General features: G+C 40.8%; 4 protein-coding genes across 13 annotated transcripts; 1 reads left to right on the top strand and 3 right to left on the bottom strand.

Moving 5' to 3' along the window:
* Nucleotides 1–19,729: 19,729 nt before the first annotated feature.
* Nucleotides 19,730–22,827, bottom strand: LOC109983869 (potassium channel subfamily K member 15-like). Its single transcript, XM_029277331.2, has 2 exons — nt 22,434–22,827; nt 19,730–21,006 (listed from the first exon to the last, which is right to left on the bottom strand). The coding sequence occupies exons 1-2, from the start codon at nt 22,714–22,716 to the stop codon at nt 20,036–20,038; spliced, it is 1,254 nt and encodes a 417-aa protein (XP_029133164.2). The 5' UTR covers nt 22,717–22,827; the 3' UTR covers nt 19,730–20,035.
* A 4,563-nt stretch (nt 22,828–27,390) lies between these two features.
* On the top strand, nt 27,391–30,916 carry LOC109983891 (opioid growth factor receptor-like protein 1). The gene is made up of 8 exons (XM_020633821.3): nt 27,391–27,971; nt 28,248–28,310; nt 28,438–28,476; nt 28,607–28,661; nt 28,821–28,899; nt 28,980–29,046; nt 29,124–29,272; nt 29,368–30,916. Exons 1-8 carry the CDS (start codon nt 27,495–27,497, stop codon nt 29,696–29,698), a joined length of 1,260 nt encoding a protein of 419 aa, XP_020489477.2. The 5' UTR covers nt 27,391–27,494; the 3' UTR covers nt 29,699–30,916.
* A 472-nt stretch (nt 30,917–31,388) lies between these two features.
* On the bottom strand, nt 31,389–55,060 carry dido1 (death inducer-obliterator 1). Of its 4 annotated transcripts, none has more exons than XM_020633820.3 (17): nt 54,575–55,060; nt 52,458–52,554; nt 48,350–48,468; nt 47,011–48,076; nt 45,799–46,213; nt 45,007–45,363; nt 42,671–42,890; nt 39,370–39,928; nt 39,124–39,283; nt 38,862–38,978; nt 38,561–38,722; nt 38,130–38,277; nt 37,498–38,002; nt 37,229–37,376; nt 37,014–37,103; nt 36,712–36,907; nt 31,389–35,476 (listed from the first exon to the last, which is right to left on the bottom strand). In XM_020633820.3, exons 3-17 carry the CDS (start codon nt 48,429–48,431, stop codon nt 31,908–31,910), a joined length of 7,794 nt encoding a protein of 2,597 aa, XP_020489476.2. In that variant the 5' UTR covers nt 48,432–48,468; nt 52,458–52,554; nt 54,575–55,060; the 3' UTR covers nt 31,389–31,907. The 4 variants fall into 4 exon arrangements, with proteins under 4 accessions (XP_020489476.2, XP_065811088.1, XP_065811087.1 ...); XM_065955016.1 differs by having other exon boundaries at nt 38,609–38,722; XM_065955015.1 differs by having other exon boundaries at nt 45,007–45,351.
* A 136-nt stretch (nt 55,061–55,196) lies between these two features.
* zmynd8 (zinc finger, MYND-type containing 8) lies at nt 55,197–70,047 on the bottom strand. Of its 7 annotated transcripts, XM_020633808.3 has the most exons (22): nt 69,929–70,022; nt 69,526–69,630; nt 65,641–65,708; nt 65,255–65,400; nt 62,036–62,257; nt 61,750–61,863; nt 61,266–61,331; nt 60,971–61,063; nt 60,798–60,885; nt 60,513–60,568; nt 60,311–60,388; nt 60,111–60,226; nt 59,528–60,027; nt 59,304–59,438; nt 58,972–59,127; nt 58,259–58,786; nt 57,605–58,129; nt 57,208–57,404; nt 56,580–56,660; nt 56,393–56,471; nt 56,050–56,289; nt 55,197–55,875 (listed from the first exon to the last, which is right to left on the bottom strand). In XM_020633808.3, exons 2-22 carry the CDS (start codon nt 69,588–69,590, stop codon nt 55,700–55,702), a joined length of 3,729 nt encoding a protein of 1,242 aa, XP_020489464.2. In that variant the 5' UTR covers nt 69,591–69,630; nt 69,929–70,022; the 3' UTR covers nt 55,197–55,699. The 7 variants fall into 7 exon arrangements, with proteins under 7 accessions (XP_020489464.2, XP_020489465.2, XP_020489466.2 ...); XM_020633809.3 differs by lacking the exon at nt 69,526–69,630 and having other exon boundaries at nt 69,929–70,047; XM_020633810.3 differs by lacking the exon at nt 61,266–61,331 and having other exon boundaries at nt 69,929–70,021.
* Between the last annotated feature and the right edge of the window lie 934 nt (nt 70,048–70,981).

Genomic DNA, 70,981 nt, shown 5'->3' with positions numbered 1-70,981 from the left:
AACCTTTCCACTCGGAGCTCACCTGTTGGGAATGCAGAAACAAGAATGAGATGACGTCATGAAACGGAGGGAGGTGATGATATCAGCTAGGTCCGGACCTTGGTTATTAAATAAAATATATTTTGAACCTTCAAAAATCATTTATTTTCATGCATGCTGCACGAGCTGATGTCAGTCAGAGGCTCTCTTTTCTCCTCTTGTTCAGTGTGTAACAGGAAGGTGAGAGTGAGTAACCATGGTGACTGTCTGACAATCAATGTTGCCCCCCCCATATTATGAATAAAACTAATTTACTATGACCGTGTGTCATTGAATTAACACATTGTGGATTATGTTTGATTGTCTTTCTTTGCCATTACCATTCTCTAAACAGAACTAAAGTTAATCCAATTACGTCATAAAAAACGACTCCTCATTTGAACAAAGACTACTTGTGTGAAGCTACAGCTGTAGGATTCTTCAGGGCTAAAATAGTAGAAAAAACAAGAACTTGAAAATCCACATTTTGAAAATGTACCTGATGGGCAGAAAAACAGATTTAAAGACACAAAAGAGGACACAATACCAAATCATAATTTTTTTCTAAATGTTGCAGAAAGGGCTCAAATTGCTCACAGATGCGGGAGGGAGACGGGGAAGTGGATTTTTAATAGATTAAACCACTCGTCCCCTATGTCGAACTCACTTTAATCTCTGTGTTTCTGTAATATTGGTGTTATTCAATGTCTTTCAACAATACAACTTCCCTATCTAAACATAACTTTCTGTACCTAGCTGTCTCTCTTACTCTCAGTTCCACAGAGCGCCCCTACAGGCCTGGAGCACTTCTGTTAAAGGCTGAACTTGCAGTGTGTCTGTGATCTGTATCTGCAGTTGTTTTCTGAATATGTTTGTGTTTTGACTTGTTTCGTTTCTGTACTTGCAGCGTGTTTGATGGTTAATGCATTTGTTTGGCCTTTTTGCAGTGTGTTTCAGCCTTTGCATTTCTATTGGGAGTTTGCATTTGCTTTTGAATGTGTAGCGTTTCTGAATGTGCTGCACGTTTTTCGAAATGTTTGTCATTTCAGCAGTTGCCGAGCGTCTGACCCCTACTGGCCACCGTACTTCACACAAAAAGATATACACATTTTTGATGTTTTAATTTCATAAAAATCAAATAATCAAAGTAGAAATACATTTTTAAATTTTGCACCAACATGGCAAGCTTTAAACAATACATCTAAATTGAAGGAAGCAAATATCTGAGCTAGTATAGAAGTCAAACTGAGGTACAAACTTATCAAAGAGTTGAAATATGTTCAGAAGCCCCTGCCCAAAACTAGAAACCATTAGTGATTATTAACTTAACACATCATCTGTTTTGCTTCTCAGATAAACAACCATAATATTGCAGTAGGCTAAATGTCCATGTGTGTAAGGCCACGACATATCATATAGCTACACCTTCTCTTAAGTCTTATTCAGACTGTCATTTCAAGAAGCGATATGCATGCCCCTGTGACATCTTCAAAATGAATGTCTCAGATGAAGTGATCCCACCTCTGCATCGCTATTAGAAATAATAACAGAGATGTTAGAGGATTGAGACGGAACCGGCGAAAAACAGTGCTGTGTGTCTGAGAGTGTGTGTTTATGAAAGTCCTGCTGTTTCTCTATGTCGAGCTTGTATGACAGGTTCTAGTCTTCTGACTATTCAAAGCGCTTTCACACCACATGCCACACTGATGGTAGAGGTTTCTATGTAAAGTGTCCATCAGAAGTCACTAATCCCATTCACATACATGCTACTGACGAAGCAGCGGGAACAGTTCAGGGTTAAGTGTCTTACCCAAGGATACATCGGACATGCTTCTGAAGGAGCTGGGGCTCAAACCCCAACCTTCAGGTTAAGAGACGACCGACCCTACCAACTGAGCCACAGCTCACATGCTGCTTTCACAACACTGTTCAACATGTGGACTGACAGACACCAGTATTACCCCCTTTCAGAATTTATCTGAAAGGGGGTAGAGAGGAACAACGGAGGAGCTTCGTTACAGTACTGTGGCAGATTCACAATCTGAAAGAGGCTTTGTACTATCACACAGTATGAAAAGCAACTGTACAATTTTACTTAATGGTTACAAAATGCAACAATGTTTTAATCAGTTTTATGCAATAAGCAGTGAGTACAGTTGTTCATTTCATATGTTGTTATTTGTTCTGTAGTTTTTCATGAAAATCCTTAAAATGTTGACATCCTCACAAGCAGATTCACATTTATTTAAGTAGTCTTCTTTCATCAAGCTCAGAGCTCTTCCAGCCATGTTATTTGGCAACATTTTTTGTCCAGAATATGAGGCAGAAGAAATATTCTTCACATGGTTTACACCAATATGAGGGTGATAGAAAAGGAATTTCTCTGTTTTTACAGAGTGCCTTTTCATCCAAAACTCAATTCCTCCCTATAATGACCAAGTTTATATTATCATGACAGCAGTATCATATTCATCAAATGAGCATCACTCAACCAGTTCATCGTTGCACTGAGTTGAACAGCGGAGAGGGAGAAAAACAATAATGTTTCTGAGCTCTAAATTGTGTTTGCTGATAGCACTACTGCTTGGCTGGCTGTTGATGGATATTACTTTCCATGCCGTTCCCTAGGCCACCATGTGAAGCAGTGCCTTTTGAAATGAGCGATTGTGTGATGCTCTTCTTAAACTAGTTCAGCATGGCATCATTCATCATCTGCAGCAGTGCCAGCAGGGAGCTGCAGCGTCCCCATGTCTGCCAGTCACAATGGGGTTATACTCAGAGAATTTCTATCTGCAACCTCACAGTGCTGAGCTTTGCAATGGGCCACTGAGGTAGCACTAGCTCCAGATTTCATATACATTTTAAACAACTGAACTACAGCGGTAGCTATTTTTGAAGCTATTTTAAGTTCTGCCACCCTGCATCTCTTCTGTATTAACACCTAAGGATTTACCACAGACGCTTCTCCAGAGGGCAGAGAAGAGCTCAAAAGCAATGCATCATTTACGCAAAAAACTGGAACTAAAACATCTTTTACAACATCTTGCTGTTCCTGAATATACTTATATGAACATATTGAATGATGTCCAAGTCTTTGCAATCAAATTCCAGCTCAGCATATTGGCATGAGAAAGGTTTTTCTCTCCTAACACCTGCTGTTTACCGTTTGAGTCAGTTTGTTGTGCTCCAGTTTCAGGCTGTGATTACTTTGCAGCTCTCCTTTTCTGCAGCACCTTCAAAATCCACACCTGTCAACTGTGTGTGTGTGTGTGTGTGTGTGTGTGTGTGTGTGTGTGTGTGTGTGTGTGTGTGTGTGTGTGTGTGTGTGTGTGTGTGTGTGTGTGTGTAAAAGAGGAATTTATTTGCATAGGGAGCAACATATAGTAGTTAATTTAAGGCAGACTTGGGATCTGCTGCAATCGGACGGTGCTGTATTACCTAAAGTGTATAGGCCAGAGCTGATCTCAGCGTTTTACAGGCTTAGCAAAATTTGATTATTAAAACTTTTTTCGAGTGACTTTCCATCACACTTTTGTTTCCGACCATAATAGACTCGACTTGTGCTTCCCCTCGCGGCATTAATAAAGGATATCTTCTTCTTCTTCCTCAGTGCAGCTGCTCCACCCAGCAGTTTACTGAAGCCACAGGAACTGACAGCCATCATAATGAATGAAGGTTAGTAAGTTTAAAAAAAAAACATTTATTTTGTAGAACAGAAGATTTAAAGCAACAATATGTAACTTTTCCACCTTAAAATAGTAGTAATAATAATAATAGCACTATGTTACTTTAGCAGCAAGCCGGGGTGCATACAGCTTTACGGCACCAGCTCACACACCAACCTTCAGCTAAAAAGAAGCCAGTTAGCCAAAAAAGTTCTGTCTTGCCTTGTCGATCATCAAGTTAAGGTTTAAGGCTATAAGGCTGTGGCTCAGTTGGAAGAGCCGGTTGTCTCTCAACCTGAGAGTTCAATCCCCAGCTCCTGCAGCTACATGTCCGATGAGTTCTTGGGCAAGACAAATGCATCTGGCGGCGTATTAATGTGTATGAATGGGATAGCTAATACTGATGGCCACTTTACATAGCAACCTCTGCCATCAGTGTGTGAATGGTTGTGAATAGGTGTGTCCTGTGGGGTGAAATGATTGGATTCCTTTAAGTCGTTTTTAAACAATAAATTATGAATTTTCTCAAAGAAATAGGTTTAATTCTCTATGCATACCTCTTATCTTAGCTTAGACGTTACAAACAAACAAGAACATGGTAGGGTCCACTTTAAAAAATAACCAGGCATGGTGCCAGGATTTTTGGTGCTAAAATGGGTGTCGCCCAATATGGAGGTGCTAAGAAAACAATCGTTTGTCATGACATTAGAATGACTGTATAAGCTTCAAGGCTAAAGACATCAGCACCACCTGACAGTCTTCATTACTTTCAAAGTGACAAGTGCAATTTTCTATGCAAAACCAGACAACTGTGCATCAGTGACAAACTGTGAGGTCAGGGTAGGTTGTAACTAACAGTTTGTGATATGAAATCCACAACTAATACAATGATTCTATATGTCCCTGATGTTACTGATCATAGATTTCATTCTGGAATCTGGGTGGTACCCCTACCACTTAACCACCTGTATATCTCTGTTTAAAAGGAAAAAGTCTAACTTAAATCATGCTCACAAATATTCTAAAATTCTATATCTAACTTTTGGTCAGGGGTAATCATCAGAGTGTCATCCTCTGCTGCTTAAAATCCAATTTTGCATAATACATAGGTTTGAGGTGTCTGTAGCCATCACCATGACAATGATACAAGGAAATGGGCTGTAAGGTCCTGTGATACAGAGAGGCTAAAAGATGTTTCAACTGTTTTGTGAAGGGCTGTGCTTGAAACAACTTTTTGTTTGTTTGTTTGTTTTTGTTGTGATGCATTCAATGGCATTGTACTCTTATGACCAGTTAATAGATAAGTAGGTGGATTTTTTAAGTGAAGCTGAAATTCAGCAGCGAATGCTTTCGGTTTGTTGTAACAAAGACAAGCAGCAGGCAGAGTCTTATCCCAGCTTGATTATGAAACCTTCGGCTCAATGTCTTCAGACATTCGACACAGCGCATCATGATGCTCTAAGGTTTGTCAAATTGTAAGTTATTTCTGACTCACCCTGTTCCTTGTGTGGGATGAAACTCTATCCACTTAAGACTCAGTCACTTGCTTGTCTAAGACTATCTTTGACATGTTTTTTTTTTCTTATTTATTCATCATTTGTATATTGCAGATTGCCTTAATTCCTAAAGTATGTCAATGCTGAACCTAAGAAAAAGACTCAGAGACAGTTGTTTTCCGGTACAGGAAGACGGGCAAACAGGAAGAGGGATCCAAATAGACAGGCAAAAGGAAATGTCTGAAAACTGCTAACTGACAATACAAAGGATTACTGGAACACACGGAAACAAACACACACTACACAGAGGCTATTTACTCTAGGTGAATAGCGTTAAGTCGATGCAAGTAAAAAAACATGAGGGTAGGATATCACACAGTCCACGAAGTGAAGGATCTTATAGCAGATATAAGGTGAGTATCAAAATACAACAGGAAACATAGGACATAAAACATAGGGTAACAAAACTAAACTTAACAATCCCTGAGACGTGATAAGGCAAGCAATCTTTTCTTCAACTTATTTTCATTACTGTACAAATAGTGAACAGCAGTGCAAGTATTTAATTGTGTGTACTTTCAGCTCCAGGAGTGCATTTGTAAGATAAAAAGTCATCAGGAATTTCTCTACAGGGTTACATTGAGCACACAGCTCTGCCACTGACTCTGATATCCCTCAGCTTACACTGTAGAGCAGGAAGCATTTGATCAGTGTATAAGTGGTGTTTTGTATCTCTTCTCATTGAATCATATAAAAGAAAAATGTCAACCCTTATCAGATGTGCATTAAAAAAGAAAACGTTTTCTATCAGGTGAAAAAGAAGCCAGTAAAGAGCAAAGACATCAGAAGCAGCTATGTCCTGCAATTCTGTTTTCATTCTGTGTTTTTATTTCCCCACATCACATATAAATGTCTTTGGCATTTTCACTTTCTATATGTCTTTCAATTAAAACCTCAAGAAAAAGACTTTGATTTATCGGGCCAGATACACTGATATATATATTACAGTAAAGAATAGTATTATGTAGCTAAGGTCCACAAAGATCATTTGCAGCCACTCTTCTTTATTTATCATCTATTTTGTGCAAATGTTATAACATGAAATGTAATGTTCTTTCCTGCAGATAATAATACACACACACACACACACACACACACACACACACACACACACACACACACACACACACACACACACACACACACACACACACACACTATATTTCAAATCAAATGAAAAAACTTTTCTGGAATGTTTTCACCTTGTGTCATATTGCATTTAACACAACTTAAATTTGATTATATCCAATCTGAGTTACATAACTTATAAGAGCCACCATCTGACAGCTGTTGTGTAAAGAAGTGTAACTGTCCCTCTAAAAACACAAACGGAGAAAAGACTTGTGTAGTGATGGTCTGAGTGTATCAAAAACAGGCTGGGGACTAAAAAACCTCATTACTTCAAACGTTTTCAGAACCACTTCGCAAGATCAGACCCAAGTGTTAGCAAAGGTGATTTTCAGTTTATAGCACATGCCATAAGAAGATATCACTAAAAGTTTAACTTTCAGTGGGTAGAGCAAAATATTTTTTTTAGCTGAACAAAGCAGTCCAAACTGGAGGTTTGTGAGCTGTTTTTTAGACTCTCTTGTGTGAGTAAAGTTCCAAGTCTGGGAGTTACAACCTCAAAAGAGAGCTTGCCTTTGATCGTCTTAAAGTCTTGAGTGTGATACAAAAAAGGCAAGTCCTGTTTGATGACCTGAGTAACCATACTGGCAAGATAAAGCACTGTAGTGAGTGTAGTGAGAAAAGAGACAATGTAGGCCTAGTCCACACGTAGGAAGGTATTTTTTTTTTTAAAACTCCTCTGTTTGGAAAAGATCCCGTCCACACATGTTTAGTTCTCAGAAACATCTTTGTCCACATGAAAACACAAAACCAGGCTGTCATGAGCACGGCAAGTCAAAAACGATGTCCTTGACATGCAAAAATGTTCTCGCCATTCCTCTGCAATGACAATTTCATTTACAATTGTGTAAATTCTGGCGCCTCGGGTCATCAACATGGGAGAGCAACTGTGTATGTAATGTGTAAGCATGAAAAAAGTCAGTAACTTTAACGCCTGCACTAGTTTGGATATGTCTGTCATTGCATTGTGAACAAAAATGAAAGCATCATGCAATGCCGTCAAATGGAGGACAGCGTGACGTTACAAGCCCAAAACTCCCCGTCTTCATATTAACACCTTAAACAGAGTTTCTAAAAATCTTCACCCTGGAAGGAGTTTTACAAAAGGTGCGTTTTGAGTGACCTAAAACACAGTTTGCGTGTGAACAAAAGGCCAAAAGGCACAGAAAAAATACCCGCCTACGTGTGGACCAGGCCACAGACTCTGTATTGACAACAGGAATTCAGTATTTATTGTGTGGACAGTGAAAGTATATCAAGGTAGGATCCAAACCTTCAAAGATGCAGCCATTTGTGAAGTGTTTGCATTCTTCATGTACACACGCTTGTCTATATGTGAAACAAATCAAACTCTGGTAAATGATAATGACATGAAGTCAACAGAGCTGAAACAGTCTACGCATGATTGAATTGAATGATGAATGATCATCTGCTTCTCATTCAGAGAGATAAGTGATATTCCTCAAATGTCAAAATTGAAGTAAATCTCCTATGATTGATGCGGATGGTTAACGGGATGTTTCAGTATGGACAGTGAACACGTTTGTGGGATGTTTCGTTCATATTAAGAATAATACAGTGACATATCATCTGCTAGACAAAGACAGGAGGAGAGACCTCTCGCTCTCATCTCTGTGTTTAATCACCTCTCCAAGGGATACACAGCTCCACTGAGCCAGGTTAGCTGCAGGCATGGCATCCTCGAACACACATACACACAAATAAACACACCTACACACACACTAACACACTTCAAAATCACTTATATGGACAGTCACTGTAGTCTACAAAACATGTTAACCGGATTTTGTGGTGCATCTTTCTTAATTGTGAAATAAACCTCTTATGAAAGTGTTTTAGTGTTCCATCGCATACAGAGAACACAATAGGTCCGCTGTAATTGACTTGGTGCTATTATTCTTGTTGAAAAGAGCTTCAACAAGAAAACTCATTTTCGGGACAATGTCCTCTGAGCACCACACACACTCTGGACTCAAGCTTATAACAAAGGGGATTCATTATTTCGATAATTATACCTCAGTAAATAACTCCAATCTTCTCTTGCTATTGGCCTCTCATTTTTGTGAAAGAAAAAATAACTATCTGATTCAGGTCATTTTTGTGCCAGGCAATCTCTTGATGGTTTACTTATGTCACTGCTGGATGTTGAAGAAAGTTATTAATGAGATAGTGTTGTTGAAACGAGACACTATTTACGTCTTTGATCATATTAGCTGATCTCATCAGGTACAAAATTATGTTTCTGAAGTTATACAAGTCACAGAAGCCTAACTGGGTTTTTTTAGGGGTGGGAGGAGGGGTTGCCATTTATCAGCAGCAGAAACATCCATGCAAAACATTGACGCGTCATCACATTTAAAGTTGATATAGCAGAACAGTTGAACATCCAGTCATTTTAGAGAAATATTGACATTCATTTGGAGCTGCATTTCTTGTCGGCTTGTGAGTATGAGTTCAGTGTCCCATCTCTTTTAGTGCTCTTTATATCATCTTGATCAACTATTCAGGGTAATATCTTACTGTTTTACTGCCGAGTTAGATAGTTGCTAAATAGTTGCTTACCTATTATCCTCCTCCTTTTAAAGGTTGCCAACAATGGGCTTCAGAGTTTGGTGTCCAGAAAAAGGCTAGCTACTGCTGCTGAAATGACACTGCTGAGAGTTGTTTCCTGATACAAAAAGAACGAAATTACCATATTTTTTCCACGCTTGCTTTTACGTAAAACAGTTTGACAGTTTTTTTGTCACATCGAAAATAAACGTCTGCTCCCTTCCCGCAAGGACAAATGAGTGATTGACAGTCATTATTTTTAATTATAGTTGACGTTTTTACGGCCTCTTAACTGCGAGTTCAATAATCACTCTTCCCATTTTTAAGTCTCCATGTACTGAGGGAAATGTTCGACTGATTCACTGCCAACATTTCCACTTTCACTGTTGAGTTGCTAACTGTGTCTGACTGCTACTTTGGGAGGAGGTCGTGAAGAGTGTAGAGCGCTAAGCGTGAACCAAAATCGTAAAGTTAAGGGCCCAACAGCTTTACTGTCAGCTGAGACTCACTGTCACGCATAACTAATTAATGGGAAAATTAAGGTGAACATTTTCTGTAGGGTCACAACTATGAGCAACCCTTTTGACTATTTCAAGGTTGCAGTTTTCATGTTGTCATAAAAATATGGATTATTGCCACTTTTACACACTTTGTCGCAACACTCCTCTGATTATCTGTAAACTTGAAAACACACAGAGAAATAAAAGGCGTCCCAGCATCATTTCAATATGTGAATGTTTTCAACTCAATCTGATTCTCTGTGTGAGATCTTAACAGGTTAAAACAAAGGACTGAAATAAGATTTTAATGGTCTCAAGTTTATTCACCATGAGCTGTAAAATCCAAACACTTCCAAAATGTGTGCTTCATCTGGGGACCTTTAAACAATCATTCACTGAAACTGTGGTTTTTTTTATAACACTAAAGGTTTTATCTACATTTGAATTATTTTCATGAAGATAATCATTCATGTTTAATCATGCGCTCATATTTAATCTCAGATGTAACACAACAAACGAAGATGATGCCCTGTGCCCTTTATGTGGCACAGCTAGCTTCAATAGATAGTTTAAAATAAAAGAGCTTTAAAACTAAAGATATAAAGTTAATCCAAAGGCCTGCTTGCATTTCAATCAGGACAGACTTGAACAAGTTTGCAATTACAAGTTTAGAAAAAGATAAATATGCAATGTCTATGGCGATTAGACTCTGTCATGATAATGTCTCTGCAGGTCTGATCTCTGTTTCTCCTCTGGCAGGCTGTTACAAAGTCTGGGGGCTCTAACAGCAAATCCCCTATCCCCTTTAGTTTTCAGCCTGGACCTTGGGACGGTAGAGCTCTGCTGGAGGATCTCAGACTGGTTCATAAGGGGTTAAAATCCACGGTGTGCCTTCAAAGTAACTAAAAACTAAAAACAATTCTAAAATTAAACGGGGAGCTAGTGAAGGGATGCTAAGATTGGAGCAATATGCGCACATTAGTTTGTGTTAAAAGCTGCTGCTGCCTTTTGGATTGTTTGAAGTCGTGGGATTGATCGGTGTACAATGAATGACAGTAATCAAGGCGGGAGGAAATAAAAGCGTGGATGAGTTTCTCCTGATCTTTTTGCGACACGAGTGATTTGACCTTGACTATATTTCTGAGTCATGATGACTTCATGCACCCAGAGGGGAAGCGAGGCCAACAGCAGGATAGGATACCCCCCTTATGGAGTCTAGACACACTTGCATCTGTGGCTCAGTTGGTAGCGTCGGCTGTCTCTCGACTGGAAGGTTGGGGGTTGATCCCCAGCACCTGAAGCAGCATGTCCTATGTGTCCTTGGGCAAGACACTTAACCCTGAATTGCTTCATGGGTGATGAATGTGTATGAATGAGATTAGTTACTTCTGATGGTCACTTTAAAAAAGCGCTGTGAGTAGTCAGAAAACTAGAAAAGCGCTACAGCTCAAGTCCATTTACCATTTAGACACTGGTGGGGAAGAATGCAGGATGTGATGAGGAGTGGGTTTCTGAGGCTGACTGCAGAAGAGAGAGAGCAGATTTGAAAGTTTGACAGCAGCAGGATGATTGGTTGAGGATGATTGAGAGGTTGTGGCAGAATCTGGTTGGATTTTTACTTAAAGAGTAAAGGCCAATAATCAGCTGATCATTAGAGCATGGAGACGGAGTGGTAGAGAAGGAGTTGCTAAGTTGAATGAGGAAAATTGAATGAATGTGTGAGAGAATATAACCAGTCTTCCTGCTTGAACATATGTTGAGCTCCACTTCTTTAGTGGTAACCTTTCCATCTCTTAATGACTTACACCTGCTGAACATCTGGTACGTGTGTGTTTCTAATAGCAATTGCTGCATGTCAACAAAGCTCTTTTATAGTTAGGATTTTTCTATTATAATTCAGGTCTCCTTAATGTTATCCTCTTACATGTTCTCAGATTCACACAGATTCGGGCACTTCACCAGACATGTCTTATTATGCAAAACATTTAATAAGTCTATCACTTTGCCTCACTTTTAAAAACATAAATTCAAGAGATCTCATCGTTCTTGTGTTTACTGCATTCATCTATATTCTTGTTAGAAAGATTGAGTTTGAGGGTCTCTGCAGGTGGCGAAGCCGTTAGGGGGCTATGAGCGATGGTATGTCTAAGGCCCATCTTTAATTCAGATGTCTCACGGTTCTGTGGTGGATAGAAAACAAGAGCCTTAAGATACAAGATTGATGCTCTAGTGGGAGGCGTGCACAGCCAGTGTGAGTCACACAGCTGAGGCATCATGCAACAAAACAAGCAGTAGATTTGCAGTTCATATGTCAGGCCTTATCTATCAACTGGAACGTCTGGTTTTCTTGTTTTATTCATAAATCACATAAGATGTTGTCTTTCTCTGGGTTTTGTTGTACTGAATAATTGCTGAAAAGTCGGAAGAAAAAAAAATCCGCTGAAATTAATATTTGAGCGTTTGTAGTGTGAAGGGCAGATTTGATATAGGATAAACATGATAGGATGTATCAAATAGTGGGGCCTGGGGCAAAAATAGACTGTGGGCTCCCAGTTGACCCCCCCTTCAACTTCACATATTTTTTTTTCAAGTTTTTGTAATCTACATTATAACTCATGGCAGTTCAAGGATTGATCCAAAAGGCAACTGGTCCTGGTTGATGACCTTCAGCCAAGTTCAGTTGCCTTTTAGATCAAACTTCGAAATACCATAACCTGGATGACTGAGGACTGACACAGATCATGTCAGCTAGATCCTGAGCCCTCAGACAGTTTTCTTACTGTTAGTTTGTGGAAGCTATATTGAACACAAAATGATTAATACAGCATCCATCATGAGAAATGGAAGATAGTATTCAAGATGTCTAAAAAAAACAAAAAACACCTCTACACCAACGACTGCACCTCAGGGGACCTTCTGTGACTGTGTTTGTTTCCTGATATTGTCTTGGCTTCTTTCACTACTCGGTAGGCTGTGAAACTGAATTGCCCTTCATGGATTAATAAAGTTGTCTGAATCTGAATCGGAATAGTTTTTGTTATGTTGTGTTTTTGGTTAAGAATTTTGCAAAAGAATTTAAAACATATGAATGACATAAAGCTTCACTACTAGACACTTGAGGCTGTTTTCAAACTCAAGCCATATTCTGTTTCTCCTGTGGCTTTCATTGATTGTTTATTTTACTGTCCATGTGTTTCTTTTGTTGCATTTAGAGCAATTTACAACATATGACTACACTGTAAGCTGCACTCTTAATCAATGTTATCTTGCTTGTCATGTTGACATTATGTTTTAAGTTCTAATGCATCACTTTGTCCTTTTTACTGCTAGATTTGAAAAGCCTGTTTGGTGTCCTGAGAAATGGAAAAAGGGAAAAAGACTTACTTGAGCAAACTATTGTAATTTCTGCTCATGAGTTACTCAATTCATGCAACAAAACATAATCTTGAGCCATGTTGCCATTTAAAATTGGTTATTATAGAGCTCTCACCCAAGTTAAATGGCTTAATTAAAAGTATGTTTCCACACTCTTTATAAACAATCAAACCATAGGATCCATCTGAACTTTACAAGGCTTGATCACATGTTGTGTATTTCTTTATTCTGTTCACCTTTTATGCCAAAGGCTGCCGCTCAGGAGCCTCTAAAAATTCAGGGTCTTGCTCAAGGGCAGAATATCGACACTAACCAATCTGATATCTGGTATTCCAGTCATCTTGTTCAGATTTGGCCTCAAAGCCCCAAAAATGGGGAAGGGAAGAAGTGAAAGGACTGAATGGGTTCAGGTACAGGATTTTCTTATATCTACGGCAGTTCATCGCCCCACCACCCTTCCCCCCAACCCCAACCCACCCTGAAGACAAAGCAACTCAGAATATCAAGGGCATGGAAAGTAACAATAATTACCTGTCAATTTGCAACCAACCACTTAAAACACAGCTGAGCTTTGTAAAAGAAATTCATAGGCCAACTTAGTCCATCAGTGAGCAAGCAAATTGGCAACAGAGCTGAGGAAAAAACATACTGTTAACAGGCTGACGGGCAGAAACCTTGAGCATAATCAATAGTAATAATAATTGTAATGATAATAATAATCATTATCATTATTGTTTTTATTGTTTGTTAATTTTGAATCATGGTCAAACTTTTTTTTTTCTTAATACCAAATATAAAATTATGATTGGGTAAGTTATGCCTGTGAACAACATAGGGTACCACATAGGAGACAATTATATAGAGTAATTATATGCAGCCTGTTCCGATGTGAAGACAGCTGCAAGGAATTTAAAAAAAACCCTGCAGGTTCCATCTGTTGTTAAACTGTCAAAGTGGGATGGACGTGTGGTACAGCAAAACGTGCATTAAGTATAATGATGATAGTACCCAATGCAGTTGTGTGTGTGTGTGTGTGTGTGTGTGTGTGTGTGTGTGTGTGTGTGTGTGTGTGTGTGTGTGTGTGTGTGTGTGTGTGTGTGTGTGTGTGTGTGTGTGTGTGTGTGTGTGTGTGTTGTTCAGTATTTGGTGTAGCTGTTCAAACCTCAGTACACTCCGTTTACACTTCCATATAGGATTGGTTGTAATGGACAACCGTTGTTGCCCCATATTTGGCTCTTGACATGACAATCCAACTTCCACTGCCAAACTAATTTAGTGCTGCCGCCAGCATTCTTCATAGTTGCCTTGGAAACAAACTTGTGGTAGCTTTCCTGTTTAGTGAAAGTGAAGTAATTGATGCATTATATGCTAATCAGAAATAACTCTGTGGGTTGGATGATGTGGATGTTCACCCAGTTGGCATACCAAGCAGATGCAGATGAGTGGAAAGCTGTCTGTTTCCTGTGCAGACCTTTGATGATGAATGCCAGGCGAAGCTCTTCTGATGGATATGTCTGCTTCCTGCTCAGCAGACCAGCAAAGATGCAGTCAATGGAATATTAAAATCATTATATCTGAAAGAGAAAAAACAAAAATACAGCATTGGAGGTGTAAAATGGTGTTGCGATAAACAGCAGCGGTTGTTTGAAAGAAAACTTAGACTTAGAGTGGATTTTCACAGATAAAGCTGTGGTCATCAGTGATCGTTTTCTCCAACACACATAGACCAGTACTCCCATCGGTTGTGACTTCATATATAGTTTAAGAAATATACTGTATGCATACTGGAAAATCTGTCGCAGCAAAAAGCATCACATTTATGTCATGGATGACACCTTGAAAAACTCAAAACATGCTCCATTCCCTCATTGCTTCTCTTAACTGTTATCACTTTTCCCCAAAAGGCGGCTCCTAATGAGCATTACTCCTTTGAAACAAAAAACAGCAGTGTCTCATGATACAGTAGCAATGGTTCGGGCTCCTGACAGTTGACAGGAAGAAAAAAAATAAGAAATGGAATAAAGTGAAGTGCAGTGTTGTGAATTATTTAGTGCAGAGGCCGCAGCAAAGATCTGACTACTTGCTCATTTAGGAAGATTAACAGATGTGGCAAATCACTCTGCTGTCAATCTTTTACAGTTCCGAGCTGAAGAACCATGAATAAATTGGGTTTTATATCTCCAATGGGAGCTATTCTTTATGAGGGTCCTCTTTTCTTCTCTTCCAGTGCAGTACATCTAAAAAAAAAAAAAGGATGCATTTGTTATCCAGCCCGTTCCCAGGACCATTGTGTTGAATTTTTCTTTGTGGCCTTATCTCACTCATTCAAATTCTGCCCCGACAGCAACTTTTGAATCAGTCTTACTTACAGTAGGGAAACACATTTGTTCAGTTTCTATGTAGAGCTGCACATAATGAGGAAAATGTGGCCCTGCTGCACAGCAGATAAGAGTGACCTGCACCACACTGGTGAGCTACTCTCCACAGATTGTGGACAATAGACAAACGTCCTCCTCACACAATGATCTCAAAACTCAGCATCTATGTTGTCCTATGCTGCCGAAACTTAACTTTCATAGGAAGCTTTTTACTTGGTCCCACCTCACTTCTTACACCTTCACTCTTTATAAGCTGTCCTCAAGCAGAGCAGCACTCAGACCCAATGAAGATACTTTCACACGGACATTAATCTGCCACTGGCCACAGTCGCGATTCATGGCTGCAGATATACGCTCCAAAGGAGAATGAGGACTCTCCCTCACCACTTTCACTCCCTCTCTGTCTCTCTCTCATCTCTCGCTCCATCTCTGAGACACTGTTTGGACAGGAAGCTGTGTGCTCAGGGAGCCTGTTGTCTTGTTAAATGGTACGACTAAGGAGGAAATGGATAACAGCCAACCTTGATAATTTTACATCCTCTGCCTCAGACGGCAGATTGAATCAATGTGAATGATTTTCCTCAAAGGCTCTTCTCTTCTCCTTCTATGCTGCTTTATAAGTTAGAGCTGAATTCTTTGTTATGTAACAAACAAGGGTCTATAGCCCCCATGAGCAGCTGTAAGAATGTGTACAAGCTTTGATCTAAATGTTTTTTTCATCATAATCAAAATGTTACTGCTGTAAGGATGTTTGGTACTAAGAATACTTGCTAATTAGTACTTAACTCCAAGTCTATAGCTGAGATTGATTGATGATCTGATGATGGTGCTTTAGAGGAAGACTCTGGGGTTTAAGTAAAGTTTTTATGTTTCACCTTTAAGAAGTCTTAAATGTCGAGCTCTGGATGGCGCAACAAAGGGGTATTGGATCATAACATTAATCCTCTGGGTACTTTGAATGTCCGTACAAAATGCCATTACAATTCCATTACAATCCAAAGTTGCGCTATCCATTTAAGTATTGATTACCATGTTTGGCTCAGAACACTTTACCAACACAGCTGTGAAAACACAATAGCTTCTGATGCAGTGGGACATCAAGTCAGTGGGACATTTTGCAAAACAAAATGATACACAGGGGATAGTTTGACAGTGTCACATTTGAGCGGTAAAAGTCAGACTTCCAAATACACTCAAGGGGCTGAAGGATCAGGTCATCCTTCTCAGAGGTGACATTAGGAGCAAACACACTGATTGAAGCTGGTTCGTTTGATTGCCAGTTTTTTGATTGCTGAAATTTGTATATCATCATTGCAGTGATGTAGACCCATTCATTAAGGTGTAATTCAAACTGTCCTTTAAGACTTCATTTAAAACTGCAATTAATCAAGCAGGGTGTTCTCTTTGACACAAAATGTCAAACAGACACAGTGTGTCAAAGCGTCTGATTGGAGAAGACAACCAGGGAGTAAAAACAGACTTTTCAAACTGCTCAACATGAGCACCAGCAAATTGGCTGGAAATTAAAACTAATGAGCAATTACCCCACCAGTGAACCTCTATTAATGTCTGTTTTCTCAATGCTCTCCAACTGAATCCTAATTTCAATTTATTTAATCTCTCCGATAAACATGACACTTGTTTTTAGTTCCTTAATCTTTCATCGTGTTCACTGTGAGCCACAGAGGCTGGCTTTTGCATTCTGATGTGCATCCAAGAAAACAGCTCATAATCTCTGAGCTCCCACTGAAAGACTGTGAATACAGAGTACACAGGCAAACATATTCTCCCGTGATCAAAACATGGCAACCGCTATTGGTTCAGTTCATTTGTACAACCATAAACACCTTATTTGCATGCAGCTGCTATTATGAACCTGCTGCCCATATTTCTGCCATGTGGAAGCAGTTTATCCTTCAGAAACAGAAGAGCTGCACTCTGCGTGAACCGAGGGCTCATTTTTCTGATTAAAATCTGGTACCCCACACCAATGTAACTGCACGTATAAAAAGACCCTTCAGACGCAGGACAAGAATGAGTTAACACGGTGTGTTCCACATAGAGAAATATCCAACAATATAAAAAAAACAACTTTGGTAGAACCAAGTATTAGCATTTGTGCACTGACAATAGAATACAATCTAAAAGCAATAAACAGTGAGGTGAACTGAAGGTTGCCTTTTAGTTTTGGATCGGGCATCGTTGAGAGGGTATTGAAATTTAGAATTACAGGTTCATAGATTTACAGTGATTTTCTCTCTGACAGACTCACCGGAATGTTCAGCTAGCAGGGATTATTGAGGGACATGCAAAGATCCTCTATTGGAAAAACACATTTTACCAAAATGACCGGACATCATGTATACATGTTAACAGATGTGAATATAAGTATGCATGCTTGAGTGAATGCATGAGAACTGTACTTGCATGAAGCGCCCTGTACTCACAATATAGGTGGTCAAAATAGATCACCACCACCACCTTCAGCTAACAGCCAGTAATAACATCCATTTATTATGAACATAAAATATAGCATAACCTTTCTTATCGTCCTTACAGGACACTTCTGAATGGATTTCCACTCAATGGGCCGCACAAGGTGCTTGGAAAAGGTTCAATCTGGGTGTTGCTCTTCACCACAGTTCTGCATGAGATAACAAAATGGCAGAAAATCATCCTATTAAGCTCTTTGAGTCTGAGTGAATCTGCTCTTCATACCATCATTCCTGCCTCTCTGCTGTGGTAAAGCTCAGTCGTCTGTGTAGAAAGTTTGCGGTATTTTTAGGCCCAGAGTTTTGGAACATCCACAGGCACTGTTATGAGGGGCAGCGCAGCAAGTTAAAGTAAAGCACAGTCCACATATTTACGTGGTAATCATGTAAATTTAAGCTTTTATCACTCGCCTAAAAATGTATCTCTATGCAACAGAAGTGATACTCATTTTTCAGATATTTTTTTCTCTTGTTAATGCTGTACACTTTACACTAAGAAGCTAGTGCTCACTCATCAAGTACTCCAACACTTATTAATACAGAATTATTACAACTAATCTGTCATAGTTCATATCAACAAATAAAGTCAAATAGTTCCTGACATGTTTACTTTCCCCAAACAAATTGATGCTACAAAGGAGACGAGCTGTTAAAACTGTTAAAGTGTTGTCTACAGTGCTGTGACAGATTCAATTTATTATCTGTTTAACTTCCTTCAATTACAAGATATTAAAAAGCCCCCTATGTGGCAAGCTTTATATGTGACTGTTACATAGACCGATGCTGCCCCCTAGTGTCAGAAAGAAGAACAAGAAGTAATTAAATGCAAGTCACAGCCTGTTACCACCAGAGCTATTCATTGTAATATAATGCTAAAGTTTTTAGTGGTCCTCAAGCTGGAGGTCAAAGTACAGGTTAAACACAAACTACTGAAAAAATAAGAATTCATTTTGAATCTTTTCTGATTTAAAATCTGCCCAAGAACCACACTCCTGAAGCTTTCACTGTCTTTTCACTGAGTTTTACATCAAGGCAGATCTTTACATCATTTCATGAACGAGGCCAACTGACCCAGTAGTTGTTCGAGTTTTTCTAGTATAACATCAAAAGCAAGGTGTAAATTGTTTTTTGATCTGAACACTACAAAAATAATAAAAGGGTGATGTCATAGTGTGTCAGCCTGCTGAAAAAAGGTGGAAATGTATGGAATGTGAGGCCAAAAAAGAAGATAACCACATAGCATAAGATTTTTAAAGATCTATCAATGAAGTGTAAACAACATTCTTTTTTTTACAATTTACTTCCATGAAGCCAGGGCAATCACAATAAACAGATTAAAAGAAGAACAGGACAAACTGAAGAAACAGGTGTTAAGAATTCCTGATCCTTTTACTTTTAAAATTCCATTTTGCAGTGCAGGCTTTCTGGTTTTTCCTCTTTTCTAGATTGTTTTTTATCTCAAGCCTAAATTAAGACATCTTGATGATGTAATCTCCTGATGATGTCATCACGGTTAGATTTTTAGACTTTAGGAAGCCCATTAAAAGAAAGAGCGAACACAATAGTTTGTGAAATTGCTGACGTGGCATCAGGTTAAAGTAAATATCAACTTTCAACAAACATAAAAAGTATTTTATTAGAATAAAATGTGCCATATATAAAAGGCTTGACTCTGAGTTAATAAGAAATATTACATTTGAATTGTAGCCCGTGTGTGAATAAACCACACAACAAGAAGAGTCTTTACACATTCTCAACATTTTAAATACCTCTTTGTTGACACAACTGTTGATCACAGAGGATGTGGTCTGGGACTGGGACAAAACAGTTTTGACTCAAATTCAGACAGACTCACTGTGCTGTACATAAAGCTGCAGAATGAGGATGCAATATAGAGTAGAGAAACAACTAGAGGTGACCAGGACTGCATCCCTATTTTTAAGACAGCAATACATTCAGACTGGATGTATGAACAGAAAGGTCAAAGGTGACAATACTGCAGGAAGTCCTTCACTTTAAATATCAATGGACACCCAACAACGAGTCACTTTCTCGAGGTACCATGTTTAATGTACAGTCCAATGGAAGAGTAATGTTTGAAAAAATGATTTATATACACCACAAAGTTTATTATTTAAGCATTATACTTAATGTAGAAAAATACATAAAAAAAACTGTAAAGGATTCAAATTAGATGCTAAATGTATTTAGCATTTAATGCTACATTCATGATTATAAAAGCACAGGGCAATTTGCTCCACTAAGAAGAAAATCTGATGGTTTTATTCTTATGTAGTAGACAAAAAAATCTCAAACAAAGGCCATTTAAGCATAAGTCACATGTTCAGTGAGTTATAGTGATTTCCTCCTCTTTTGATGATTGTTGTATCCAAGACACAGAGCAGCGCTGCCAGGGGAAGCCTGTGATGACCCGGTGCAGGAGCTGCAGGATGCCTGGTCCACCCTGTAGGAGATGGAGCTGTAAAAGACAGGGTTACTGTGGCCGCCCTCCTCGTCACAGTGAGCCTGGATGGGGCTGTTGTCAATGTCAGAGTCACAGCACATGCAACAGGAGTAAAAGAATCTGAGTCTGCTGGGTTCAGAGAGCTCAGCGTGCTCAGATAAAACAAGTCTTTGCTCCTTCATAGGAGATGGAAGGAGATTCATGCAGCTGCTGCCTCCCTCCATGGGAAGACTCATGTTATTCAGGCTGCTATGTCCATCTTTGCTGCCTCTATATCCAATGTCAGCCGTTTCTGCTTCAGCCACAGCCACCTCTTTATCGACATGTGTGTCCTCAGGCTGTGTTCCCTGCACCTGCCCCGCTGCCTCAGGTTTTACATCAGGTTCTTCAGTGCTCACAGTAAGAAACCTCAGGACCACCAGGTTCAAAAACGCTCCCATGACCGTCAGTCCAACCAAAATGTACATGAAGCTAAAGGCCACATAGGGGGGTCGCTTCTGGAGAGCATCTTTCTTCTGCAAGGCAACAAAATCGCCAAAGCCAATGGTGGTGAGTGTAATGAAGCAGTAGTAGTAGGCGTTGAAGAAAGTCCAGTCCTCAAAGTGGGAAAAAGCTGCAGCTCCAATGCACAGGGTGCTCGCGCATGACAGCAGACCCACCAGGACCATGTTTCCCATCGACACCTCTGTAACCTGTAAGCCCAGGCCCTGCTTGGCTCTGCTCAGTAGGTAGCGAACGAAAGTGTTGATTCTCTCGCCCAAACTCTGGAACATGACGAGTGTCAGAGGAATGCCTAAGACAGCGTAGAACATACAGAAAGTCTTGCCGGCATCAGTGCGTGGAGCAGCGTGGCCGTAACCTACAAAGCCACAGTACATCACAAGTCACAAAATGTCAAGGACTTCTGCTTCATGTTCGTCAAGGTTACAACTGGTCTGCTCACTGCAAGTCTCAACTCTTGTTCTGAGAGGCAATATTTAGGTCTCAAACACTTCTTAGAACAAAGGAATTATGCATTTAACTGAAGTATAGTTGTTCCCATTGTTAGATTTGCACAAATTCACATTTTGATATCATTCATTAGGTTTTCATATGGCTCTGTACAATGGGAAAGTGATCACAGTGACAAAATAATGGGACTAAAAATGAAATTGTGCAGAGCTTCTCCTTTGGTCCATTGTTTTGAGATAATATTTCAAAAGACTGGGAGAAGCTACTATAACTAGTACATCGTGTATTCAGTGAATAAAGTCGAAAAGGTGGATGTTTTGCCACTTAAAGGCAAAAAGGTATTAATGCAGCTTTTTAAGACAAATGTAAAGTGAGTAGATAAGATAACATTTTAACATAGCACCCAAATAGACAGCATATTGCACAACGTAACTGTAAGACAACAGAGTAAAGTCCATCTTTTTAATGTAAAGCCCTTTCCCTTTTATTATGGCTCACGACACAAAAGCTGCTTTTACTATATGCTGCAAACGTAACCCTTAATCTGTAATGTACGTAAACTTTAAGGAGAAAGTTTTACAATCCTGCAAAATATTTCCTGCCCTCCAAAAAAAGATGATGCACTACTCTGATCTCTATCCATGCTTACTTTTTGTTCAGGTAATATTTAAGTCAAACTATTAGGCTTACATTATGCTGAATGTCTCAATCCTCCATCAAGACTCTGACACATCAACACTGGAAAGATGTTTGCAGAAACCCTGGCACAGATGCCTGCTACAATGTTTGATAGTGTGGATTCATATGAAAACAGAATTTTACATATTTTGAATTAACAGCTCGTGCGATATGCATATAAATATGGATAAAGCAGGAAAATGTATTATACTGCATGAGACGTGTTGTGAAATGTTCTAAATGTTTTTATTGTTGTCCATGTTTTCAGTGTGTTGAATGGACATGTTTGATCGTTGTCAAGCACAGTAGCAACTCTAGGATTCAAAAAGACAATTTTTAAATTTAAATCAAGACTTAAAGTTTTCTTTTACCAAATGGGAGCACGATGTTTTACTATTAATTGCCTTTTCTTTCGTTCTTTGTGGCTGTAAAATCATTTGAAGTTGCGAAATGTAAAATGTCATTGCTAAAAGTCTTAAAGTCTTAAAGTTTGGTTCGAGAATTAGGTCAATGCATATTGAACCTCCACCTGTTCCACCTACAGTGCCCCCCAATGTTTGGGCCCATGCGTCACCCACTTGGTGACGCATCAACTGTGGCGTGTCCGTGTTGTTTCAGAGCAGCAGGTGAGATGGAATAGGTCTTGTAGCTACTTGCCGATTGTGGTGATCACAGTAATGGCAAAATAGAAAGATCCGGCGAACTTCCACTGCCTCCCGGCTCGGTGCGGCTCGGAGAGAAGGACCACTCTCTCGACCTCTTTGTAATCGTCGTCCGTGAATCCGTACTTTTTCTTCAGCTCGTTGAGCTTCTGCTCCAGCGCCTTCTTCTTTGAACTCTCACTGTCCGACTCCAGAGCGTCAAAGACGGCGGCCCCAATGAGCAGGTAAAAAACCATGGAGAGGATCAAAGAGAGGGTCCTGATGTTCTGTGTCTTCATCCTCAAAGTACGGAGAGCGCACGAGGCGGAGAGATGGGTGCTGTCGGTTAGAGGGACGCACGAGGACCCCGGTGTGTGCCCATGAACTCGATTAATCTGCAGCCACCTAACGTGCTAACTGGGGCCCCTTTAGACAGCTGGAATAACGCCCATGTGAGGATTGTTGAAACTGTAGCCTGTTCTGTTAGCGCGTCATCATTTGAAAGCACAACACCTACAAGTTACCTGAGCTGCAACTGGCATTGACTTTCCACAGTTTAGTCTACTTAGGTGCGCATGTGACCTCGTTAACCTACTATGCATGTTTGAATGTGACATCTTAGTCTGTTTACAGCTTGCACTTGATTAAAAGTCCCCCCGATATTTGCTTAATTTCTCAGCCTCCAGGGCCAATGTTGACGCTCCAAAAACTGCCGTTCCTCAACTGTGCCTGGGACAAAAAACAAGGAAAGGTCTCTAAACTTATAATAGCTATACTTTCTCTGTTATGAATAATTAGATGTCTTATTATTTCCTCAACAAAGCAGAGCTTCATATGATCACATTCCACTAACAACAGGCTTCAGCATATCTTGTATATCTTGTACCTTATCCAGAAATCTTGGCATTTTCTTGGCATTGAAATTTGACCTTCATGTCAGAAAAATTGCATCAGTCCTGCTTTGTGAAACATTGCAAAAATAGCACAATTTCTTTCGGCTCCTGAATTTAATCATATCATTCATGCATCCACTCATGGGCTTGACTTTTTTTGATTCACTATTTTACCTGCCTCAGTGAGTCTGCCCTGTCACACCTTCCATTTGTACAAATCCTGCACTCAAAGCCTCCGAGACTTTTTTGCAACATCTTCAGTCTTTAAACTTTTGTGTTTTGATAGGCTACACTAATATTTTAAGAACTTTTCAAAGAGAGAGATATAATTATTAGAATTTTAAATAACTGAATATTTTTGTGGACAGTGGATATATTATTTTTCTGGATGGACTACCCTTTATAACGATTACAGTAATAGCCTATATGTTGTTAAGTTAAAAAAACATCTAATGACATCTTCTCTTGTGTATGTATGTTGTTTATGTGCATGTGTATGGATGCACAGGCATGCACATGCTGATATAAGAGGATTAATCAATCAATCTTTATTTGTATAGCGCCCATTCATAACAAATGTTATCTGTAGACGCTTTACAAAAGAGCAGATAAAAGACCTCAATCTTTGTTATGTTCAAAGAGATCTAGTCTTGATAACCTATTAAGAGCTTATTTGCAAAAGCAGATAACTCTGTTTTAAACATTTTCATAAAACTGTTTTACTTGTTTATTTCAGGTAATATCACTCAGACTAAAGCTGTGTGGCTTCTAGACCACTCTTACTGAGGGGGCCAAACGGGGGCCAGTTGTTTTGTCAGAGGAGAACATTAAACCCAGGGGAAAAATAGACAAAGATGATCGCTTTAAAAAATATACATATATATTATGCCAAATAATAGCGCACATCATTAAATACCACAAAATAAAACACCATAATATATATTTGTTTCAGTAACAGTATTTAATACTTAGATTGTGAGTCTGGTTGTTGAGTCAAATACTGTGTACTGTATGTGTTATTAGGGGGGTTCTTCCTTTTGGAGGGGTGGCCACAGGGGGGGACCAAGCTCAGTGTTACAGGGCCCCTGCCTAGAACCGCCCATGTGGCTTTGACTTAGTCTAGGCTGTATTTGGTTTTTGCACCAGAACAGATTTTGGATCAGAGGACAGCTCTATTTAAAGTGCTTAATAAAAAACTTTCAGGGCACTTTTTTCCAGAGTAGTGTTCATCTGTTTCTGCAAATGAACTCGTCATATTCTTGGCATTTTGTCTTGATACCACTAGCACAAAGCCCTTCAGTATTTCTACATTTAATGATTGGTTCAAGGCAGAAAAAATCGAAATGAGGAATTTTGAAAAGCAAAGCTGGGTATCGGAAACTGAAAAGTTTAAAAGCCTCCGACTCCAAGTGTGTGGTGTAATTTTGGAGCCTAAGGCCACTGCAAAATGAAACACATTGGTTCTTTTAAACCATCAGTTTCTGTTCCTCAACTTTTTAAACATCATGTGAAGTGTTTATGCACCCAACTTCTAGGACTGACTCTCCTGGCGGTTAATCACTCAACCATGTGTTTGGAGAGGGCTGAGATACACAAGTGTGCTTCTCTGTGTGTGTGTTGTGTCTGTGGCAGCCACAGAGAAGCGCAGCAGAAACAGCTGGCCTTTCCAGACTCTACTCTCTTGATTATTTTGCCCTGTGAAGCGTTCATGTGCGGAGTATTCACAATACGCTCAGCTAAAGTATTACTCTGAGCGATGAAGCATTAGCCGCTGGCAGTGCTGACCTTTATCAAGCGCACTTAGTCGCTGAGTGATCCAGCAGGCCTTCGTCATTAACTAAGTTCAATACGCAGAGTGAGCAGGAGAGAGAGACGGCACACATGATTGGTGTGTATCAGTGCAGCAGCTCAGAGGGCCGCTTCATGGAGCCTCTCTGTGGTTTCACTGGCATCTGCTGGGCTTTTGCTCAGTGTCATGCTAATTGGGTTCACAGCAGTGCAACCAGAAAATAAGCTGTCTGCTGCAGTTCCATGCTGCAAGTTATTTCAGTTTTATATCCTGCATGAAGTTTTCATCTATTTCAGGGATGGAGGGGGGGGGGGGGCAATTTGTGGGGCCTATTCATGCACTAAACCAGGCCATAAAGAGCCTGAGATCTGTCATTAGGGCCTCATTTATTGCCTCCCTACCATATAGGACATGTGGCCATCTCCAAGCTGTGTTTTTATCTTTCAGGAAAAGCAAAGAACCTTATCCCGCCTTAGTAAGCACATGAATCTATTGCTGAGCAGATGTTAACAGTCTTGATTCTCTCCACTGGCACTGAGAGCACTTATCTGCTTTTGAGAGGAGTCCCTGAGAGATAATTGGCTCACCAGGGTCCCCTCAATGAGAGAACACAGAGGATACGTCACTATCATTCAACATCAAAGCCTTTTGTAGATTTGCTATCATTTGTAGAGTAAAATAGCCTACAGAAGAAGAGAGTGACAAATAGCTATTGTGGAACCACTGCCAAGGACAAGTGACTTTTTAAAATGAGGATCCTTTGGTTTAACAACTCTCTAGCCATGAAATAAAGCTGCTGCATTATCCGCTTTACTCATCCCATATCTCCCTCTGCTCTACAGGTCGGCTCATGCATCCCTTTATCTTGAACAGGAAGACATTAAGAGCAGGATGTGCACCGACTGGAGTCGAGACACTCATCTGTCCAAGTGCCATCCCCAAAGAAGAGGAAATATTCTGCAAATAGGATGCTATCTTCTCTCTGATAACAGCAGGTGACAACAGAGAGGATGGCGTCATTTTGATGATCCTTTAGTGCAAATACAGTGCATTTTGTGTCAGGCCAAAGTCTTTTCGAAGCCTGTTTAATAATTAACAGTATGAATCTAGTGGAACTTAAAATGAATAGTGACAATAATGGAAAAGGCAGCTTAACTGAACGGGCCTTCGGGCGTGATAAGTCAGAGGGCAGGGAGGGGCTTCATAGTTTAAGATATCTGTGTGGAGGAAATGAAAAGAAGTTTATTTATTTATCTATTTTTTACAAAATGGAACACTTTTCTGAAACAACAGTAAAAGGCAGCTGACTGCAATTCAAGTAAGTGTGTTGCTTTCTGTTCAAGATCACAGAGTTAAAAATAAATGCTTATGCTTTGGCACCGAGGTTATTTCATGAGGCTCTGCTTGTCAACAGGCAAGACAGGCAACTGCTTGGCTCACAAACTTAAACCAAAGCAGTAAGCTCAAAATGTACATTTTTTGCAAAGACAGTAGGAAACCTCCCTTAGGGGGCACCGTCTGACGGCACTCACTCTCTTTCCCTGAAAGAGGAAGAGGAGTAAATTGACGCTCCAGATGGTGATAAACGCGGGTTGGAGGGCCCCCCCCCCCCCCCCCATTGATATTTGCCTATTGGGCTCCAAGAGAGTCTAGAATCACCACTAGGCCTCATCAGAAAAGGTATTTTTCGCCCGACATCTCTCTGCTCCTGCGAGAGGGTGCATTCACTGGCAGCTGAACCTTACGACAGTCTATGAGCTGTAGCAGGAAAGAGGTCAAGGGGAGATCCTCATGCTGTGTCATGGATCACGTAGGCCTATCTCTCGACCTGATAAACATTTAAACAAATGTATTTGGGCCAGGCTGTGAGCAAGGAGAATAGTTATTTTGAAAAGGGCACTTTCTCTGTCGAGGGCGAACAAGGTTCAGTTAGGCTATTTCTTATGTGACAACTGTGTCCAATTTGTGTGTAAAACTGTCTTTGAGTTTTTATGTATGCTGTTCTGTAGTCTGGCCTGTAAGGTGTCTTGAGGTGATAGTAAAAAATGTTTTTTGTTAGTAGGCTGTTGGATGAAATTTTGCTTTTGTAATTTTGGAACATTTACATAGCCTTGATTATATTTGCAGATATATGCCTACTGATGATTAATGTGCACTGTCCTAATTCAATAAAGAAAGAAAGAAAGGGCAGGTGCTCAAGCCCCTATTTTGCATAGTATGTGTGCTCATGCCTGAGGTTTCTTCTTTTTTTTTTTTTTTTTTAAGTTTCCATTTCCCGTCAAGTCAGCGAGGAGAAGTTTAGAAAGAGAAAGTGAAACAGACCTACTCACGAAGCCTACGACAGGCTGCGTTAAGAGCAGATCACATCGCCTCGGTCTGAGAAGTGTTTCTCAGGATGTCCCGGGTTAACTTTAGCCGCCTCTGTCGTCTTATTGCATGGTTAAAGCACAACGTGTGGCACATCGCGTGTTTCTCACTGCGCTGTCTCTTTGCAATCCATCGTGCGTTCGTCGGGTCCTCTACTGTGAATAAACGATGGTCTAAAGTCCGCGGAAGCACCAGAGACGAGCCTGGAACAAGCAAGAAACTGTCGGAGCCAGTTATAGAGGAGGGGGTCGAAGCGACATCTGACCATGAGTCTGAAAATGAAGCTGTCGCCGGGGGGGAGAGGCCCGCAGAGCCAGAGCCAGAGCCAGAGCCCAGCTCCGAGCAGCCCGAGTATAGTGGATACGATGACGATGAATTTGACAGCAAAGAGTATCGAGTTGAGACCACAGATGATTTCTACTGTGACTATGATTCATGCTGGGAGATTGAGGAGACTCAGGAGGACCCCTTTAAGAGCACCTGGCGACCACAAGCACATTCATCTGTGAGTAGGCAAACACCAAAACCTTGATGTCAGTTTGGTATCATGCTTTAAATTCAAGTAGGCCCTGGCCTTATTGAGTGTCTTATGTCCTACTATTGTAGGAATTCCTTCTCTAATGTTGGGCCGGGCCCTCATTATGATTGCAGGCGTTTTTATATGTGTCAACACTGTTCCAGCTGTGACTTGGCAACATTCCCTGTAGTTCCTGTTGAGCCTGCTAAGTACAACTTGCTTTGAGTTCAAACTAATCTTCAGTTCTTTTCTGTATCCTACCAGTCCAAGTTCAGCAGATTTCAAAGTGCTGCAAGAGACATGCAGAATTACAGACACGACTACCCTGTAAGTTACACACGACTGCATGGACACACAACCTAAACCTGCACACACTTCCTGTGTGGCCTGTCATGTGCAAGTGTAAACCCCACCCTCACACACATACACTTCGTGTTTTTATACCCCTCCTCAGAACCAGAGACACTCACACCGTTGGAACGAGCCACAATCTGTAAGTACACTTATATAACTGTAAGGCCATGTGACACATGATGTGACTTTGTTGTAACTAGGCCTATCCTAAATAAACAAAAATAGAGTATAAGAATCATGTCTAAGTGTGATTATGTTTTATTGTTTAGGATGCCAAACCTAATTTGAATTTCTACCTGGGATGCACAGCCACTCTACCTGACAGTAGGTGTACAGTTACAAACACACTTAACACACTCCACCATGTGATTTAATGTAGAAAGTACTGCAGTGTAAATGAACATCACTGCATTCAATTTAACCTGTGCAACCAACTAAAGTTTAGAAATAGATTCATTTCTGTTGATTTATGTCTGTCATCAGAGGTCTATATCAGCGATTTCCATTATGACTGGTTTGGGAGATATGAGGAACTGGAGTATGTACACACCTATATTCAATGGTAAGTTACTCTATATTAAATGTGATGTTGAATTATCTGTTTTTGTTTCTGTAACGTGTAATTGAATTTCTCTCTTTAAGGTTGTTCCCACTGCCAGAGCCAGGCATGAACTCTATGGCCAGTACACTGACAGTAGAAGAAATTCATGTAAGCAGCCAAATGCACCAACGTTATCATATCAAAGTGCTTTGTATATTCTGATGTAAATGTCTGTGTTTCTTCAGGACTTTTGCAAAAGCGACATTGCAAAGGACAATCTGTTGATGTCCTACAAGCTCATGTTGGACTTCTATGGTATTCATTTGTGTGATGAGAAAACAGGAGAAGTCGAGAGAGCGCGAAACTGGAGAGAACGATTCGTCAACCTCAACTGGTGACCTTTTAATTCATGATCAAGCAATGTGTTCATTAAAAGCATCAAAAACATCTAACTAATCTTTTTTTTTTCTTTACTGTTTTCACGGGCAGTAACACTCATAACAACTTGCGCATCACCCGCATCCTGAAGTGCCTGGGTATCCTGGGGTTCCCTCACTACCAAGCTCCCCTGGTCCACTTCTTCCTGAAGGAGACCCTCTTGAATGGAGAACTCCCACGTGTCAAGGAAAGTGTACTGAACTACTTTATGTTTTCTGTCAGGGACACGAGAGAACGCAGGAGTCTCATCAAGTTTGCCTTTGACAACTACAAGTGTAAAGATGAGTTTGTCTGGTGCCCAAAGAAAATTCAGCTGATGTGGTCAAGGCGGTCAGAGTCAGAGCTCCAAAAGGGAATGAACAGATATGAGTCTGAAGTATAAAGATGAAGACAGTATGAGGATAATATAACTGCCAAAGTAGAATGCACCAAATCCAAACCACAGACTAACTCTTCTACTTATAGATCAGGAGCAGGGAAAGAAATGACTTGTGTTTTTGTAGGTTGTCAGTAAAACCACAAACTGGAATTTCACTGCCAAATGAACACAATAGATATCAGACTGTTTCCTAAAACTCAACTTTTTTGGCTCCAAGAAATGTTTGGAGCTGCTTGGCACCAGCCCAAAGTTAAAAGCATAATGCATAACCATGTGCATCAACAATAGATTCAAAGTCAACCATTTTCAGTAAGCATCCCATCAGGTTTGAGTATTCTTTGTACTTTTCTAGTGTGAACATAATCAACTGAAACGACCTTAACACTAAAAACATGTCTGAAGCCTGGAGCAGTAGAAGGCAGAGCATAAAGCAGTCGCAACAAAAAGGCTTTCACCTGCAGTCTTTGTTGATCACAAAGCATTTACAGCAGAAGGAAAGAGCTCGTGCTGCATAAATGCAGATGAAAAAATGAACATTAAGGAAATGTTAAGAGACTTAAAGCATCAAAGACAGAAGATGGGATCAGTTATCAGAAATGATCCTTAATATTTACAGTCTGTGGAGTTATCCTGTGAAGGGGAGGCAGACACACACAAGATACACACAGATACTGCACAAGTTGTCACCTCTAAATTTCCTCAGGAGTTCATACAATGGTTCACCGTGCTTTACACACTGAATCAAGCACTGATTTATGCAAAGATTTGTATTTCTTTAAAAAAAACAGCTTGTTTTCCATTGGGGATGAAAGATGACGGTTTAGACCTGCTCTTTTTGTAAAGTGTCTTGAGGCAACATTTCTTGTGAATGTGACCAATACAAATAAAGCTTGATATTATAATTGTATTCTTTGATTTTTACAAAAACAAGTGTCCTTATGTTGGTAAATATGTTGAATAAGTGCAACTGTAAAAATCAAGGTTTATTTTGAAGATTAATAAAATAAATTGTTTGTGAACTTCTTTAGTTATGAATCCACTTTGCTTTCTTTACTAATGTAACTATTTATAGTCACCTTCTTGTCACTGCATTTAATCTCATTTTCCTACCCTCTTTCTTAACTCTTCTTAATTGTCTCGTGGCGTCACCATCCTAGAGGAACAAAATGTTATCTCAGTGTACTTATGGTTAATATGACAATAAAGAGAACTTCTTCTGTACGTCCTGTTGTTTTGCACCTGCCAGTGATGTCTCACTCTTGCATTTATTTCAGTGACAGTCATAACATTGTCTATAATCATACAATTTGTTTCTGACTGGCCAAGCCCTCGTCATCACTACAAAAGTTCAATTGAATGACCTGTTTATTCGCTACATGAAGCAATGTGACCAGATGTAAGGAAAAGTGGAATATCTGTTTATTAGTTTTGAATGATTTATTGACTCTGTTGATCAGGAATTATAAATTGTCCACATCATTAACACACATTTACAATCAAGAATAACATGTAGCTTCATCTTGGAAATGTATATTAGAACATTTTGAATTTACTGTCATTTTCTTTGCCTGTTCTTCGATCGTGCAGTGTTAGAATGAGAAAAGATTAGAAAAAGAAGTTTAAACGTGTACTGCTGCGACGGCTTCATCATGTGAATTGATTATTTGTATTTAAAGCAAAAAAAACATCAACACATCATCAAACTAGTTTAATTAGTTGAAACAAAATCAAGACATTTCATAACAACCATATATGGGGTGTATACTGTTGATAGCTGGAGCCTTCAAGTTCAAACCTGCCGAACATTTAAACAGTGTTTCTTTAACGTTCACATTATCCATGTCAGATATATGGCTTATGATTTCTCTACTTAGAAAAGTATGATTAAAAACATCAGTATTTACACAAGTACATTCATATTTACATATTCAAAAAGGTGTTAATCTGTTACATTATTGTTTTCTAAAAAAAAAAAAGAAAACTAGGCAGAAGAACGGTACATGTTAAAGGACTCAGGAGCCTCAATAAACCTCTGTCTCTGGTTTTTGTTTTCTGAATGTCATAGAAGAAACTTTAGGACAAAACAATATACATGTCAAACTTTTTTAGTAACACAACTGTAGAACTTTAAACAAAACACTGTCCATCTTAATGTACATAGAGGAGTGTACAGTGTCTCTCAAACCAGACTGGTGTGTCCACAAAACAGAGACTAGGACTTGTTCTTCTCATTTTCTGTAGCTTTAACACTCTCTTTGGATGTGTCATGTTTGCTTTCCTTTTTCTCCTCTCTCTTTTCTCGGCTTCTGCTCCTGTCGCGACGATCCCTGTCTTTGTCCTTGTCTTTGTCTTTGTCTTTGTCCTTGTCCTTGTCCTTGTCCCTTTCTCTCTCTCTCTCTCTCTCCCGGTCTCTGTCTCTACCCCGATCTTTCCCGCGGTCTCTGTCCCTGTCACGATCCCTGCTTCTGGATCTGTCCCGTCTCCTGTCTCGCTCTCTGTCACGCTCACGTTCACGTTCACGCTCTCGCTCACGCTCACGTTCACGGTTTTTTGCTCTATCACGGTCATGGTCCCTCCTGTCAGAATCCCTAGCTCTGTCTCTTTCTCTGTCTCTCTCCCGGTCTCTCCTCTTATCTGTGTCTTGATCCCTGTGTCGCTCTCCTTCTGTTTCCCTGTGTCTCTCGCCCTCCCTCCCTCTGCTGCGCTCTCTTTCTCGGCTGCGCTCCCGATCGCGCTCCCTGTCTTTGCCTCTGTCCCACTCCCTCTCTCTGCTCCACCGCTTGCTCTGGCTTCTGTCCCATGAGGGCCTGCCAGGGTGGGGGACTTCTCGCTCTCTGTCCCTCCGTCGGTCCTCTGACAGCTCCCTCGGTCTCTCCTCGGGGGGTTGTGAAGGAACAGGGGGAGGTTCTCTGTGCCCTCCTTCGAAGCGACTGAAACGATCTCCGCTGCGGGGTTCTGAGTCATCTCGGTTGGTGCTGCTCCTCCTCCTTATTTCAGGAGAGTGGCGGCGCCAGTGGTCTTCCCTGTGCAGGTCTTCCCTGTGCAGGTCTGGACTGTGGGCTCCCATTCGACTTGGAGGAGCTAAGGGAGCTTCTGGAGGAGTTGGAAGTAGTGGACCACTGTGGCGGACAGGTCTTAGCTCATCAGAGTGTCTATCAAAGCGGTAGCGCTCTGATCCACCAAAGCGTTGTGAAGGGTGGGGTCTATTCTCATGAGGGGGCGGCCCTCTTGGCTCTTCAAAAGATCCTCGATGCGGAGGGGAGTGTTGTCTCGAGCTCCCGTACTGGTTATGTGGGCTAAAGTGCTGTCCACCTATCTCACCACTAGATGGTGGGCCTCGTCTGTCCTCATACTGGTTAGGTGGAGGTCCCCGGTATGCTGGACCTGGGGGGGGACCCTGACTGTCTTTAAACATATGAAGAGGATTTGGATTCTGGTCCACATTTAGCTTGAATGAGTTAGAACTGTCTTTAGGATACTGTTCGGCAGGGCCTCGAGGTGGGTCTGCCATTGGGGGTTTAGCCCCGTGGTCACCATACTGTGTTTGTGGCGGGCCCCTTGGCCCTGGGAAGTGGGACGGAGGAGGGAGTCTGTTATCAAAGTGACCAGGAGGTGGCCTAGTGAAAGTTGGAGGAGGACCTCTGGCCTGAGGAAAATTAAATGGTGGTGGAGGACTAGTGAATCTTGGAGGAGGTAAACTGGTCTGTGCGTCATAAGCAGGGAGTTGGGGGTGGCCATGTTGGGGGCCCTGCTGTACGATATGTTGAGGGGGGATCGAGGGATCAAACATTTGAGGAGCAGGAGCTCTCTGGGCCATTGGAGGGAATGGTGGTGGTAGTCCTCTAGGTGGCATGATATTCTGGGGCACTGATCCGGGTTGGGGCTGCTGATGCTGTGGTGGTGGTGGAGGTTGTTGATTGCCTGGCCACTGGTTCTGATAGGGAGGGTATGCAGCTGGAGGGGGGCCATACTGCTGGCTGCCGCCACCTTGAATTGGTGGAGGACCATGCACATGTGGAGGAACATGGACGGGTGGAGGGGGGCCTGACATTGGAGGAATACCCTGCATTGGTGGTGGCATTGACATAGGCGGAGGCCTCAATATCAGGTTTTGTCCCTGCATCAGGTGGTGAGGGGGGTAGTTGGACGGGGGTGGGATGTCGGCTTGAGGTCTGTACTCATTGTCGAAGCCTGATGCTGAAATGTGACGTGGCATGTGATGGGACTGAGTGTCAACCATTGCTGTGCTCTGGGTGAGTACTGGGATTGTGGAGGTTACTGTGGAGGGGTGTGTGGGCTCATTATAATAACTTGATGGTGGTGTATCTTGGCTATTCTCATACTCTGAGTCCTCTCCAGCTTTTAAAATACTGGCAGCATTTGGCCAAATACTGTACATGTCTGCTTCTTTATCCATCTTCACTGGCTCAGCTTCTTCTTCACTTTTAACTTCTCTGTCATCCATGTAGTTGACCTCCATATCAGGTTCTACCTCCTCCCCTAATAAAGGAATTGACACCTCGGTCTTGTGCGACTCCATAAATGGAAGCATCTCGTTTTTCTCTTCCTCTTCAGGAGGGGCTGCTGCCTCCGGGTCTTGTGAGGAGTCTGGGAGTTCAGCTACGTTAGACAGCACAGGCTCTTGAACAGTCGCAGTTTGGATGGAAGGCGTAGAATCCACCAAAAGAGCAGACGTCTCCTCTTTCTCTTCAGATCCTTCACTCAGTGTCCTGTCGGCCACAGCATGTCGAGGATCCCTGCTCTGTCTAGGGTCTCTCTTTTGGTTGATCAAGGGAGCAACCGATGTTAACTTTACTAGCTCCTCAACCTTTTTGCCAAGCTGCAGTAGCTGAGTGTTGGCCAAAAGGGATATGGTGGGTTGAGCTAAGAGTGTGTCTGGAAGAGTCAATGAGGTATCCGGTGTCCCTGTTGAAACCGTCTGCTGTGTTCCAAGTTTCTGGAATGTCTGATCACCAATCTTTTTAAGGCTCTCCAAGATCTTTTGTGGATCAGAAATAGGTTCTGTTACAGCCTTAGCCTGACCTGGAACCACAGTTTTGACATCTTCAAATATGGAGTCATCCTCTGGGTCATATGCCACATCATCACCTGCACTCTCATCCACCTCACAATGCTTAGAGATATCAGGTTTGCTATCCACCACCACAGGCTTCTTAGGCACACTATAGCCCCTACTGGGGTTATACTCTTCTTCTGGATCATATGGTCGGTCGTCTTCGTCCTCTTCCACCTGCTCCTCTTTAGAACTCTGAGCATACTGCCGCACAATCGGGTCCAGCATTGTAGTGTGTGGGACAGAGAGTTCCCCTCCATGATCAGAGGGAGAGTTGGAAGCCGAGTCGTGCTTTTTCTTTGAAAAAAGAGTGTTTAGGATCGTCTGAAGAGGAGTGGAAGCTGTTGCAGAGGAAGAGCTGGAGGAAGATGGAGAGTCCTTGCCAGTGGTAGAGGATGTGGCTGGAGCTTTGACAGAGGACAAGATGGAAAGGACGGAGGAAGCAGTCACAGTGCTGTTCGAGATCTCAGAGGAGCTGGTTGGAGGTGACCCTGGAGGAGTTGTGCTGAAGGGGATTTCAAGGCTCTGCCGTGCGCTTCTGTCTGCTCTGATTGCAGGAGTTGACTTCAGAAGCCCAGTGTCCTCGACGTCTTTGGTTTGAGTCTTGGACCGTTTTTCCTCCGTTTCCAAAGGAGCACCAGCACGCTTTCTGTCCTTCTGGCAGATCAGCAACCCCAAGAGGAGGTTTGGACGAGCTGGTTCAAGCCCTACAAGATGGAACAAACAAGATTCTTAAGAGCATAAACTTTGAAACTGAGAGAATATTTTCAAACAAAAGAAAAACAGAAATTCATCCTATGAAACTATTATACACACACATTTTGATAGAGACTTTCTGGCCCAGGTGAAATGAGAGACTCTTAATATTTGGAACAACATAAATGTTAAGAACCAGCAGCACAAAGGTTCCCTCACTCCCTTTATCATTTTATGCAAAAGATGACAATGTTAGTAGAATTGGAACAGTTAGGCAAAAAAGCAGTGGTCATCCACATTTTTTGTGGTTGGACAAAGTCGATCAGCATGTTTTTTTTTTTTTACTTCATGAATTTGAAGATTTACTTTCAAATATTACCAAGAGGTGCTGAATCAGATCAAATCAGTCCAATCATTCACTAACATTACTAAACTGCACCAAAAGGAGAGCCTGTAGTGGATGCTTTTCTAGAATATAATTCTGGGTAATCCCAATTCTGGGTAATTTATTCCATAGAGGAAAGTTATTTGGAAAAACTACCAGCCTGGTAAATTAAACAAACATCCAAGGTGTCTGTTTTTTCTGAAAATAGTACATAATTTAAAATAAAATAAAACTCATGCCTGTTGTATGCTCCTTCTGGGGCATGACTTGCAGCAGAGCTGTTCATTGCAGCCCTCAGGGGAGCAGAGCCTTTTCTACTTACCACATCTGTACAGTCATGCTGGTAGTGTTTACAGTGTTGTGCAATCGCTGATGACCTTTCAAACAACTGATCATCAGCTGATTCTTGATTTGATATTACAGTGGTGGCACCTTGTAAGCACATGAATTGATTGTCAGGTTTCCTCGCAGAAACAAATTGATTTAACAGTTGTTAAAATGTAATAATGTACAAAGCAGTTCTTAAGAAACATCAGGCTGAGACTGGACTTAAATGGCACCAACCTGCGATGCAAACTCTCTTTATTAGAAATGTGATACAGAGCAGAGAAAACAGATGCTGTCATGTGCACAAAGGAGAATCAACAAAGAGTGAGAGTGCCCCCTGCAGTACATATAGTACAAAAACACGACAGTCTCTCATTTCAACCTGGGTCCAAATGCAAAAGGTGATGCTAAAAATATACTCACCACATAAAGGAAGACCAAAAAAATAAATAAAAAATTAAGAAATAAAATATATAAGCAAACACATGAATGTCAGCAAAAAGGTCTAAGTAGTGTATCCCTGTACATGCTTACCAGGCCCATCAAACGGTAACAGTTTGGAGGGTAATGGGTCCTTTGAGCCAAGTGGGATGAGATAGAGGTCTTTGATGCGCCGGTTGTTGTTAGCCACCACGCCAAATCGTTTCCTGCTGCTAAAGTAAGAGAAGAGAGAGACATATGCCACCTCCTCTTCCTCTGTGGCAGGGTGGAAACGGATCAGACACAGTTCCTGTAAACAAAGACAAAGAAGGGAAAAAACAAGTTTGTAAGTGATTCATGACCTTTAAATGGACGTTAAGATATTTCACACAAATCGACTTGTCTCCTTAACAAACCTTGGAAAGGGAGGTTTTCAGTTTCCCAACATAGTCCCACACTGTATTTGGAGATATGCGTCCACCAACGTGAATGGTGTCTGGCAAATCCTGCACAACATTGACAGAACTATGGGTTACTCTTTTGCTTGCGTTTATCCCCAAAACGTTTGCATTTAATGATCTTAATGTTTGAAATCTAGCACCAATTTGAACAACTAAGTAGAAGTACTTACCTCCTTTAGGTGTTCAAAGGATCCTGACACCAGATAGGCCTTGGTCACAAACTTAGCTACAGCCTGCATGTTGATAAATCCTTTCCAAATCTTCTCTTGACCATGGAGGAAGATTGCAGTCTCGCCCTCAGGAGGAGGCTCTGATGTACTGTAAAGATAAGATATTCCTTCAAGACAAAAGCAGATCTCAAATACATAATTGATGTAATTGCTTATACAACAGAATTCCACAAACAGCTAACTTAAAGAATCATGAAGAAATCAAGCACCTTGTTTTTGCAGGTTTGGGCACAGCTACTGAAGTTGGTGGAGCTGGGGGCATTGGCAGTGATACTTTGGGTCCAACCTCAACTGCAGCACTGACGGGAGCTGGGAGTGGTTCTACAGTGTTGTTAATTGGTTTTTCTACAGGAGCAGTGTAGGTCACGGTTACAGCAGAGCTGTGCCGGGCCATGCGTGGATCTCTCCGGGTGATGCTGACGGACGACACAGTTGGGGCGATGGGAGCAGGAGTCTGGACTGGGAGGTCCTCCTGATATAGTTGTGACTGGGATTCTGGGACAGATGGCTCCATGTTGGACTGGTAGGACGGAGGGATTGGGTGTTGGTAGGACAAGGGGTCTTGGTGTTGGTAAGCTGCGGGGACCTGTGATTGGCTGGCAGGAGAGACGTCTCCTGACTTGGAGGAATGCAGCTCGTGTCTAGGTGACTTAGTTTCAGGTTTCTTCATCAGTTTGGCCTTTTTAGAAGCAGGCTCATCTTCTGTCTTTTGACCTGTAGTGAAGAGCGAAACAAAAAAACCTAGTAAGTTATCTTTAACAATCCAACAATAAATTTAACCAATCATGCTTTAGCCATTGGATGAATACACCCAGACACTGCATATAAGCGTCTCAATTACCTGTACATATTTTACAGTTAAGGTCAAATAGATGAGTCCTGTGTTCAGAAGTAGTGTCTTTAAGCATGTTACTGAAAATGTCAGGCATGCTCCCCTCCACAGCAGAGGGCTGAGTCCCAGCAGGAGTGGAGCCAGACTCATCTTGGTCCTGTTGACAGAAAAAAAAAAAAGCATCATCATTAAACCGAGGTGGACTTGAAATTTTAAGAATTCACAAAAACACACTTTTTATGTACACCACTATCAATTTGTGGCAGGTATTAAGAGTAGAGGCAAAGAAGGCTATCAGGTCAGAAAGAGGAAAATCAGAACAGTTGGCAAGGTGACTAAATTGGAACGTCTTTTGATTTTTCTAACAGTTTGGTGAGGCCTACTCAAGCAAAGGTGAAAAGAAAAGTGTGAAAGTTGAAAGACAGCAAGCCACCACTTACTGCAGCAGAAGCCATGCGAGTAGATGAAGTGGCGGTAGAGATACATACATCTGCATCAGATGTTGGAGGAGCATCCTCCATGTCCATGCTATGTGAGCTCGAGTCATGCCTGTTCCCCTGTTTTAAGGGCAACGAGTGGGTCCTGGAACTGGGTGAATGGGCCTGGAGAAGACAACCACATTTGAACTTTAGCCATTTCAAGTATCTTGTAAGACAAGTTAGTTCAAATAGAAGTCAACAGGGAGCTCTTTGAGCCTGAAGCAGGCCTGTGCATAGTGAGTAGATAGAGGTGAAAATGTACCTGTGGAGCATCGGGCTTCCTCCACTCAGATATCTCTTTGGAAAGCAACTCTTCAGCACTCAGTCTCACCAGTCTGAAGGGACTAACCTCACCACCCACCACCCTGTAGAACAAGCCCTAATACAAACATAAAACAGCAGTTTAACATCTCAGCGACTAGTTAACAACAGGACACAAATGCTGTGGGGATTGCCTCTAAAAGCACAACTAAAGAGAAGATGTGAACTTGTCAACAGACCAAAGTTAACGTGTGCTGACTCACTTTGTTTTTAGGATCTTTCAGGTTGAACATCAGGGACCTGTATTTGTTCTTGTACTTGCTGTCAGTGCTAAGGCAGAGGTTGAACATTTCCTTTTCAATGGAAACTGAAAGCCTTCCCACCTCGCTTTCAGTCATCTTCAAATCGTCACTGTCGCTCACCCTGGTGGGAGGAACAAAACAAATGTTGGTGTGTGTGTTTCTTTTTCAAGTTTGTTATGTAGAAAAATGGTTGTGTGGGACTCTTACCTCTTAAAGAGGATGTCTGTCAGTGAACGTCGGATGTTTTGCCTCATCTGGTTGTTGGGGGGAGGGGGCATGGGGGACACAGGGGACGCTGAAGCAGCTGGATGTGGAGGTCTGGTAGAAGAGGAGTGATGGGAGGAACCTGAAGAAGCTGGAGAAGATGGGACTCTTGAGGATGATGAAGAGTGAGCATGTGATGGAGCCTCCTTTTGCTGTGGCTGCTTCTTAGGAATGGTGAAGTTGGACTTGGTGACTCTCAGCGCTCCAGTGACATGGATCGGACCCGGAGGAAAGGGAGAAGGGGCAGGCGACGTGCCTGGTTTCTTGGATCTCGTTGCGGTTTTACTTGGTGGCGTTACAGGTTTCTTGGATGCCTTAGAGCTGGTAGCCTGAGGGGACAGCTTTTTGCCCTTCGGTGAAACCTTGGCTGCTTTACTGGTTGGGGTCTTCTTGTTTCGTTTGACCGGCGTTCGTGTTGACTCTGGCTGAGGTTTCTCAGGAGCCGGGGTTGGTTCCTTTTCTTTCTGATCCTTCTCACTCGGCTTCTCTTCTTTTGGAGGAGCTGGAACCCAAGCACAAGATCAAATCTTTAAAAATATGCCCTCATTTACCTTCTCAGCAGATGAGGCATGCAGTGTGGCAGTGATTCTCCACCAATGCAAATCAATATATTTCATCTCTAATTCAGACTACAGTACAAAAGAAAACCATACTCTTTTAGGAAAACATTTATAAACTACACAGCTGATACAGTCAAATTTAAACAATGAAGCCCTCACTCACATTTATTTTTCACTCTCTGAAATAAACACAAGAGTGGACAACATTGCAGCACAAGGACCCCTCTTTATTTAAAGTAGTTACAATGTGCTTGTTTTGCAGGTCCATTTGGGAAATAAAAAGTGCCTCCTCCCCGGTTGTAGTGATCTGCGTGGTTATTCAGCAAGTACCTCTTAAGACAGCAACTGGTGCAAACTCTTACTGTCAACTTCATGAGCAGTTACTGAAAGAAAAGTCTACAACTGCCAAGTTCGCTCAATGAAACTCAACATTGACATCAACAACCATGAACTCAGTGGCTACAACTTTTTAGCCCACCCTTTTTACCTCTCAAAAAATCTTCAGTTCCTTTCTATGCGTGAAATGTGTGGATCAAAATACAAGCAATAGATTGTTAATGATAAAATGAACCATCTCTTCAATATCAAACAGTTAATTCAAGCATTGATTAACATCATCCGCAGCTTAAAACTCCACCCTGTGACAATAGAACCAGTTTGGTCCTAAAATAAACTAGAAGTCACGTGATTGATTAGGTGCATAAGTAATAGAAATGCTGTTACTATTTATTATTTTTACATAAAGAAAATGTTAAAACAAATGTGCACTAACTTAACACTTACACACTTGTGAACTGTCTTCTTGAAATAGGCATCAGCAGATGCCAGTGCATCAGGTCGTCATGGTTGCATGTTAAAGCTGTATAAGCATTTAGCCCACTAGGACCGACTTACACACACACACAACATAAACCAACTGAAATGTCCAAACTTCTTCTGTCTTATGGTGCAGACCGACATTATGGAGACCCAAAGCAGCAAAGTCAACACACTTCTGAATAGTCTGTCACAGCAATCAATTTATCAAACAGCAAACTAGAGGCCATGAAAGCATGAATCAATAAACCATAACTTCCTCTTTCAGTGAACAGCACAAATCTGTGGTCCTACTGACCCCCTGTCCTGAGGTAGTTCATTAACTTGAGATAATAACATGTCATCAGTAAATCTTTTTTAATTCTGATGTAGCAAAAGGTGAAAGAAAGTTAAATTTCTTCATTTCAATTCAACCAATGTTCTATAAACATCTGATCTCATTAGTTGCAAGATGTGTAAAAAAAAAACTTTTGAGCATGGTGTCCCTCTTCTGAATCTGCATGCTCAGCCCAGGTCTTCAGCTTCCATCCTCTACTTGGCTTTTCAGAACTTCACTGCAGTATCTCCAGGAGGTCTGATCTCTGCCGCAGAGCTTCTTTCTTCCTGCTTTTCACCATCTGGGAGCTGGGGGGGGGTGGTGGGGGGGTGGCCCACAGGGGTCTTGGGGAGTGTCACATCTCACGGTGTAGATGCGAGTTCAACACGCTTGTTGCCTTAACCGGTTATGAAACCGGAACTCCTACACCAAGCCAACACTGCTCACATAATCAATCAAGGCATCCTAAAATCTGTGATATCACCTTTTATTTTAAAGCCAGTTTCCCACGAGAAGAGATGCATCAAAATTCAATATGAATGAAAAAAAAACTTAGAAAAGTCAACCTGTTCTACACAAACTTGATAGCAGAAAAAAAACAACAACTCAAGGTTGTTATTAACAGCTGATATTATCTGCTCAATATGAGCTTCATCAGTCCACATAAACATGGGGTAATTCTGAGACACCTACCTGGTGAAGAAAGGGAGGAAAGAACCTTTTGGGGTCAAGCAGCTGAGAAGAGGTACCCCCCCTCACCCGCCCCAAAGTGGAGAGACTAGTGCAGGTCATTTGAGTGACATGTATACACTCTAGCACCAGCCAATTCATTACAACACATCTGAATGCTAAGGACCAAGGTCCTTCTTCTGTCTCAGCCACAATGCCTTTACAGGTTTCATCAGCCTTGAATTAAATGGAGGTACTCAAAAGGGATACTCCAGCTATTCAATACTGCACAAATGTTAAAGTATCTCAGACTTTAAACATAAATAATAAATGAAACTTAATTCAGCATTTGTTTTGCATTTTGTGCAGTTTGGGTCAAGCGCTGAAAAAGACATCAGCTGAATCCTACATTTCCCATAATGCATGGGTACCACCAGTTTTAAACTCTATAGCGCCGGGAATTCCTCTCAAATAGCTCAGGCTTTTTGTTATTAGTATAGTCTTCAAGCCTAAGCCGAGACGGCCCTGATGACGTCATTGAGTTATTCGATCCTTATGAAAAACTCTTTACATTGAGCTTATTTGTATCAGTGCAAACTGTGGAGTGCCCCTTTTAAAGATGATTGGATACTTACCTCGAGCCTTAAAGTAACACTTACCTTTCCATAGCTGCAACTATTTCACGGAGTAACAAAATCAAAAACACTGTGCAAATCATTTTAGAGTCTAGCATACAGCCAAGTTCTTCTCCAAAGCAATCATGTTCTTCCCCAAATGTGTGGATCATTTCTAAAATATGTCAGAAACATGGGAACCACATTTATAACTGAAGAACAACAATGTGGTTTCAACAACAAGCCAAGACCTTTAAAGAGATACATACACTTTTTGTTTAACACTGTTGGTGATATGGGTGTAGTCTTTTCTGGTGTTACTGCAATGTAATTATGGTCGCTGGACCAGGACGCAGTGGCCGGCGGGGGTGGTTGTTCCTCAGCATGCTCATCTTCATCGTCCTCATCTGGATCAGTGCTGTGATCTTCCTCACTGTCGGACTCCTCCTGGCTCTTCTTCTGTGTCTTCTTACCACCAGCACCGCTCTTCTGGATAGACGGGAACAAACAGCAAGTCAAGCGTTTCATTAACAGAACTCAGCAGGGATTATTTGATCCAAAAAATGGGAACTTTAAAAATAGATTCCTCAATGAAAACAGGAAAATGCCAGGACAATCTTATTTGAGAACATCTAAGCTCTGTGTGCTTAGTTTTTGGCAACAACGGAACTATGTTGTGGAGTTCAAATCAGAGTTATTTAAAAGAAGAGCAGCACCACACTGTGCACTGGCCATATTTTCCCCTGGCCTGCATGTAGCATCTGAGCTTATAATTGGACACATTTCAGTGAAAAATTTCCAAATTAATCTTGGCAGTAATGGCTCATGATAGTGGTGGGCCACAAAGTTCTTCACAAGAGGCCCCAGAATAAAAATAATAATAATAAAGAAAGGTTCACATGTTTTAAGTTCTCTTTAAGTAGCACTTGTATGCATGCTCTTTACTTGAATTTCCCCACTGGGGATAAATAAAGGATGATCTTATCTTGAGTAGAAGTTCTTAGTTGTAGAATTTTTGTTTCAAACTATGACAATTTATTTTCCTCAACTTACATATCATTTGATTTAATCAAAGACTGAGGCATTCTGGGTGGTTTGTTTGGAGAACATCATTGTTTACTGTCTTCTCCAGCTCTGAAAGGGTTAAACCCACCAATGACCTTATAACCAATGAGAGCACAGGACTTTTTCTAGCAGCAATATCTCATCACTTCCCAAAACATGTGCAAAGTTGACTCTGGTTGGGAGTTATTGTTGTTCAAGTGACTATCTGGTTGTTATTGGGCTACTAGACTAGAAACAGAAATTAACTCCACTAAGATGCATTGTTCATATGTTCACATCTATTGTTAATTACTAACTGTGCTACAGCAGATAACAATAACTTACATTTGATTCATATAGGACGTTAGAAACACAGACACTGTCATTTATGTACATATTCCCTTATTAATTAAACTGTTGCATCAACTGCACACACTGAGGAATCTTACACAACCAATGGCTTTGTAGCCACAGAACAATTCTCCCTTCATACGGTCACCACATATATTCTCCAGTGCTGGGGAAAAATCAGCAGCTTTACTTGCCCAGATGCACTATTTTCATCACTGACATGAAATATATAAGCTTGTAATATCGTTCATGGTGTCCAAACAGATTTGTTCGGCTCTTCGAGAGGACCATTGTTACTTTCATCTGCATGCATTGCTTTTGGCCTAAAAAACAATCCGGAGGGAAGGATGACTTCTTTGTTGAGCTGAGCGGTCAGGCCAATTGCTGAAGTTGATCAGAGAAACTGTACTTAACCTTTTCCATCGCAGGTTTACCATCAGTACCCTGGCCCTGTTAAATGTGAGTCTGTTCTGATTAGGAGAGAGCCTGCTCTATGTTAAAAGTTAGGTTACTAACCACATACAGTTGCTTCCTTCGGGATACATTCTGACCCAATCAACTGCCCGTAACTATTTAGTTGAAGAAATAAATAGAATTACAGAATAATAATAAAACACTTTCAAGTGTGTTTAAAGCAGCAACAAAGCTATCTCACATCAAACCGTGCTTTTCTTGTGACATGGTATGAAAAAGTAGTTTTCCTAGTTTTTCTTTAAGTACCTTAAATGTGTGTTAATATCAATATTGTGGTTTTTTTTTGCAGTTACAGAAGCATTACCGTGAAACATCATTTTAATCAAGTCATACAAATGTCAATATTGAAGCACTTCTATTTAAAAACATGTTAATAATCATGGTAAAGTCAGAGGTATTCACCAGCAGCAATAGTAAAGTACCGGTAGTTGTCCTCCGGTAAGCACCATTATGAGTTATTGATCCCAAATACCTTTAGAAACCAGTTCAATAGTCACAAAACAATAAAATACACCTCAGGAATTATCTCTTCGTTGTGATCAGGAAATGAGTTCAAAAGTGTGAGTTCTACATTTCCATAATACAAAAAGGTCACACTTAACTCTTTAACACTACAGTAACTTTTATATTACCTGTACTATTCTAGAATCACATTACTGCTAACGGAATCCGCATGAACATATTTTGTTTTCAAGGAGAAGCAAAGGGCATGATCATTACAAGTGGTCCGGGTTACCTTTGGTGTGGACTTGGCTTTTTCCTTCTGCTTGGGCTCCTTGACGTCAGTGATGGACTTCATGGCCGCAGCAGCGTGTCTCAGGATGCAGTCGTTGCCACAGTACACAGAGTCTGGCTGGGCGTTGTTGTCACAACCAGGCCCGATACATTTAGGAAGAGAAGAGTCCTCCGCGGCCTTCGGCCCACCCTTCTCGTCTGGCTCCTCCGCTGTTGATGTTGTTTTCACCTCCACATTCAACGCCACTTTCTGCTCCGTGTCAGGATGTGCTTTTGGCTCCCTTGTGGGTGCTGCCTTTTTTTCCACGGTGGATACTGATTTCTGGTCTGCCTTTCGTTCAGCTTGCTGCAGAACAGCCTGCCGCAAGTCAGTACACAATCATATTAATAGCTAATGATGGCAGAGTAGCAACATTTTTTTTTTTTCACAAGACAAGCGTTTGGAGAGTTCTACTTTATTAACAGCAAAAGTGATCTGAAAATAACTGAAGAAACTTGTCTCCACTTTTTAGCTCCTTACATGCCTTCTCTAAAATTACCACAACCACCAATTCAGGACTCAAAACAGTTTTGGGACATCTGCCATAGTCACAGATTTTAAGACTAAAAATGCAATATATATATTTTGGGTGAAGCAGTTTCAATTTGGCCTGAGTATAATCTGTATATAGCATAAAATGATTATCCATAGCATGGTAGATTAAACAATTGGGTAATAGCAACTCATTCAGTACAGGTACTTGAAGTAAAACAGAAAATCGAAACACTTAAGTTGAGATCAGTTGTAACCTACCGGCTGAAATATCTTTATCTTCTTCTTCCCAGTTGGATTAGTAGCCTTCTCTATCCTTCCTTTGATGCCCTGGTCCTCTGATGCCCTGTCTTCACTTCCAGCAGATGTGGAGGATGGAGGCATGGCCGCAGCCTGAGCAGCTGTCAGACTGGTATCTATTCCACTGGTGGTAGTTTTGTCATTGGTTGCAGAAAAAGTCAAAGCTGAAACAGGGTGGGCGGCATCAGCTTTGGGCTTTCCAATCTCTGGATACAGATTCGATGTGGCAGGTCGGACCACCTGGTTTTTCTTGACGGTGCAATTGGGGCAGATGTAGTCTTCCCCGTTTCTCTCCATCAGGCGTCCCCGGGCCTCGGTGATGCCGACGCAATCTCCGTGGAACCATTCCTCACAGCGGTCACAGCAGATCATGAACCTTGTGAATAAAAAATAAAAAAACATTCATCGAGACACAATTCTTGAAAGTTTTTTTCCTCAAACTTTTTCCTCATGCTTTGCAGTAGAAGATGACTAAAACATGACAACTTTCCAGTTTGTCACTACTTGCTTGACGAGATACGAATAATACTTTAAGATGATGAGCTACAATTAAAAGTGGTTAAGTGCATTAAAAAAGGCACAATTCCTTTGACTATTAAAGAGGACATATTATACCCCTTTTCCACTTTTCAAAACAGTCCCCTGTAGTCTTAATTGAACATCTGTGCTGTGTTCAAAATATAACATGAATCAAGCACCAGAGGAGGTTTGTGACCCTGTATAAACCAGCTCTCTCAGAACGCTCCGTTTTGGTGCGAGTGTCTCTTTAAATGTAATGAGACCCCCCTGAGTTTTCCCCGTAGACATCACTCCTCTGTAGCGAGAATTAAAAATGGCGGACCTGCGCAAAAGTTTAGCTCTAGACTGGGGGTGGAGATATCAGGGGAGAGGATTTTTTATTTTTACCAGAATCCCACTGTGACATCACAAGTTGAGCAAATTTGAAACAGAGCACTTTTCTCTGTGTTGTAAGACTTATGCAGACTACAAACAAAGGACTGGATGGATTTATTTCTCATTTTGTGGGTCAGTAGACACTCAGGTTACCCAAATATATGTTCAAAAACACGGTAAAAGTGGATTTCTCATACTATGACCCCTTTAATAACACGTAGGATGCCCCTATTTTGATAATAGTACCAATAATGAACATAAAGATATGTCAAAAATCACCTCTTGTTGTGTTTCTGACGGCAGATGCAGTACAATGCATTGGGGTCATATCCTCCTTCGTCAGAATCAATGGATGATGAAGAAGAGGATGTTGAAGAGTCATCGTCGTCGTCATCATCATCATCATTCTCATCCATCTCATCATTCTCCTCTTGGGTCTGCTGCTTCTGTATCTTTCCAACCGTTGGGGTAATTTTAGGCTTCACCTCCCTCTTGACAGGAAGGGCGTTCTTAATGGCAGGCGAAGGAGCTTTAACAGGAGCATTGTTTTTATTCACTACCCTCTTTTTGTTGATGTAAGTTCTTATAGGTCCACGTTTTGCCATCCCTCCTGCAGGATTTTCTGCATCGTCCTCATCAGTCTCTTTATCACTGTCCTTCTCCGTTTCCTCTTCATTTTTTTCTCCATCTTCTTTCTTCTCCTCCTCGCTGAAGGCCGTCTTCTCAGAGTCCTGCTCTGGCTGAGGTTGTGCTGTGTTATTGTCCCCTACACCTTCGCAATTCTGACAAGCGTTTTCATCCATTAACTGCTCTTTGTTGTCCTCCTCATTCTCAGAACTTCCTTCATCTTTGACTGCTTCTCCGCTGCCTCCTCGGGTCTTCCTGCCACCACGAGTCTTCTGTTGGGTCTGTTTCCTTGCGCCACTTCTTGTCCTCCTCTCTGGAGACTCCACCTTGTCCTCTGCCACCTTGGTGTCAGCGTTACCATCAAAACTGGCCTCTGAGGCAGTCTCTGCATCGGTCGGGGTTTGGGAAGGAGGATCTCCACTTTCCACACTGGGTGGGGCGCTCCTTCTTGACCCTCTCTTGGCAGTCGAGAGGAATTCCTCGAGTTTGTCAGTGCGCTTAGACTGCCTGCCACTGCGACGCACAGCACAGCGGTTCTCAGGGCTGTCGATGGCCGCCTCCACTGGCATCTCTCTCTTTGCAACAGTGGACTGTCGGAAACCCCAAGTCTTTCTTAATTCACAGGTGCCCTTTGGAGGTTGATCTTGCTGAGCTATTGCTTCACAAGCCACACTCTCATTGTCAGGTTCTTTCACGTGGCTTTTCTCCTCTACGAAACCTGTGAAGGAACAATCAAACAAGGCGATACAAGAAAAATTATGGTGAGCAGTTAAGAGTGCAATACAACACAGCCAAGAAGCTAATAATTATTTTAGGTTAAAGTTTACGAGTTGATTAAAACAAATTCCAAAATAATTTCTCCACATTGATCTTTACTTACCCTACATGAACATTTAATAATCATCAATGATCACAGCCTAAGCACACAATTTGCATTGCTACATTTTCCCCACCCCTTATTCATGGAGGACTAGGAGCTAATCCATTGTACCTTGAAAGCTGTTATCCATACGTTCCTGGCTCTGCTCTGGCTCAGGGGCTAGAGAGAGCTCAGGGCTCACTGTCTCATCCATAGATGATGGAGTCAATCACTACTTTCAAACTGAGTGTCTACAGAAGAGCACAAGAAACAGGCTATAAGTCACTCCTTACAGGTTATCATCTGTCAAATACTGAAGGCTGCAGGGACTTCATTCATTGGGCAGTGCTAGGATTTCTGCCTGTCATAACATATAGATATGTGTAACTAATACAGTCTTCCTCAAAAAGTGTTACAAATTATGGAAGCTCTATTGAGATTACACAATTACGTCATACATTCAAAACAAAAACAAAAGGGCCATTAGTATCAACAATGACATGCATACTGTGCGTGACTCTCAGTTCTCCACTGACTTAAGATACTTGATATATTTGCCTGGCTGAAACCAGAGCCAATGTCAGCTTATTTAAAAGCTACATTTTCTACGGATAGATGCTTGCCGATAAGTCACACAAAGAATGTGTGCAGTGATTGATTCTGTCAGGGTTCTGGTTGATCCATCATATTGGGCTGTTCATCATATTATCTGTCCTCTGGTTGGATTTGAGTTGGAAAGACTGCTCAAAAGATGTGCCCTATGCCTCAAAGTCTTGTTTTACATTGACTCATTTGATGATCGGGGGTTGATAATGACATTGGTTTTAATATCAATTTGAGAAATTAATATATAGGCCCTAAGAGCTTGTCCATTCTTGATTTAAAGCTCTTATTTGGCTTTGTCTTTCCCTAATGTAAGAGCACACCATGTACACTTTTCCCTAACTCACTTGTAGAGCTGTATGCACAACAGTCACATTTTAAACTTAGACTTTTCCCTGTTACTGTAAAGCCCCCCCTAGTAATTTGTCGGCATTAAGTCAGATTACTAACAAAAGAGCTGAGATGACATGATTTTTAAATGTCATCACCCCCTCCAGTTTGCTCTCAGTGAATGTCTCACTGAATATGTCCTGCTGCGTTCACACATCTGCTCATTCTAACTTCAAATTGAAAATTTAACTGAGGGCTCGAAGGAAAAGATCCGGGGTGGACCGAGTTAAAAAAATGTGGCGGTTTGCACTCAATCTAGCAGCTCATCCGACAATATCGGGAAGTTTTCAGGAGTTTTGTGCATGTGTGAAAGCACCATGACATTTTCCTGTGTGCTGACTCTTCTGAGTTTCTGTATTATTACTCACCCACCATGTTCACTCGCAATGCCTGGTCTGAGTAAAGGTTTTGATTGGCTGAGTAGCATCACATGTAACAGTTGAATTAATTGGTCTATGACATTCCTAGCCGCTGAAAGCACTACCATTAAGGCGAGAAGAGCTGCACTGTTTAAAATAGACTACCGTAAAAGCACCAATAGCTGCGCTGTTAACAATAGAAACCCTCAACAACATAAACCTGGGTGCTTACTGGATGGGTTTGGACCGGAATCCGCAATTTGGACATGCCTGTCATTGACTTTAAGTTTTTAATGTAAGCGGTCTAGGGCTGAAATGATTCCTTGATTCTCTCGAGTAACTCTAATACTAAAAATCCAGCTTTGTTATTTCTGTGCAGACGCCACCACAACGTGACCTTCCATCCATCAACAAAGTTGACTCCCGACACAGCGTCATCGTGAATCACCGCTAATAAGTTCACCTCAGCTAAAGCTGCGTTCGATCGATGATAAACACATTCTATTTCCAACAAGTTCTTCACAATAAAAGTCCCCGGCCTATCTGAAGTTGAAGTGCTTTTATTGTGAAACACTCACATCAGGAAATGGGTTGTTTACAGATGCAGCAACTTAACACAACTCGTCTGAAATAAAAAGGACAGAAACAAAACTAACCCTGAACAAAGTTCACAGCTAAAGGCTACAGTGACTTAAAAACATCTTTCTCTCGTATAATAAACTAAACACACAAAAACTTAAAGTTATTACCTATACTGTAGACTATCTATACAATGTATTAATTTTAACTTAATACATTCGTTATCAATATCAATAAGATATTGATAATGACATTGTTGTCTGAATCACTTTTTAAAATATACAAAAGAAGTTCATATTTATCAGACTGTTTGTGAAAAAGTAGCAGTGTGCAGTAATATGGAAAATTGAGGATGAATCGTGATATCGAATCGAATCGTTGACTGGATAATCGTAATCGAATCGTAGGGCCAGTGAAGATGCACAGATCTACCAACCAGTGCCCTGACTTTTGCATGGGGTGGCATGAAGTTTGTGTGTATTGACACAAAGGATCATTATGTACTTACTAGGGCTGTCAAATAACACATTAACTTTGATTAATTATTTACAGAAAAAGAATGCAGCAAAATAATTGAGGTTAAGTATTATTATAATATAACTGTCCCGAGCAGGGTTGTAAACTGGATGAAAACACATGCCACAAATTACAAGGAGCTTTTACTGGTTATTCATTTTCCATCCAAGACCCCTATCCAGGATCAACTAATAAGTCAGTCTTCCCTTGAACTCTCCTCCCTGCCGGCCTCTACTGAGAAACACACACATACACAGACCTGCTGAGGTAGGCTACATTCACACGTTGAATACATCTTTTGATGAGCAATCTGTCCCATTTTATAAAAATATATTCCTGTCACAATTTCTAAAGCTTGTAAAAAGTTTGTAGAAAAAAATTATTCACATGTGAAAAAATACCCTTTGACACAAACAAAACATCAATCAGAAATATAAAATAAATCCAGGATGCAAACCAGTTCTATGAGTACCGGTACATGTGCAGCCCTCTCATAGGTTTCACTATTAGTTTACCCTGTGTGTATGTGTTGGGGGATATTCACTCTGAATAATATGAAAAACACTTAAATGTATCTAGATATAATCAAGTGGAAGCAGAGTTTTGCAGTAAATCTGACTGTAATGCTATTCTTCTCACTATCAATAAATGGCACTAATTAATCACAAAGCATCTAATTAATTAGATTCATGTTTTAGTCAATTGACAGCAGCACTAGTACACACCCATTTTTAACTTTATAAAGTAAACAAACTGATATGAACAAAACGGCAGGGCATCCCTTCAACATAATAAATGTACATGGACCAGTCTAATGAACTTAAACTATGATATTTATTTAGGCCCTAGTAATTAGATAAACCTTTATGAGGCCCACAACAGGGACATTTGCATTTACAGCAGTAAACAAAAAATTCATTAAATATTGAGATGAGCATCAAAAGAAATAATGAGTTAATTAAAGAAGTTAAAATGCTAGAAAAAGGAGAAACTACATCAGTTGCTTAAGATATTGCTTTTGAATAAAGGAAAAGCAATTTAATTATTATTATTATTATTATTTTTTTAAAGGTGAGCATAAAAAAAAAGACTAGAGGCCAACTCCCACTAGTCAGTACCAGAATTACCAGTCTAAATGGATTTAAACTTGTATAGCACTTTTCTAGTCTTATGACTGGAGCGATGCGCAACCAGCACAGGCATGCAGCCGTTAACGCAAGGAGGACCTTAGGATACATGGCTAGCATTGATAACATTAGCTACACTCTGCAAACCAACATTATTACTCAGACACTGGGATCATTAAGTTTTCCCATGTTAAAGAAATTGTGGCCAATTTTGACAGTTTTCTGATAACTGTTGACCTACTCAACTTGTCTGAACTTATATGTTATGTCGATTGTGGGTCTCTGTGATCATGTTAGCAATCACTAGTTTAGTAGATGTTCAGTCTTTAGCATTCTGTTTGGTGCATTTAATTGGACTATTGGAGATTGTTTAACTGCATAATAACAGATATTAAGGCAAGCATCTTTATGTTTCATCAAAGTCGGAGTACAACCACATTAAATGTATAACCTCTATAGGCCTATGTTGCATTTACGTTATCCAAATAATGAAAAATACAAGAGAATACTTAAAGTCAAATTGACTGTCTAAATAATTCAGGAGCCAAAAATTGGAATGACGACCAGACAACCAAGTTGAATCATTTTGTACTTAACTCAATAACATCCAGGGACATGTAAGCTATTCTTTAATTCTAGTACATAACTAGTAGCTGATGTCTTTACCTGCAGTTCAGCAGCAATGTGTAACAGAGTGCTTCTTAAAACACAACCAAGTCTCTCCAGCAGTATGATCATTGGTGCTCGTACATGTCAGAAGGATCTGCCAGAGAGAGGAAAACACAAGTCAGGATCAAAGTACTCGACACCTCCCAGAAAGCAATCCAAGATGCTTGGCAACAAGGATATCTATCAGTTACCTGATGGCTTAATTCAGTTTTTAACTCTGTGTGATTGATGAAAAATACATAAATGCGGATTTTATTTAAGGGATGAACCGATGCATCTGCCGATAATCGCCCTTTTGACAGACATCGGCAAATAATGTGGCATGAATTGACGTTTAATTGTTGTGCCAAATCAATGCAATACTGGCATCTAGTACCTAACTACAGACTCAGAAGATGTTTTTTATTGGGCAGATTAAGTCACATGTCAGACAAACTCAGACTTGTTTTCATCCTCAAACATGAGAGAAAATGGCGGGATTGAGGGAATCGTACACCAAAAGAAGTCATGAAACAAAAATCGGTATCGAAATTGACAATCGGCGAAATTGTTATTTCGTTCAAACATCGGTATCTGATTTTACCAACTAGTGCGTCTTTGTTTCATTTGAATGGGCCTTTAAGCTGACTTAAAAGTAACTCACATGGATACGGCTGAGCAAACACACTTTCGTTGTTAATTTAGAGAAATAAATAAATTGTTGCATATAAATAAAATGATTGAGTGATACGTGCATGCGACACATGCATATCCAAATAGCATGCATACAATTCTGTTGTTTAAAAGGTGTGCACAAATGAGCATTACACACTGCACCGTCAAAGATATGTTATGTAAATAGTTGTGTGTATATAGTATAGTTATGTGAAGAAGTTGGTCTGGTAGCTGGAGAGGTGCCAGATCACTTCCTGAGCACTGCCGAGTTGCCCTTGAGCAAGGCACCAAACCCCCTTCCCAACATCAGCTCAGGAGCCGCTCCATCACTCTGACATCTCTCCATTAGTGCATGTTTACATTTCAGCCTGTGTGTGTGTGTCGCATGATTACAGAGTGTAAAAACAGAATTTCCCCTTGCGGGATCAATAAAGTAAATCTTAATCTTAATATCTGACCGGACACGGAAGGTGATTAAAAAGTGGATTCATCTCTTGGTGTGATTGCAGTCACGACACCGTGCCACGTGAATGTGAGGGGAAACTGTTGCTGTGAAGGTGGGAGGGGCGCGGTACAAAAAAAATCACAAACTAAAAGAGTCCAAACAAACTATCTTACATAAATATATCAACGTGGCATGTTAAAATGTTAATGCTTTGTCTGTGAGTGACTTTAGTTTCCATGGTTTCCAGATGTGGTTCCAAATATCGAAACCTGAAGAGGGCCTTTTCGGGCATGATTTCTAAATTATTAAAACCATGCATCATAATAATAATACTGCACAATTTAACATGTTAATTGTTAAATTAAATTAGTTAATATTTGTGTTAACACTGTAGGATATATAAAAAAAAAAAAAAAATCAGACAATATACTTTCTGCATCACAACCAACGACGCCCGCAAATCCAACAAACCGCTAGCTAAACAGCAACGCTGAAACAGTCTGCTAATGTAAACCTATAAGCACACTGGCTCATGTTTTCATGATACGTTTTATTTGGCGGGATGCACATAAAAATTCACCAAATAGCAGACATTTCCCCTTTGTATTTTTTAGTTTACTCCCTCTTCTGTTCGTTTTTACTGGAGTGCTACAACGAGCAAAACGTGCACTTGTAGCTAGCAAGCCTGGCTAACGCGTTTAGCAACCACGAGCTAACGCAACCCTATCATGCATTAAGGTGACGCCCTGAACTCTTAACAGAATACTTATAAAGGCCGAACGTTACAAGACAACCCATCGATAGCCAGGTGCATATCTACGAAACCAATGTGAATTAGTAAAATGTGATTGTGTGGCTGCACACACGACTGAAGGTTCATCATATTCAGCACGGCTCTCTTCTCTGAAGTAGGACAGTCACAGTAGTTACAATAAACCCCGAAATTAAAAAATCCAACTCAATTAAAACGCATACACTAACGTTTTCCACATTAAGATCGTTGCATCCTACCCACCTCAACGCTAGAAATGCCGATGATTTGCCCTCGTTCCTCGGTCAATCCTCCATTTTCCATTCCCGCTGGAGCTAACTGACTGCGGCAGATGGCTGACAGCTTAATAAACGTGCTCTGTGTCTACAGCGCCACACCTGGCCGGGAGGATACACAATCCCTCTCGCACAGCCCACACTGCAGAAACTACTGAAACATTCTTCTGCTAGCTACAAATAAAGGCCTTGAACAGAAGGGGAACTTCCCCACACAATGCATAAAATATATTTTAGACATGTACAAGTATATCTGTTGCAGGGTTTTTTTTCCATATCAACATGACTATTTATTATAGGTATAATAGATAGCAGTTGTGGACTGATGATTTCTTGCTTATTTTGATTAAATATCTGTATTTCACGCCTGTAACATCTTCTTCAGTCGATTGAAATCAGTATTAGGTAACACCAAAGAAGGCACTGTTTGCAACTAATCATTCTAAAAGGTTTTTATCTGAACTTGGTTTTCAGATATCAAGTTCTCTGATAAACCTTTTTTTAACTGTGAAACGTACAGTCTGAACTATTCCCTTTGATTCTTGACTGCTGCGTCGCAAATTATATAACAATGTAACCATAGAAACAACTTGATTAAAATGTTTGTAATTATTTTCTTTGTAGAGTACAGCAGGCAACATTAAAATTACAAATAAATTAACATAGAATACAAAATAAGTAATTTACAGACATTGCTGTCAACAGTCCTTTTATCTAAAGCTGGGCTGTTTGAGTAGTATTTAAGCAGTTTAACTGTTTCACTACGTGTATGTTTTGTGATACTCAGGCATGCGTTTAAGATTGTTATGCTGACAACTCTTTATAGATTGCAAGGATTTTTACCTTTTTTTTTTTCAACGACCCCCTCTAGTGGTTGCAGTGCTATGTGATGTCTGTTCTTACATTTAAAATGTTGCAATATGGGGCAATACGTGAACTCTGATGTGAAGAAACATATTAAGAAAAATATATAAATAAGTAGAGTTTCAACAGTTCCCTTAACACTTTCTTGAACAAAACAATTTACAAAGACATATCCTTGTAGTGGAAAAAAACATCTAAACATTTACATTTTCAAGTATGTTAGGCTTGGTTAGGACAAAGTGACAGCAACATTGTCAGTGCTCTTCTCCATGTCACAGTCTTTGTCAGTCGGTGCAGAGACCGGCGTGTCTCTGAGAGAATTAGAGCCACTGCTCGTCTGTCCTAAACCTTTGTTTGGGGGGTCAGCTGTTGACTCAGCCTCAGGTTCTTGCTGCGGGGCCGTGGCTACAAATACAAAAAGGGTGAAAAAAACGAAACGTCACATTATGAAAATGTGAGTAGAAATGTAGCTTCTCATTATTCAGACAGGCAGATATTTGGAGACTTGCAGACAGACATAAGAGTGGCCTTCAGAAAACTATAGTCTTTATTGTGAGTGCCATCATCTTGTGCTGTTACCTGACTGGGTGCAGGACTTCATGTGTTCAGGCCAGTGGGCCTGCTGGCAGGGGTAATCACAGTAGCTGGTGTTCCAGCAGCAGTAGAAGATGGCCTCTTTTCTGCAGTTAGCACACCACTGTTTCTTCTTTGTCTCATCCACTGCTTGCTGCTTCTCTAGCTCCATCTGTTTCTTCACCTCAGTCACCAACCGCTCTCTCTCCTGCTCCAGACTTTGCCTCATCTCAGCCATTGTCAGCTCTTCATTGAGGAACACCAACATGAATAAACAGAAGTAAAACTCATTACACAGTTTGGGGAACAGGGAATACATAGAATTATTTCCTACCAATTAAACACTCACCAAGATTGTGCTTCATTTCGGACAACTCTTGTTGATGAAGCCATTGCAATTTTTCTATTTCGATTCTTAGTCGTCTTATCTGAGTTAAAAAAAACAACAGCCATGTTAGTGTAAGTATTTGGTTACATGCAAAGCTTAAGTTAAGACGTGTACAGAGTTTTTAAAAGGGCTGAAAGAGAAAACTTACCTCAGCTATTGTATTCCCTGAAGTGCTCTTCGAAAGGTCGTTGTATATTTCTGTCATTGTACCTTTTATTGCATCCATTATCTGAAACAGTGGACCACAATAAGAAAGAAATTATCATTCAACTAAAGTACCAGTTGAGTTCTTTATCCTGTATTTTCAGAGTCCCATCTAATGAAGCAGTCAAAAATAAGTTGTTTCAACACTACCAAGAACTGATGTCAACGACAGAGCTGTCTAGTTGAAATTTGTACATCCTCCCCCTACAATTTCTCTGAGGGCTTGTTCTCACTTTTCCAGAGGCTGAGCAGTTAGTCTACTATTTAGTGAAGAACATATAGCAGTGGTTCTCAACTAGCCTAGCTTAAGGACCCACCAACAGCTGAATGAGAAACCGCAACAAAACTCTGAAAATGTTCAACCAATGAGCTTTATTTGATGACAAATAGTGTAGTTTGGACCTCAGGTTGCAGAACACATCTGACAGAACAAAGAGATGGCAGCAAAAACACTTCATTGACTTTTTGACACTTTTTTTTCCATGCACACAATTGTGACCCACTGAAAAGGCTCCGTGACCCACTTTTGGGTTCTGACCAGTTAGGACCACTGATATATAGAATATACTCACTTTATTTGTGTACTTGGCAATGTCTGCAGCCACATCTGCTGAGGCAGTGGGAATATAGAGGTCTGTTGCCACTGGCGTAGATGTAGCAGCTGTGCCTGAACCTGAAGCTGCCATAATGGAAACAGAAGCTGGACTACTGGACACAAGGGTTACAGCCGAGGTGGATGTGCTGATCGGGGGGTCTTTTTGTTGAACAGCTTGAATTAAAACATAAATATAATCAAAAACAGGGACATTTGCGACCGTAATTGACCATTATAATTGCATTCCAACGGTTTAATCTTTAGCTATATTTACCTAAGATATCATAAACATTCAAAATAACACAAGGGAATGAGGACATATACTGGCCAACACACTGAGTATTATTATACTTGCTTACTGATATGATTTCTACCTTTTACGGCCTGTCTGGTCTGATAGCGTGTGCTTTGTGAAGACTGCTGTGTTGAAGATGAGGATACGGCTGTTGAGCTGTTCCCAGCGGCCTGTGTCTGGGTCAGCACTTGAGCCTGGCCTTGCCTGGGAGAGGATGCCTGCATCTGTGTGGCTGCCACCGGTTGCTGGTTCTGTTGCTGACGCTGCACCTTCTGCATGTGCCACTTCTGAGAGGAGGTCTGAAATTTGGCTGTTGTATTCCACACCACAGCTCTCTGCACAACCGGCACTGTCTCTCTGGGCAGCAGAGGGCGCTGTTTCTTCAATGCGGGTGTTGCGGAGGCTGAAGGCGAGGAGGAGGTGGAGGAGGGGGTGTTTGCAGTGGCACTGGACACGGTTGTAAGGCTTGCAGTGGCAGGAGAAGGAGTAGTGAAGGAGACCATAGGGACAGGGATTGCCATAGGGGACTGCGTGGAAGCATTGGAGGCTGTGGAGGGAGCTGCACTGCTTTGAGAAGGGACTGCTGATGGGGTCTGGGCTTTACCTACAAGGGAAGGCAACTTCATTATTTAGCAGAACCGCCATTAAATGTGGCTTATGTTTCCTCATGTGTTAGGTGCTCAAAACTGACATAACACTGAGTCGGATCAGTAGAGAAAAGCACAACACTCACCTTCAAGTTTACTTGCAGATGATTCTTTAGCAATGTTGTTATTTTTCCTGCTCCTCTTCCTGTCCTTGCCTCCCTGGTCCTCTCCAAGGTCTATAACCAGCTCTCTCTCTGAGTCAGAGTCCTCCAAAAGCTGCTTTGTATCTTCTTTCACATGTGCCTTCTCTCTGGGACCAGATAATGTCGGAGCTCCTTTGGTCTTCTCTGAGCAGTCTTTCTCTGAATCTTTGCCTATTTTCACTTTATTTGAAGCATCTTGTGATGTTGCAGAGGTGTTTTCTGCTGAAGACTCCGGAGCCGTAGGAGAATCGGCCTTACCCTCCTTATCTTGGCTCAGGGGATTTTGTTCTTTGACTTTACTTTGTGTGGGCTCCTTCTGTGCTTCTTCACTGGGTTCTGTATCCTGACCATCCTTAGTCCTTTGTTCCTCATCACTGGCATACTCGCTGTCGCTGGAGTCAGACTTGTCTGAGTCTTCTGATTCACTCTGTTCCACACCTTTATACACATCAACAGAGATCTCGTCTATACCTGCAAAACAAGAGAATAGGCGACATATTCTATCGATGTTCAATATGTTCAGCTATAGTGGAACACAATTTTAATTTTTTAATTCTAAAAAGCCACATCACCAAATTAACATCTACTTTTCCTGATGACTATTAAGAATAGAAATACTTTACAAATGACTAATTTTCTATGCAAACCCTACTGACCAAGCTGTGCCTTGCAACTCTCAATCGTTTTGTCCAAGTTCAGCTGGAAACGGCTCTTGATCTGTCTTTTTGGAGACGTGAGGACTGGTTTGGCTTCTTGTTTCTGCTGAACTGTTTCACTTAGCTCCTTCAGGTCCATTTCAGCCTTGCTCCTGTCTGGAAGAACACAAGGTAAAATACATCATACCAGCAGTACCAGCACAGGACAAGGACGTTTATTTCTAGCAGATCATGATCAGTGAACAGTGAACTTTCTTTGCCCACATAGAATGAAAGCTGTTCAATACATTCAAGCTGAGGCAGCATGTTGTCTATTGAATACCATTTTTTACCTAAATTAAGGTTCAGAATGCTGCCAGTCGCTGGTGTTTTCTCCTGCTTGAGGATGCCAGGAGCTGGAGAGTGAAATGGTTTAGGGCTTTCCAAGGAACTGCCTGCAGGACCGGCTCTGGGATTGGCAGGTGATGCTGTTTAGAGATATTTAACGTAAAAATAAATCTCCCCATTTTCCACATAATATAATTGTTGCTTTACTTAAATGTACCTGGTAAAGTACCTGCACAGTCCATGGACTCCTCTCCTGTGATGAACTGGTTGTTTGGAGCCTTTGATTGGGACTTGTCTGCTGACTCCTGTTCCCCATCTGAACCCGTGTGGGCAGAGGAGTTGGTGCTCATGGGAGAACGAGGCATCTCACTGAGAGGAAGCCGCCTGCCTGTGGTGCTCCCTCCCACACCAACCCCAGATAACATGGTCCTGGACAATGCAATCTTCGGCGATGCAGTCATATCAAAACTCAGCTTGATCTTCTCCTGTTTCTCAGGTTTGACAGGTGTTGATGACGGGTTCGAGGGATCCAGCAGCATCTGGAAGTTATTGTCAGGAGTGTAGGGTGTCCTGAAGGAGGCATAGTTAAAGACCCCAAACTTCTTTCTCATGTTTTCCACATAGACCTCCATCTCCTGCATGGCGCTGTTGAAGATGCTTTTGGTCTTCTTCACAGAAAATGGAATCTCTTTTGACATGAGGTAGCAATTGTTTAATGGAACCCAAGCCCTTCAGGAAAAATATACACTTCATAAGAAACCCTTGAAACGTTGCTCCAAGTCAAGAGTAAATAAGGCAAAAAGGGCTGATACCTGTCATGCTGACCAAAAAACCGTGCATCCACCTGTCCATCCTTATCGCGCAGAGCTTTAGCAGGCCAGAATGGAAAGCCTTTCAGTTTAGCCCACACAAGAGGGTGTGGATTACTCTGCAGACAAACAGTAAAACATTCAATCTTTGCATTGGGTACACAATCTAGTGCAATCATCATCAAATTACTCAACTAGCTTACACAAGGCTCACAGAACCAGTTGTCTCTCTTCTGGCAAGCAGACAGGTAACACTCAGGACACACTTCAATCTCGTTCATCTACAATAAATGAAGGTAAAAAAAAAAAGTATATTTCAGTGGTTAATGCAGTGCTTTGAATAAATTAACATTCAGATTTCAGTTTGTATATTAAAATGGCTTTTGACTGAAACCACAAACCCACCTCATGTTCACAGATTTTTACTATCACTTTAGCAGTTGCTGTAAGTTTGTGATTGCCTGGAAAAAGGACACAAACATTTTAAACACACATTAGACTGCAACAAGCTTTCCAAGTGAAACTGTATTCTAATAATAACACACATTGTAATTGTTTAATAATTGAAAACATGAGCAATTTTTAACAAAAAAAACCATGAGGGTAACTAACATTAGACAATCAGAAAGTGACACACAGTCTATCCATTGAATCCATGTTACCAAGATTAATCCGAACAACAAAACATACCTCCATTGTATATAATACAGTTGTGCAAAATCCATTTTGCATCCGCCAAGAACGCCTCTGTGCAGCCATACATTTTCTTTTTAATATTCTATAGTGTAAAAGGAAAAGATGTCTGACTGACAAACTTATTTAAATTCATATTATCAAGGAAATACTTTTTGAATGTGGTTTACCTTCTCTAGCGTGCAAAGATCCATAGGGTGAAAAATGTACTCTGCGTAATCTGGATGTTGTTCGAGAGATACAGGTTTCTGGAAGGGTTCGGTCTGTGTAATTGTGAAGACAGAAAATAAAGTGAAGGTAGATAAACTCTCAGGCCAAAACTTACTCCCCCTCCCCCTCTATCGCACACGAACATGCTACTGACATGCTACTACTAAAAACATTAAAAGCCGCTTCAAACAAAAGGAGGAAAACACATGGAAGAAGAAATCATGATGGGGTCTTGTTAGTGGTGTAATTGATTACCCAATTAAAAGTCTTTCTCTGCGTGGAAGCTGCATGGGGGGAGCGAGATGACAAGCGGGGATGATCCTGAAAGAGAGTGAGAGGGGCAGCTGTATCCTTACCACCAGCTAGCATATTTACCTTCATGGTTTCCAGCCATGATAGGCCCATTATAGAACAATGCTTGTTAGTTCTGTTATTAGAAATCACTTGCACATGCAGATCAATTATAAAATCATGCTGGACTAATATTGGGCAGGTAGAATATCAGGGCGCAGATCTCAACATCTGGCACAACTGATGGGATTATGGTGACCACGATAAAGCTTGTCTTTAGGTTGCAATAGTGTTCTAAAAATTATAATTGGCCCAAACAAGAAGCACATGCCAATATCCAAGTGAAAAGAATTAGACGATACACATCTTTAATTAGACTGAGCCAACAAAATACAACCAGTTTTACAGTATGTAATCCTTGTAAAGACAAAGAACCCAGAATACTTACACCCGGCTGCTTCATCTTCTGAAGGGCAAACTTAAGAAGGTAAGACAGCTGCTCTATAGTTAGCATCATCATGGCTTTGCTTTGTGTCTCTATACACTCAGCGACTGTTATTTTCTGAAAAACATTAAGAGGAACAAAGCTGAAACATCGTTCTCATTCTATTACTGCACAGATTCAGGACTCGCAACAAACTTACTGAGAAGTCCTCAGTAATTAAAAACAAATGACAATCTTTTTTTTCTCTGGTTTTAACACCTGTACGCTTTACACATTCCTTGGTGAGTACCTCACACTCCGGACAGAACCAGTCGCCCTCGGGCTCAGCTGGTAGTTTGAGGCACTTGGCGTGGTACACCCTGGGGCAGAGCTCACAGCAGAGCACCTGGCCCTCGCGGTGGCACAACCAGCAGTAGAAGTCATTCCTGCCGTCCTGCGGTACAACATCAACAGGGTCTGATGTGAGTGCTGGCTGCTTCACATAGTAAAAGGGACCATGTCTTAGTTCTGACTGGAATATGGGCAAAAGAAACACAATGTTTGGGAGGGTCAGAGATTAGAAAAGCCAAGCAGACAAGCATCAACAAAGCGTATATAACAGTTTCAAAAGTCCAAAACATAGGCTGCCCAGATAGACTAGTGTTCCACAGTGATCAATCAACAACTTGAAAGAACACAGTCATCCCCAATGTACAAAAAGGTAAATTGTGTGGGCGGCCTGGATGAAATGGGAAAAAGCTGGCTGGATAAAGTGGCAACTAATCATTTACAAAGACAGACGTAATATGCCATGGTAAGACCCTAGCAACCATTAACCAACTGTTGATTTGTGAACTGCTTTAAGCACAAAAGCTGTACAGTGTGCACATAAAAACAAAAGCTCAAGTTAACCATATGGTTGCCTGACACAACAGAGAAAAGTACTAAAAATGGTGGCAACCAAAGAGCAAATGTTAAAATCGGAAGTCTATGGATAGCATTTCATCAGAACTCAGTTCTCTCGTGTATAAAGCAATAAAGGTGTCAATGCTAGTAACATGTATTAAGATTAAGCTACTTGTCGTATACATAGAATATCAACAATCGTCAACATAATGGACGACAATCTAGAACAAGTCATTTAGAAAGTGGTGACATACACTTATCATAGTGCATCACATATTGGTCCTAAAAAAGTTGAATGATGGGATGTCAATGGAACTGAATAAAATTGGAAATCACAGGATAGCTCATGATGCACTGCAGCAGCCTTCTTTCAAATATTAAAGCCCTGATCTGAACAGAAATCAAACACATAAAAAAACAGCTGGAAATTAACAGTATGCTAAACAGCCATAATCTCACATCTTAAAAAAATCTTAAAAATCTTAAACTCAGTCTCAGTATGGCAACAACCACTGACACTAGATCAGCCTTACCATAAAGTATTGAACAACGTTGCATCACCTAAGCCAGAATCAAACCGGTCAAAGTTATGTGCAGAAGAAGCCCATCTTAGAAGAAAATTAAAGTCTATGCACATTAGGCATTATTTTACAGGGACTTACATTTTATATATATATTTTATACATATTTATGCTGTGTTTTCTATCTGCTCCAATGGAACAGCTCAGCTGTCAAAATTTGGGATTGCACAGTTCAGTATTATGTGTTTCTAGTGAGCAGGGCGTTACATACTCAATGAACCCTAGCTATATAAATAAAGGCCTTTCAATATTGACACTAAATCAATGGCTGACATGTTTTCTCTATAAAAGAAAGCAAACTTTAACTAACCTCTCTGTCGTGTTATCTTTAACAGATCATTATTTTTTTAGCAAATGCTGATTACATAAGCCATCAGAAGTTTCCATTTGAGATAGTGAAATTATGTCCCCACCATGTAACAATCATTTCTGAAAAAAACAAAAACAGACAGTGGTCACTGAAGTTTAAAATGAAAGTCCTTATCTGGCAAGTTTAGCTCAGAAAACACCAGAATAAAGGAACTAAAGGCAAATTAACAGAGAAGCAAAAACGTCTGCTTTTGCATTTGCTTGCAATTGTGTGCTATCGCCAAATAAGTCATTTCCCTCATTGTTTCCCAAAGAAAGCCATTGTTACTGTGGTAAAAACAGGGGGCCAGCAACTTATCTGGGTATTCAAATATTTCTCTCTTTTTTTCTGTAGAGCATTTAAATCTGAGCAGACCAATGCAATGGCACGTGACTGAACAGGTTAGTGAGGGGAGGATGAACAACTAAATAATCCTAGATAACTCATTCTCTCTGCCGGACAGATTACATCAAATAAATAAATAATAATAATAAATAATCAAATAATAATCCATAAATAATAAATGATGGAGGGCAATTCCTTCATGAATTCTTGAGACATTGCATTCATATGAACGGGATGGAAATCATTTTCCCAGACATTACCAAGTTACCATTTTAACACTTGGGTCAAAAGAGGAAATCATTTCAACAATCTATCATGTAAGAAATGTGTCTGAAACTGTGTCACACTTGGTGAAATCCCTTCATTATGGAAGCATGTGCAAAAAAGGAGGAGACTCCCTCCAGGTGTTCCTGAAACATGTTGGTGCAAACAGGAAGGACATGAGGTTACAGTCACCTTTGACTGTAACTTTCAGTTTGGCCTAAATGTTAAACCATTTCTTCCAAGATTACTGAGACATCGCAAGATTGAGAAGCATCCATTCCTAAGTAGAGCTGTAGAGGCTATCAAAGAATAATGCCTGTACTGCTCAGAGTCATAAAGTTATTCAGATATTTGATACATCTTTGTACATTGGTACATCTTTCTCTGATTGACTTACAAATCTGTTTTGATCAATTGGTTTCAGAAACAAAATACATAGCTGGGACCTTGTCAAATTAGGTCAAAACTCAACTTCTATGCTGTTCTCCTGTATTAAATATGAAATGCTAGAAGGCTCTTTTTTATTAAACTACAGACAGAGGGAGAGGAAAACAGTGACTACACGACTGGATGGGTGGATTTGGTAAATAATAGTTAAATTAGGAATGAATGAACATCTATAAAGAATCAATTATTTGTCGACCCTTGGACATGAATATTTGTTTCAAACATGGAAGAAACAAAACCTTAGTCTTTTAGCACGGCAGTGTGTGAGATTCAAAGTTTGTTTCTAATTTATATTATAGATGCTCAATAATATGGAGTTGTATTTCTCTGTAATGTAGCACATTACTCATGAGTTTCTCTTTTGTTCCTGGAACACCATTTTCTGATGCCCCCCTCAAAAATAGACCTTTTTTTAATTACTGAAACATCATGAATGTTCACTGACAACTTAACTTGCAGCATAAACTAAAAAAAATACCAATCAGCTAGGACGATCTTTAGCTTGGGCAGCCATCCTGGTTTTACTGGGTGTATTAGGCAAGTGTTTTTTTGTGTTTTAGGTGATTTGTCATTTTAAAATGTAGGTTAATTAAAATATTAAAATCAGATGTGTACTTTGTTTTGGGCTGATTGATACCTGGTCTTTGCTGTTGCCAAGAGCACCTGGTTTCTTCTTCTTTTTCACTGGGCAGGGGGAGGTTTCAGCAGAGGAGTGGCCATTGGATGAGTGAGAAGGACTCGGTATCTTACGTTTATGGGTCATCCTCTCTGTTGACCCTGTGTCTGAAATGGCAGACAAAGGTCAAGGTTTACACAAGCCAAGAAGGACAAAGTGACTGTCTCTTTAAATCAGGAATTGATACTGATAAAGACTCAATTTCCTCCATTGACACAGTCAGTTGAGGCTAGTAAACATGACAATGTATATACAAATATAACCCATTAAAACAAACACAAAATCAACTTTCACATCCTTGCCTAAATGACATAAAATGCCTGTAGAAAACAAACATTCATCGTTACCTTTGGACCGTGTTGAGATCTCCATTTCTTCTGTTTTAGTCTCAAATTGTCCTTCGTCCTCTGCCACACTGATGAAGAGTCGGGCATCATTAAAGGTTTTATAGACTTTTTATATCTTCTATTTATGCATCAACATTATATACATTTTTGATTACTCTTCAACAGCACTCTTTTCTGAAGTACTCTACAGGTGGGGCTTCTTTGCAGCACAGTGGTCTACTCCCCTCAACCTATTACAGTGCAGATACTTGGGATAATAAAAGGCCTGTGTTGCTAACAGGCCTTCCAATGACATACACATTTACAACTCTAAGCAGATTTTGTGTGCTTCATATTTCATCCGTAAAATCTATTTTAAAACCCATCTTCAAAACATTTCTTCTAGTAAAGATAAACTCTAAAATCTGAGGATCGGGTTAAGATTTGATTTATTTGGTTATATAGTTGCAAATATAGTAAAAAAATGTTTCTGTGTAAAGTCAAGCTTCCAAGACCCAATCATTTAAAGGTTTCTTTCTCTCTGGGTTTGTGAAACACTAGAAAAGCACTAGGCTGTCCTGAGTCCAGCAGCACTGTGCCTCTGACAAAAACAGCATTTGTTTTTCTTCTAAATGTCACATGACCCATATGTGACATCTGAACACCTTTACAAAATAAACCAATGTAGAACTCCACTGCATGTGTTGTTTTTCTTTCTGTCATATGGGCACTATCTAGACTTTAACTTCCAATGAAGAGCTCTCAATTTAAGACTTGATAATACATAACACATAAATAATATCATCCAAACTTCACATTAACACCTAAGGAGACTCATCGTGGCAGTTCTGACACACAACTTTTAAAAAAAGTCATTCAAAAACAAAAATCAACCAATGCTGGTACAAAGACACCTGTGTAGTGCAGTCATCCAATTATGTTGGCACCTTTCTCCCCAGACAACAGGTTTATGAAAGGGATGGATGAAAACAATGAACTGTAGAATCTGAAGTGTGTTGACCTTCAGACATCCACAAGTGAAGTGCATACAATAGACTCTTGTGGTTTTTTTTAAACAACCATGTTCATTGATCAAGTGACCAAACAACAGGCAGCATATCATAAGAGATTGTATAATCACAGCCCCAGCTTTGCTGAGAAACAATTCTTGAAATGCAAGCCACATGCCACCATGAACCACCATCAATTCAAAATCTGCCCAACAGGTTTATCTCAGTATCACAACAACCTGATTCACCTTGGTTTGCAGGCACCCTGTTGTCGATCCTATTATTGTTGACATTATCTCTGACGCCACAGCAGATGCATCGGCCTCTCAGCTCAGATGGCTTCAGTTTTGCTCTTAGATATCAGTTAGAGAATGGCCCCATTTCATGTCATGTGTAAATAATACACAGGCACACACTGAGAACAAAACATACTGCCTGCATCTCAATATTCATGTAAACTATCCCACCCCCACCCCTCCTACTCTTCCTCTATCACTAAAGAATAATGAAATGAGAGGAACACAGCACATCTGCAGAGATAGACAGGAGTGCAGTGAAATGGCTGTGCTGGCCTCCACACCTAACCTGTCTGGACATCCTCAAACAATCTGCACAATCGACATCCTATCCTGTCCAAGGGCAGGAAATACAGCAGCAAAAGACAAATAGAACATGTACAAGGAGGAAAATCAATGCTGCCCATCCTGACAAAAACATTTTTAAATCACAAACACAGAGCACATAATACAGACTATTGTACCCTCCTGATACAACCCTTCCCACACCCATCACTGCCGTAACATCCATGCTTCAATGTAGGAAATCAACAGCATACCTTTCTCCTTTCTCACATACAGATTCTTCAGCCTATTCTTTAATCTTTTCAATTATTGAGGGCGTTGGGGAATGAGGGAAAAGATGGGTCCAGGTTTCCCAGAAGGCCTTCTCTCCCTGCTGCTCTCTCCTGCAATTGTCAATCTTTAACCTCAGCTGCAGCCTGCCGATTGGCTTGAGCACCACACGGAGGTGCCTGATTGGGTGCTCAGCTCGGTGTGCCACACAGGCTCTCTTCTCCCCGCTCTCCTCAGACACAGTGCTGCAATGCAGAGAGGACTGCTCCTCACTGTCGCTAAAAAAAACCCTGAAAACCAAAGTCCTCTTTCCACTTAAACCCATGCAGACATATACTGGCTGTAGGTTTCTCTCAAACATTTAGGATACAGCTCTACAGGCTTGACAAGGGAGAGGATCACATTCTCTTTCTCGCTCTGCTCTCAGCCAGTGTGTGCGTATGGCATCCATTTTGAACTCTCTCTCTCTCTCTCTCTCTCTTTCTCTCTCTCTCTCTCCTTCTCTCCTGACCACTGTGCGCCAGAGCACACACACACACGGCACCAGTCGACTCTGTCGTAAAGGACCACATGCAGCTTATTATCTGGCTCAGCGTGTCGATGTGCAGCATGGGCCTTAATAATGGACACAAAGACAGTGGAGAAAATGTCACAGGCCTCTTGGACAGCAAAGAAGCTATAACCCCCTCCCTCCCTCCCTCTGTCTTTCCAATGCTTCCTTTGCTAAAACCTGTGCATGATCAATTTCCGCCATGAGATCAGACATTTAGCAACAGCAGTCTGAAAACTAAAAACATGGCTACCCAAGCTATACGTTTTCCATCTTCTGTCTGTTTGGAGTTGATTTTTCAAAAGGCATGCAGTTGATTTAATCAGTATACATTTCAAACAAGTAGTACAAACTAATCATGCAAACACATGGGTAAATAAACAATCATACAAAAAGAAACACACCCTGGCTGAAATGTCAAAGCCAACTCTATATCATGTGTATCTGGGAAGGTCAAATGTGGGATGTGGATACTTCAAAGAAAGGGTCAAACTAAATATGTTGGTTGCATCTGTGAAATGCAGGATTAAGTTTGCCTACACCATTCCTCGCACCATTGTGGAATGAAGGGATTAAATGAATTACTAGGCACTATTCACGAAACACAGGGGGTGGGGGGGTGGGGGGGTTGATTTGCTGTTTCTGTGGATGCAGACTGGTCCTGAGCCCTGGTCAAGCAATATTATGTTCACCATTTCAACCAGGCCATAGAGCCCCTGCTAATATGTAAAAAGCACCTTTGTCAGCAGTATGGTCTAAAAATGACAAAATACATCAACTTTACTGTGTACTTCACCTGGATTACATCATATGTTTAAAATTCTAAGATCAATGCTGATAGAAACAATGGAAATAGACACATCACTGAATCAAATGTATCTATTGTATCTGATTCATTTATACAGGAAAGAAAAGCAACACCAACATCATTGAATAAAAACAGAAATGAATCTAACCTGATCCACTTCAAACAGGTTTTCAAGCAACTCAGGAGGAGAAGTGGTTTTATGCAGAGCCTTTTCAGAGGAAGTCCTTCCCTTCTCCTTTCCCTCTCTCTTACATACAAATACTCAGTGTGCTTGGAGCAGAGGGACAGAAAGGGGAAGCTTTCTAAAATGGCTGACACTCAGAAGCAGAGAACAACACTGGGAGGCAGTGTACACCATCAATATAAGGCAATTCCCCCAATCCTGTGATAAATAAGCTGCTATGGCATATTAAGTCCGAAGATAATTGGCATTTCAAAAGATCCTGGTGGAAAGCTTACAGGATAAGGCTTGGTAAAAGCCTGGTCTTTTATTCACCAAGTAAAAAAGGGCATTGTGGTGAGGTACACAGGGTTCTGTGTGAAGTGCAGAAAAATCAGGCAACCAGACTCTTTAACAGTCGGTTTTTCACTGCCATGTTAGTCTGGCAAACAATTAACAACAGTGCCCTGCTGCCTTGCTCTTGCCAGTTTGAGGCCTAAATTAAACTTGCTGTGCTGTCAGTTTACCATCTGTTAATTCCTCTGGGGACTCCACTCTGCACTGTTCCCTGGCTCTCCCATCCTTCCTGCATCCCTCACCAGGCCTGCACTCTTGACAGCATAGGCCTGAGCCTGCCACAAAAACACAGTCCTTTTTGATCTTGACAAAAGAAAACAGGTTAACTCAGTCAGAAGAATACTAGGCATATACAATGACCTTACACTTGACCTTTGGTCTCCTCAATCTGTTGCACTGTGCCATGCTATGCTTTCCTTAAAGGCTCCACTCATATGCTGTGGGGTGACAAACTGTCTTCCCCCTCCCCCAGACTATATGACAAACCTATATTATTACTCAGACACAGATCACACAGTGGCTGGTGCCTTATCAACAGAGTAGTACATGTGAAAGAATGAAAATAAGGCTTACCTCTGTGGATGCATGGCTAAAAACTCTGTGTGATATGTCAATGCTTATTAAAACATGGAGGACAGCCCTGTCAGCCCTCACCCTGCTCAGAGCACAGCCACGGCTCTCCAAGCTGTCCGACTCTCTGCTCTGGTGGATATAAGGCACTCTGAGACTGGCCAAGCACGCAGGCAAAATGTAAGGCTGCTGCTGATTGGCTAGTGCATTTCCTGGCTGCTTGTCTTTTGTTTAGCACAGGCAAGCTGAAACGCTGTACTCAGAGCAATAAGAGCTAGGCCCAAAACCAAAAACTAGCAACTGCTTTCCTTTCACCTACAGAGAGGGCTACATTCAGCTATTTCGTTTTAGTAACTTGCCATAAGGTTGGACATTGGTCTCACTGTGAAGAGCTGTAAGCAGATATGTACATAAAGAACAGGCCTGTCACTGTATTCTAAAGGAGGAATCTGTGTCACATGTTCCCACCCTCAAGATAAACCAACCATCATGGGAGAAATAGAAATGGCTGCTATATAAACAAAAGCAATAGCTAAACTGCACGACTGAACTGAACTCAATGACAATGCTATTATGCAGACTGTAGTGCTGTAATGTACCAGCAGTTTGTGATTCAGCCTGATACTGACCAATGAACTGGTTTGATCCCATGTTACAACATGGTTCCAGACGGGCAAAGACTTTACTGTTTAAGAGACAATGACTTTCCGTTTCTGTTTCCTCATTCAACCTCAGAGCACATTACAACAAAATGAACACAAGATAATCAACAACCTACAAGAAAATATGGTACCCCCTAAAAGCAGAAATACCGTATTCTGATATTAGTAGCTTCTTTTCTCTTACTTTGACAAGTCATGTCAGCTTATACTAACAATGGTGATACTATGTTACCACAGTTTAGGTCTCGAATTTTATTTATTTCTATATTAACAGGGTTGTATAAATAACTTGTGACTTGTAGATACGTTGCATTTTTATGCATTGTGTGCGTAGCCTTCACACACAAAATATATAAAAGCAATGAGTACATTATTGCATACAGTAGACATAAAA

Source organism: Labrus bergylta, chromosome 5 (genome assembly GCF_963930695.1).
Source record: "Labrus bergylta chromosome 5, fLabBer1.1, whole genome shotgun sequence".
Classification (NCBI taxonomy): Eukaryota; Metazoa; Chordata; class Actinopteri; order Labriformes; family Labridae; genus Labrus; species Labrus bergylta.
This window is presented reverse-complemented; position numbering and strand designations above follow the sequence as displayed.

Bases quoted from the DNA above. Each gene is read 5' to 3' on its own strand.
- LOC109983869 (XM_029277331.2), bottom strand. From the start codon at position 22,716: ATGAAGACACAGAACATCAGGACCCTCTCTTTGATCCTCTCCATGGTT. The intron at 21,007-22,433 runs GCAAGTAGCTAC...GTGGCTTTGTAG, and splicing joins TACTGTGATCACCACAATCG to GTTACGGCCACGCTGCTCCA.
- LOC109983891 (XM_020633821.3), top strand. From the start codon at position 27,495: ATGTCCCGGGTTAACTTTAGCCGCCTCTGTCGTCTTATTGCATGGTTA. The intron at 28,900-28,979 runs GTAAGTTACTCT...TCTCTCTTTAAG, and splicing joins GTACACACCTATATTCAATG to GTTGTTCCCACTGCCAGAGC. The intron at 29,273-29,367 runs GTGACCTTTTAA...TTTCACGGGCAG, and splicing joins CGATTCGTCAACCTCAACTG to TAACACTCATAACAACTTGC.
- dido1 (XM_020633820.3), bottom strand. From the start codon at position 48,431: ATGGATGAGACAGTGAGCCCTGAGCTCTCTCTAGCCCCTGAGCCAGAG. The intron at 46,214-47,010 runs GTGATTTTTGAC...TTTATTCACAAG, and splicing joins CGTCAGAAACACAACAAGAG to GTTCATGATCTGCTGTGACC. The intron at 38,979-39,123 runs GTGAGTCAGCAC...TGTTTGTATTAG, and splicing joins TGAAAGATCCTAAAAACAAA to GGCTTGTTCTACAGGGTGGT.
- zmynd8 (XM_020633808.3), bottom strand. From the start codon at position 69,590: ATGCAGGAAGGATGGGAGAGCCAGGGAACAGTGCAGAGTGGAGTCCCC. The intron at 60,227-60,310 runs GTAAGCTAGTTG...GTTTGTCTGCAG, and splicing joins ACTGGTTCTGTGAGCCTTGT to AGTAATCCACACCCTCTTGT. The intron at 58,130-58,258 runs GTGAGTGTTGTG...CTTCCCTTGTAG, and splicing joins ATCTGCAAGTAAACTTGAAG to GTAAAGCCCAGACCCCATCA.